The sequence below is a fragment of the Rhinolophus sinicus genome, chromosome 16 (assembly GCF_057876585.1).
Source record: "Rhinolophus sinicus isolate RSI-liver-muscle chromosome 16, RSI-T2T, whole genome shotgun sequence".
Classification (NCBI taxonomy): domain Eukaryota; kingdom Metazoa; phylum Chordata; class Mammalia; order Chiroptera; family Rhinolophidae; genus Rhinolophus; species Rhinolophus sinicus.
Window position 1 is genome coordinate 28503442 of NC_142516.1, and position 72089 is coordinate 28575530.

The 72089-nt window shown below is 39.9% G+C and overlaps 1 protein-coding gene across 2 annotated transcripts; it reads right to left on the reverse strand.

Annotated features, from left to right (window-relative positions):
- Window positions 1-8453: 8453 nt before the first annotated feature.
- On the reverse strand, window positions 8454-58009 carry TGFBR1 (transforming growth factor beta receptor 1). 2 transcript variants are annotated; one of them, XM_019729217.3, is made up of 9 exons: window positions 57818-58009; window positions 32213-32458; window positions 29097-29327; window positions 23795-24025; window positions 19668-19835; window positions 18847-19003; window positions 17035-17159; window positions 15842-15972; window positions 8454-12952 (listed from the first exon to the last, which is right to left on the reverse strand). In XM_019729217.3, exons 1-9 carry the CDS (start codon window positions 57903-57905, stop codon window positions 12827-12829), a joined length of 1503 nt encoding a protein of 500 aa, XP_019584776.1. In that variant the 5' UTR covers window positions 57906-58009; the 3' UTR covers window positions 8454-12826. The 2 variants fall into 2 exon arrangements, with proteins under 2 accessions (XP_019584776.1, XP_019584775.1); XM_019729216.3 differs by having other exon boundaries at window positions 29097-29339.
- Between the last annotated feature and the right edge of the window lie 14080 nt (window positions 58010-72089).

The following is a 72089-nucleotide window of genomic DNA, read 5'->3' on the forward strand; positions in this document are numbered from 1 at the left end:
CTGCTCGCAAGGAAAACATAGTAAAATGCTCTAGTCCATTATTTAAGCCTCTCCTTACACTGGCATGCTGCAACACAGAGGGAAGCCTGCTGACAACACGGCCCAACCACTCATGGGAACCTGTAGCCAGACCTCCCCTTGAAGGCAGAGGCCTGCCAGGGAAACAGGCACTTGAGCAAAGCCAAGGAATAAGGGATGAGATTTCCAGAAACATGAGATTAATATATCTAGACAGATTCATCTAGACTTTCATTTATGAAAGTGGATGAACAGTCCTAGGTCACCAAACATTTGAGGAAAACCGATAGCATGAAAGAGTTAAACAAAGATGAATCAACAAAAGGAACCATCCTAGGGGGAAAAAAAACAAAAAACAGGGCACAGTAGGGCATGTTCAAGAAGAAAACTTTAAGTATCTTTGGAGAGATTTAAGAGAACTTTAAACCTCTGAAACAAGAGCTAGCTGCCATTAAAGAGGGAACCATCAGAGACTAAGAAATCATATCTGGAAATTAAAAATGATTGTAAAGATGAAGAAAAAAAATCCAGCAAACAGAAGGAATAATAGAATGGCCGAGACTAAAAACCAGACTGGTTATCGGCAAGTCAACGAAATCTCCTAAAACAGGAAAAAACAAAGCAGTGAAAAGAAAGTCCAGAGACAGAGGAAAGATCCAGGAGGTCAACATCCATTCATTCAGTAGGAGTTTGAGAAAAAAACAAAAAGGGTGGGGGGAACCAGACGTAATAGAAACATTTTCTGAGCTAGGAGAAACACGTATCTTCAGATTGAAAGAGCCCACTGGTACCAACCAGGATAAGAAAAAGCAAGATCCATACCTAGACACTTGTAGAAATTTCAGAACTCCAGGAACAATGAGGACGTCTTAAAAAGCTTCCAGAAAGAAAAAAAAAATGGGTCAGCTACAAAAGAATAAGAATCTGACTGACATGACTTGCCAGCAGAAATACTTTCAAACCATGCCTTTAAAATTCTGATGAAATAGGAATTTGAGCCTAAATTATACCTCAGGCCAAACCAGCAATGGGGGGGAGGGATATTTTCAGCAATGCAGAGAAAGCTTATGATGGATACACTCAAATTTACAAATTATTCAAGGAGGCACTTGAGCAAAGCCAAAGGAATAAGGAGAGATTTCAATAAACACGAGATTAAAGCAAACTAATAAAAAACAGTGATGGTGAGTAAAAGTGAGGAAAATGAAATTAAAAGACAGCTTTGAACCTTGTCAATTGTGTGGTAGGAGTTAAGCACATAGGATTATCTTTATTTCTCTATAGATCTGATCACATTTTGTTCTGCAGTGATTAATATTTACATAACCACAATATGGTATGTGCTATTTTTATTGCATTTAAGTATTCAGTTTGCCTAGAAGACTTGACTATAGTTCTGAAACAGAATGTAAATGTTATAAACTGTGAAAGTGGAAAGAATGTAGATCATATATGTCGATGTAAAGGAATGCACATGATGGAAAGAAGCAACAGTAAGTTGCAGAATAATATGAATATACGTTATATGTATATTTTATATGCATAGTAAAACACTTGGAAAATTTTCATTTACTTTTACTTTCTACACTTCTATATATCTTGAATTTTTACAAGCATGTATAACTTTGGTACTTAAAAACTTTAAGTAGAATATTAATTTGAGGGTTTATTAACATGCCTGGGGGACTTAGGTTTTGGGTAAGGCCCTGAACACCAAAGACTGAGTAAAAAGAACTACATTTTGTGAAACCCACAATCTAAAGCTAGACAGAAACCTCAACTGTTCTAAATCTGATCACAAAACAAACAGCAAAACCCACAGACCAAAAATCAATGAAAGATCAACACTGCCATCTACTGAGGGTTTCTTGGAGAATAGGTTGAGTCAGGAAGGCTTTCTCTTTTATGAATAACATTATGTATTCAGACCTGCACAGACCTGAATCTGGTTTATCTTCTACCAGGAGCAGGGATTACTACAATAAAAGAAATCAGGGTCATACACAGCGGTGCTTGAGAAAACATGGGCAACAGTAGAGGAAATGGAAGGTGTTCACCCCAGCAAAGAAGTGACCCGAGGGACGTGGACTCATGGACGTTTCTGACACAGTTGTAGTGGGGCAAAGCCTCAGTGTGTGGGACCAATGGAGAGGAATGACAGGGTACCAGAAAGAACCTTGTATTGACAAGTATTACTTCCCAAAGATATATTGTCCTAAAACATAGCGAATGCACCCCTGGTCTCTGAAAATGAGTAAACAGAGAATCAGTGTAACCCTCTATCCTGGAAGTTACAGAAAGAACGCCTGCATTTCTGAGAAGTCAGATTACATAGCCATGGCAGGCAGGCATTCAATCAATACTTTGGACTGACTCAAATACAGCCAAGGCACCAGAGGCTAAGAGAAATCAAGCTCTATCTGGCGAGCCATTCTGCCAAACCCAACCTGTTTTTAGTAAGCACTGGATTTCCATCACACTTATCCACGCTTAGGACACATTCCTTCAACCAGGTCCTGCAACCTAATGAACCAAACTCTTGTTCCTTTTTACAGTAAAGGTTGAAAATACTGTTTCCCCCAAAATAAGACCTAGCTTGGTATTTTATATTATATATTATATTATATATTACACCGGGTCTTATAGTAAAATAAGACCCAGTCTTATATTAATTTTTGCTCCAAAAGATGCATTAAAGCTGATGGTCCGGCTAGGTCTTATTTTCAGGGAAAAACAGTAGCAACATTCCACTAAGATCAAAGCAGACTTCATTCACGTATTGGTTTAAAAAAGGAAAACAAAGAAAAAAGAAAAAACTGTATTGGATCACAAAATATTAGAACTGGAAAGACTTCCAAAATCATCTGGTTCACTAAGCTCATAGCGGGGCTGAGGCCTGGAATGCTGTAAATAAGGATTCTGTGTTTTTAATTTGGAAGAATAGTACAAGAAATAGGAAAAGGTGAGTCATAGGCACAGGATTTATATAGTCAATGCTCAATAAATATTGAGAATGTAAAAATATTCACGTTAAATTTCAATCCCAAAGCCCCAAACGTCCATCTTACTATAATAAAAGGTGCTAGGTTCTAAGGAGAGCCCATTGTTTTGTTGTTTGTTTGTTTTTAAATATCAAGTATCAGAAAAACAAATTAATTAAAAGACCAACGGAAATAGTTGATGGAATAAGTCAAAAGAATTATCAAGAAGGAAGCCAGAGACCGGCGAGGCAGTTAAGGACAAAAGGCTTCCTTCTCTGAGACTTGAAGGGAAGCTGGGGCCTGGAATAACTTTCTATGAAAAGCTTGCAGGCCCGCCATCTGGTGGGGCCCCAGGGTCAAAGATTTTGCCTCTATAAAGTAAATACCCAGGCCCATAGCTGCATTCTGTCAGACCAGTTCATAATCATTTAGGATTCCTTTAACTATATGATCATTCAATGAACTCTTCTTGGGGACTGCTGAGCCAAACCCTGGGCTAGGCAAGAGATTTACAGAAATGAATGACACGTAGTCCCTATTCTCAAGGTATCCCTTTCCAGCCTCAGACCATCCAAGAACACACTTATACAAGGTCTTAGAGGGAAGTGAGTGTATATGACATGGCTCCAGAGAGCTACACAAAGACTCCCCTAAGAAGTGGTACTGTGCTTCTGACAAGCACCCGAGACACACCACATTCCCTGAGAAGCCAAAGGTTCAATGGGTTAGCAACCAAATAATTGCAGAACCTATTCTGTTCTTGCATTAGGTGCTTGGAAAGGGAAAAGTGTGAAACCATCTGCTTCCTTCAAGGTGAAGAGGGAGAGTCCTAAAAACCCTCAAGGTGGTTAACATGGGAATAAAGTGCAACCAGAGGCTGTGCCAAGTGATTTGGAAACACTGCAGGGGACCAGTGACCTACTGACAAGCAGGACGAACGCTTGGTGGAGAAGACTTTTGAGTGGATCCTTGGAGGGTGATTCAACTAGCAAGGCAGAGGGGGAAGAGCCTGAGCGAGGAGGCAAGAGGTGTGCTGGGGAACAGGAGGGTGATTCAGCATGACGGGTGTCACGCGGGGTCTCTGGTTCCGCTCCCCACATAAGAACGCAGGACATAGTGAGGCCAAAAAGGAACACCCACGGAGCCATAGATAGGGGAGTCATACCGCTATATTCTTGCTGATAGCTGGGTTGGAGACACAGGAAGCAGGAGCCACACGATCTGCAACCCACCGTCCACTTGTCTCCGCCAACCAACCTCACTTGCTAACTGCAATCCGCACTTGCTAGCTCAGCCACCATCTTCTTGCTAGCCCCCATTTTCTGCTAGCGTAGCCACGGCAGTTATATTAGTGGCCAATGGCTCACTGGTTACAGCTGACGGCCAACTAGCCACAGCTGATGGCCATGCAATCACAGTTGACGGCCATTTACTACCTAAGCCAGCACCTTTCCACGTGAGACCGAGAGCCTGGAAACTACATTCCTGACTTTGTCCCCACACTGGCATATAAAGTGTGCTGGGCAGGAGGAGTAGCAGTTTTAACAGATTTATTGAGGTATAATTTATGTATCATTCACCCACTGTATGTGTACAATTAATGGTTTTCAGTCAATTTATAGTTGTGCACCCATCACGAGAATTGTTTTAGAACATTTCCATCACCCAAAATTCCCTTGTGCCTTTCAGTCTTTTTGTGATGCTTATTTCACTTACCATGGTGGTTTTGAGGTTCATCCACGCTACAACATTTACCAGTAGTCCATTCCTTTTTGTTACTGAATAAGAAACCACTGAGCGACTATAATGTTTTTTAAAAAATCAATTTACCAGCTGGTGGACGTTTCGATTGCTTCCATCTTTGGCTATGAAGATCAATGCTGCTGTGATTGCTCACCTACAATTCTTTGAGGAAATGTTTTGATTTTTCTTGGATCAAATCAGATTTAGCAAGTTAAAAATACAGGATGCCTAAATTTGAATTCCAGTTAAAATTTTTTTAGTATGTCGCATGAACTATTTGAGACACATTTAGATAATAAATTATTTACCTGAAATCCAGATTTACTTGGGCACCTTATATTTTACCTGGCAACTGTATTGTGCCAGTTCCAACTCTAGAAATGGAATTGCTGGGTCATATGGTAGGTTTATATTCAACTTTTTGAGAAACTGCCCTTCTGTTTTTTTCAAAGGGACTGTACCACTTTACATCCCAGTAATGTATGAAGATTCTAGTATTTTCTCATCTTCACCAACACTTGGTAGTAGTTTTTGATTATAGCCATTCTACTGGATGTGATTTCTCATTATGGTTCTAATTTCTTAATTAGTCTTTAAGAAATTGTTTATGAGCCATTCATACCTTATTGAGAAAATGTGTATCAAATCTTTTGACTCCTTTTAATTGGATAACTTACCTTACTGAGTTACAAGTGTTCTTTATGCATTCTGAATACAAGTCCTTTATCAGATATAGGATTTGTAAATTTTTTCTGTCTTTGGTTCATCTTATCTTTGTCTTAACAGTGATTTTTAAAGATTTTAAATTTGATAAAGTCCAATTTATTCATTTTTTTAAATGGATTTTGCTTTTGGTATCACATTGAAGTCTTTGTCTAACCCAAGGTCATAAAGACTTTCTCTTTTTTACTTTGCCACCTTTTGTTTTTTGCCTTCATTTTTGAAAGCTAGATTTTTCAAATCTTGTAATGCACCCAACCCAGTCTCTGGAGCTTCCTGAAGGTACAGGAATAGCCCTCGAGCACCCAGTCTCTTCATTGATTTCGAGTCAAGAGATCCCAAGCCGGCTTTAAGATTAGATGTAGGAATAGCGGACATTCTGAGGCCCACTGGGGAGAGTGGAAACTTACTCCAAAATTTGCAGGCCCTACACCTGAGTCACAACCCCAGGATGCCCCAGGCTTTCTGAGCTCACTAGAGGAACTTCCGGGCAGCAGGAGTCACCTTCCCTACACTCTTGTGAGAACAGTTGGAAAAGGAAGGAAAGATCTGAGCTTGGCACAGAAAAATCTGCTACGGTTCTACCCAGGTGCTCTCCCTGTACCTCCCTCATTCAGAAACCAGAAAGAAGTGAACCTGCAGGCCACCCACCGAGTGTATTCCATCAGCGGTACTGTTTATAACTGCTCTAGCCTATTTCAGATCTAGGTAGGTCTGCTACATACTGAGAACACCTTGAGTGTCCAGCGTCTTAGGCTTTTCTTTTTTTACCACGAGAAGAGGAAGATGCTTGAGAGGCCTCACTATCCTTGAGACTAAGGTGAATACCATGGCTGGCTCTGGGGCTTGGCCAGCCGCCACTGGCCCCCCAAGCTATACATCCCCAAATTAGAATTCCCACGGGGACATGCGGAGCTCCACCTTCTGGGTGAAAAGACGCTCACAAGGTAGAATAGCCAGTGAGGGAGGAGGCTACGCCTGCGGCTCCCATCCAATACCTGGCCTCTCTGGCCGCAGCCCTCTATCACATCCATGCCCAGGTTACCTTTAGCCATTCCCTAAAGGAAGGATTGCCAGGCTCCTCTGTCATGTACCCTCCTTAGGACACCTTCAACTGTCACAATGTGTCCTAGTTGCAAAAAGCAGGTGAGACATGCAAATAAAAGCAGTTGGACAAAACTCTAATGCTAGGTAATGACAAGCACAATCATCTCTCATACCTAGAATTAAGTCTCAAAAGTGTATTCAATCCATCATTCAGTGTCCACATCTATTCCTGCCTGTGAGTCCAAGGGTCTCCTGCGTCCTCGTCAGGTATCAGGAGTGCCAAACAGCAATTCTAATTTTATTTGCGTGTTCACGTCCACAACCTTTCCCCCCCGAGTTGCTCCTTTTAAAACGTCTAACATTACCAAGTAGGCTATCATACCAACCTCCCTTTGAACACAGAACTGGCCCTCCCCGCACACCATCGATTACAGTAAGATCCCGAGTGTTTGAGCTGCCTACCGCAACGTGCACATTTCAGTACTGATCCACGCTAATGCTTCCTGTCTCCTCCTATTTTGCTTACCCTCCCTCAATTGTTTTCTTTCCCCTTTTCCCCTCTTTGAAATACTTAAGTGACTAATCCCCTTTTTATTCTATCCTTTTATGATAAGGAAAATGGTTCTTATGTTTCTTCCCTTTTCTCTACAGCTCACACAATCCTTTATTTCCACAATGATTTATTATTTAATTATATCTTTCCTGATCCTTAAAAACCAGGCATGACTGAGCCCTAGTTTTTGTAACATCAAGTTTTTCTACTCATTTCTCAAAATAGCCTGTTTTGTAAATCCTCAGTTACGAAACCCAAAAAAAGTACAGTTGAAAGATATGTCTAGCAGGTCATGTATGTAAAAATGCCTTTTCCAAATTAGGAAACACCAAAGGAGAGGTTTGTATAAAACTAGTCCTGCTATTTCTCTGAATCTATGATATTTTGAAAATAATTTCACTTTTTTCCAAATTTCAACAAAAGCCCTACATTCTGGTGATATCTTCCTTATTATGAAAAACAAAACATCCCCACATCCAGTCTTGGAGTTAAAGTAACCAGTCTTAAATGTGAGAGCAATCCAATCTACAAAAGTTCTCCCAGAGTCAGTCCAAGGTCACTAACTCCTCCGGCACTATTTTCTCAGTTCTCTTACCAGGCAAGCTCACACCCAAGATACTGATACTACTTAAAAAAGAAGCCAAATTCTATACATAAACCCATTCTCACAAATCCTTAAATTAGGAAAGAAGATGAAAATTTCTAAATTGCCGCTGAAAATCATTGAAAAACTTTAAGAATCAACGACAGCTGATGGCTCAGGTGGTTAGAGCATGAGCTCTGAACAGGGTTGCTGGTTCAATTCCCACATGAGCCAGTGAGCTGTGCCCTCCGCGACTAGATTGAAGACAATGAGCTGCCGCTGAGCTGCTGGAGGGGCAGCTGGATGGCTCAGTTAGTTAAAGTGCAAGCTCTCAACAAGGATGCTGGTTCAATTCCCACATGGGATGGTGGGCTGTGCCCCCTGCAACTAAAGATTGAAAACGGCAACTGGACTTGGAGCTGATGGGCCCTGGAGAAACACACTGTTCCCCAATATTCCACCCCTCCAAAAAAAAAAAAAAAAAAAAAAAAAAAAATTTTTTTAAAAGATTAAAAAACCCCAAAAACTTTAAGAATCAAATTTTATACAAACTTACTCAGCCAGAAGCAAAGCAGTTCCCTGTAGACAGGTCCCATCCTGTCCACTGAGATCAACAACCTGCAGCCTGTACGAAGATGCCACCACGCACGTAGGTGCACCTTTGAGCAGGTGGTGCTTCTCCAACATGTTACGACACTGTAGCGCGTACAGGGTAGTGATCCAAAGATTCTAGTTGATCCACAGCAACTACATTTCCCAACAGTATGGCCCACTCCCATATACACACTTTAAATTATGCCACTAGCACTTGGGGGAAAAAGTAATTTATTTGCATTGCTTCCATTTTTCTACTGTAGTGTTAGGACTTGACATAAGTATCACTCTTCTACTTCCTATTTACAGTTCATTCAGTATATTACTACAAATACAATATACAATCTTTAAAAACTTATGGGGAACTGCAGTTTTTGTTTCTCCTCTTTACAGATTTCTCAAAATCATTCAACATTAATGAAAATTTATATGGACACTTTCTGTACACATCTGAAAGAACAGAGATTATACTGATAAAACCAAAAGAATTTTGCACAAATACAATAAAATACAGAAAACAAAGAATAGATGATGTTATCTGGGGTACAAATATAAACAATACAGTACCATTTGAGTAATTTAGCAACATAATACTCATACTTTATAGAAATAAAACTGCAAAACCTGGAGAATGCTCTGACAAATATTAAACATATATATACAATGAGGTAAATGTACCTTGGTCTCTTGAGAGGTAATTTAAGTTTAAAGCAATTGACATTTTGAAGCATCTCCTTGACATATAAAGAAATATCAAACACCTCATTCCATTGGCACAATGTGAAAAGAGGATATCAAAACATGGTTCATGATATTCAATTCACAAATCTTGTTAAAAAAATAAAAACAAATTCACTGAAGTTCTTTTTAAGCTTTAAGCAACAGGTTGAGTCACCCCGATAAACTTTAATTTAAAAAACAAAACAAAAAAGCAAAACAGGTTGAATGTTATTAACCACATTTTTTAAAGTTTACAATTACACATAAGATTGCATAATGGGATTGGAAAGTTTAAATGTGCTGACAATCCTCAGACTGTCCTAGAAGTCCAGCCTTCCTAGACAGAGGGCCCATGGGTATTCCAGCATCCCAAAACAGACACAAGAAGCTGCAGTACATGTCCAGAGCTGTACTTTAAGACCTCAGAAATATCTGAATTGGCATTGTCTGCCAAGTTGTAATAGAACCATTATTTGGAATCTCTTCCATTTGGAGCCAGAACACTGCCCGCCATGGTCAAGAAACAAAAGAAACAGTTAACTTACAATCATTCTTTCAGTGCAAGGATGAACTCTTGACATGACTGATTTTGTTGTGCATTTTAATGAGCACTTTGCCTTTTTTTTTTATTTATTTAACAAAATATTCTACAGTGACAGTTCTCAGATGTAGAAGAAAAACAGGTACCTCATGGATAAGCTGCAAAATGGCCAGGTGAGCACTTTAGGTTTTGCAGTAAGAACTGAAATTTGGACTTCCTGATGACCATGGCACTGGACACCGATTCAAGGCACTTCTTGCGCACTCTCATTACAGCAGAATTACAGGCTCAGCTCTTTGGGCCTTATCTGTCCGACAGGGGCTGTAACTGGCCACTGCTTCTGGCACAAAGCCCATTGCCACAGCTGCCACTCTTGGCCAAGGCTGATAGCAGCCCCGTCATCTACCCTCTCTCCAAACTTGGAGACTCCTCCCAGCAACATCCAATGACTCAAAGAAAGCAAAGTATGTCCCACACTTCTATCAACCATTTTTGCAGCTACTCAGTCAAAAGGTTGCCGGGGGGTGGGGGGGAAGGTGGAAGGGACGAGGGGTGGCAAGGGTGTGGCCTCTGAGTCAGGGACCAGCAGGAAGGCAGGTTGGGAGAACCAGAGCTGAAGTTGTTAAAGGAAGGAGCAGGGATGTCTGCACCCCACGAGGGCATACCTCCCCCATCCCCACTCCTCCGGGGTACTGACAAAACGGATGTAAACAGGTAATAATTTGCTGGAAGGTATATTTTAGCCAAGTTGAATATTGGAAGGTGAGCCTGTAAAGACAGGCAGTATAAACAAAGGCATGTTTCTAAACAACAAAATTAATATCCTAGTCAAATTTATCTGCGGTTGATCTATTTGATCTTTTAAATTACTTTCATTTTCAATATTAGCCAATTGGAGTTTATCAAACCATCATTAGTCAAAAAAGGAATTAGGTGCAGTAATATGTAATCCAATTTAGAACTAAATTCCAACTTTACAAAAATTCCCTGATTCATCAAAAGTACATTTTATCCACTTAGGCAAGAACAGTATAATTGTAATTCAATCTTTGATTTAATAAAGAATATCTTCAGCAAAAGTTGATTACCTTATATGAAAGTGAGAAATCGTATATCACAACTTTAAATTAGACAAGAACTTTTGGTATGTTCTTAAAATTACATAAAAATAGTTTCAGTGATAAAAGACATTGGTCCCCTGACTTTCATAAAGCAGATCTGGTAGGCTTAGAAATGGGAAAAAAAAAAAAAGTACCTGATCACAGAGCTAGATTATTAAACTGGAAATATAACACAATTATAAAAACAAACCTCTCAAACTTATTCATTTGCTTTGATGAAATTGTGGTAACTAGAGAAAAAACTCAAATTTGGAGTCAAAATATTGACCTCTAAGCACATTTTCCCCATGATGTTTTTAAGCACATGAAATTGACACTAAATTCCTATGTAATATGTCATTCATTCTAAAATTACTTTGGCTTAAAGACCAAATAGTCTTTCAAATTTATTCTATGTATACGAGATAAGACACTATTCGAATGCAGCTCAGTCAGCGTAAATGGCCACTACCTCTTACTGACCAAAATACTGTAAAAGTTATTCTGACCTTTTCATTGAGAAATCAATAGCACTATAAAGTCAGCGTCTTGCCTCACAGCTAGGATAGTTTCCCTCCCCCTCAGAATAAGATCACAGTGATAAATAGAACTTTGAAAATTGTAAAAGTCCTGCAAAGACTTTTAGCACTGGAAGTAAAATCCAGTTATTATACGCCAGCTTCAAGTTGATGTGATAAGACCACGACAAGTTTGCTTTAAACATTTAATTTGACCAAAAACATCTGCAAATGGAGAACCTATACTCAGAATATGCTGTAGCTACCACTCTTCCAAATATCGAGAGTGCAGTGAATTCATTACCTAACCATGTAGATGAAGCAGTTAAAATATCTGCACACAGAAGGAAAGACTGAATTAAAAGCTGCCTTCCTCAAAGTGTAGTGAGACCTCAAAACCACACTAACTCTAACTTTAGTTACAAAGACAGAAAATCCACCAATGACTCCTACATAACAAATATGACTCGCACATACCTGTTACCTACTCAAATTATTAACTACCCTTAACTTCCTAGAAAAAAGCCTATTATTTAACATCAACCATAAGCTAACTTTAAATGCAATTCATTTCTTAAAAAAATAACACTGTCTTTGATCAGATAAACAAAATGGCTTACAGAACGCCACACAACTTTTCACAAGCAGCTAGACAAATTTTCCCTTTTAAGAAAAATTAGTCTGTATGCTACAAATTTTAAATTATTAAAGTACTGTAAGCATCTAGAGTGCCACTTGATGTTTTTTAAAGTATACTCAGACAACACAACTAAAATGTAAAAGCTTGATGTGAGACTATTCAAACAAGACCATGATAACAATTTACCAATTAATGCCACTTCATTTCTTTAGTGGTTTAAGCACATTCTGGTAGGAGAAAGGCATTTTGAAAATGGAATACCAAATGACATACCACAAAACTCTTCCAAAAAACGAAACAGAAAAGGTCTGGGTTACCCAGATAAATAAGCTCTTTGAATTGAAACACTACAAGTTTTAACACACACAGACTTTAAGCGATTCTACTCATTTCCATTAGAAAGACACAGGAGTGGCACTTACTGGTATAGTACAATCCCATTTTGAAGGCATGTAATGTTCTAAATATGTGAAAGAACAATAATAGTATACAAAATACAATTGCATAAATTATGTTCCTCACTACCGTATGAGGTCATTTTTAGACTCAAGATAAGAGTTTTATAAGTGTTACTTTTAAGATCCTGAAAATTATAGAACAGTACATTCAAAGTCTGAATCAAGAAAACTCTTTAGTGGTTCAGAATCCTCTGAGAATGTACTAACCAGGAGTAAATCACTTTCTTTAAAAATAAGAAATGTTCCGTATTAATTCAGCATCCAGCTCCTTTACCCTTAAAGATGATCTTCAGCACAGCAGTTACCTAAAGTTAAGACCAGCAATCATCTTTAAAAGAAAAAGTTTTGTATTAATAAAAAATAAAGGTAGACTACACAACATTTTGTAACCGACCTGGGAGAGAAGTGTCCATAGTGCACAGAAAGGACCCACTTGGATGTTTCCTGGGTCCAAAGAAATCCTGGGAAGTTTTTCATTGACCTTATTACAGTTGCAAAAGGAAGCAATATCCTTCTGTTCCCTCTTAGTTGAGGTAGAACAACTGACCTCCTAAATTAAAACCCAGGAGCAGATCTGAAGAAAATGTGGAGTTCAGGCAAAGCCGCAGAATTACATTTTGATGCCTTCCTGTTGACTGAGTTGTGACAATGTTTTCTTAATCCGCAAAGCTGTAAGCCTCGCTGCTCCATTGGCATACCAACATTCTCTCATAATTTTAGCCATTACTCTCAAGGCCTACAAGAAAATACAAGAAAAATAATTAATGCACGCACCACTTCCCATTGATCTGGATAAGAATCTTTACCTGCAAGTTTTCTTTCTAAGGGACATATGCACAAGGTTTTTTTGCTTGTGCATTACTCCTAATAGGAAATGAATAGAAATGACCTAAATTCCAATCAGTAGGATCCTGGTGCCAGCAGCTGGAAAGCAGATAGACACGGGGTGGCTTACTCAGCGAACCCGATAAAGCAGAACCCTAAACCAGAGGTGTGCAAGGCAAGGAGGAGCCTGACTTGTACTGAAACCCCCTAAACTCAGGGGTTAACTATACCGAGTACCTCTGCAGTGAAGCTCAGGCCAAAAATAAAAGGATCAGCCAAAAGAGTTGGAACCCCAGACACCAAGACTAGAGGTTTGTATCTGAGATGGTAAAACAGAAACTTCTGACTTGGGAAACGTGAGCACAAAGTGCTACACTGACAACACACTAAATGCAAAGCCCACAGGTTTTCTCCTCAAAACACAGGCACCAACTTGTACATGGTCCTCCAGGCAAGAGACTGGCAGAGTCTTCTTGGGGATTGTGAGCAGCCCAGGAGGAAAGACGTGAAGGGACTGACATCAGTGGTTCCTCAGGGCAGCAACCCAGTTAGATCACCCTAAAGATCACAGTCCTAAAGCTCCACTCACAAGCACGAAGCTTCTATGAGCTTTCAGTGCCCTGTTTTCATAACAGGAAGAGAGTATGAGTTTGATCACACATTTGGGGAAAGTAATATGAAACGCAGGAGCTGACACAAACAGAAAAAAGCAACTTGGAGAAAACAGAAGCTGCACAGAGAGAAAAAAATATCAACAATCTATCACTAATATCCTCAAAGAGATAAAAGAAAATACTGATACTGGATTTATCATTGATAAGTTTTTGTTTCTTGTTTGATTTTGGAAAAACTTTACAGCAGAACTAGAAGATAAACCTGATAAAAAAAGATAAAAGCTGATAAAATACCCAGAAATTGGAGAAAAAAGACAAAGAGATGGATAACAGGGGGGAGAAAATAAGAAAATTAGAAGGAGTTCTAACATTCATAATCAGAGTTGAAGAAAGAGAATAGAGAAAAACGAAATCAAAGAATTACTTCAGGAACATTTCCTAGAAGTGAACATTTGTTTGCAGATAAAAAGGACCAAGTACCCAGCACATACATAGATTCCTTCGACAAATATTTACCGAGTGCCTACCATCTACCAGATACCATTCTAGGTACTAGGGATACAGCAGTGAACAGACAAAATCCTTGTCCTCATGAAGCTTACATTCTTGAGGGCTGAAGTATGCAATTAATAAGTAAGAATGTGGACTGTCAGTGGGTAAGTGCTAAGGAGAAACACCATTTAGGGAAGGAGATAAAATATGCTAGTGAAGTCGTAGGATGCTATTTTAAATAGATGGAGAAGTAACATCTCACTGACATGGTAACATCTGAACAGAGACCTGAAAAAGGGGAGAAATGAGCAAACCAAGAAACAGGCAGACAAGAGATCCAGGAAGGAGGATTCACCTCAGAAGAGGCTGAAGGAATCTGGGGGTGAAAGGTAAGGGATATCCTAATAGGAAAGCTGTGTAGTTGGCCTAACCAGTTCAGAAGGTTCTGGAAGAAGACACTTCTATCAGTTTCATATTCTTGATGTGTTTCAACTATTGAGGGGAGATTTATAAAACCCTAGAAAAGTGAAATATTAAATTAGTGATAAGTAAACAGAAAACTAAATGGAAAAAAAACAGCGATGGCATTAATTCAGCATGATGTAATAATAACTGCAAGTTGCATGGGTGCTCTTAATGTTAATTGCTAACTTTTCTTCATGCTCAAAAGCCATCTGTTCAAGAATAATCTGCTCTAATTATTGAATGATTGTATGACTGCTTCAAGTTTGTACTTTGCAGTATCAAGATCAAATTTTTAAAAGACAAAATATAGCCTAATTTCATTGTTACACATGCCAGTTCCTTGAGGACATGAGATGTATTTCATCTGTGCCAGTACGTGACTTTTGTTGGAGGTAGCTAAGGAGCTCTCCTGATATCAAAGGTTTTACTGAATCCTCCATTATTTTAAGATGTAAAATCAACTACTTAAATGACCAGCTTTTCATTCCTCCTTAAGGTACAAAACTTCGAATCTGGAGGCAAATGTTCTGCCTCACCAACACTATAATTAGCAACAGCTAGCAATTAAAGGTAGTAGATTAAATAAAATTTGTCTAATGAATTCTTTAAATTTACAACTACAAATACACGTCTAGAACTTTTTGTAAGCATGAAGATTGAGAAGCTCAGACACTGCAGGAAAACACTGCCCCCAAATTCCTGGTGAATGATCATACAGGCAATCAGATGAGTAAGATATAAAATCACCTGAACCATCTTCATAATCATTTTACCCAAGTCCCTCATTTTACAAAACAAGGCATGTTAAGATCCAGAGAACTGGTCCAGAGATCTGAAGTGACCTGCCGCCGTCACTTAAACAGTAGCCGGGCTGGTCTAGTATACAGGCCTCCCCAGCTCCCATCTGCACTCATGCCACCGTCCTGGGCTGCCCTGACCAAAGGGAAGCATTCACTTAAAATTTAGGTGCTCTGGTTACTGGTAGATCTGAACACCGTTCTGATACCTTGACGGCCATTACAAATGCTCTATGGCCTTTTCAATGTGCTGAAAAGTGAACATGAAAACCAAATTATTCTGTTTTTATTCACTGGTTTAATTGCCATGAAAAAAAAAAAAAAAAAAGAGAGAATTCTTGTGTCTGTTTTCCTTAAAGAAAAGTAGCAACTTTCCACTTACTAAGCAGAAGCAGTTTAAAAACTTGAGTAGTATCCAAAAGAAATACTCACTTCACAGCTCTGCCATCTGTTTGGAATATTTGGCCTTAACTTCTGTTCACAAACAACTTTTCTCATTTCTTCAACTGATGGATCAGAAGGTACAAGATCATAATAAGGCAGCTGGTAATCCTCATGAATTCCTATATTGGTTTTAAAAAAAATCTATTATAAATTTACTCAGATAACGTCAGCCCATTCTTTGAAAAGAAACAGCTAAGCGCCCTATCCCAGGGTGCCCTTACTAAAGTAGTGAGTGGGCAGGGCTCACAGCTTGCTACCTCACTCACACCCACATCCACAACCCACCTCCCCGAGTCCATACAGGGCCACACCTTGAAACTACGTATCCCCGTGGGATCAGTAAAGGCTATTTTCATGATGGTGAACTATGAGCTGTGATGACCAGAAGGACATTTTCCCCTAGAGCCCTAATGTGCAAGAAACGAGCTTTTATTCTGTGAGTGCACAGCCCCTCGCTCAGTACCGGGATATCCCCTCTATCACCGAGATGTGACTCCTATAAGACAAGCCTGAGGCCCAAGTCCCTTTCTGTACTTTCATCTGTCAATCACCTGTCCTCTTCGCTACAATGCACAAAATGCACAGACATACTCTGCCCCTCACTCACTGCCTCAAAAACCTGAGGCCCTAGTCTTAGCCAAGTGTGGGCCCCCAAAGATAACTTTCTCAAATACATATCAAAAATGTGCAATCAAAAATAAAAGTTAAAACAAACTTACTTTAAAAAGTAAAGTGAGGACAGTTTAATTGCACTGTAGTCTTTGTATCTGTTTTCCAGCTATCAAGTTGGAGAAAATAACCACAATCTCGGGGCGGGAGAGGGAGGTCAGTTTGACCCAGGTACATGCTAGAAACAGCTTCCGAGGTGGCCTCTGAAGCAGTCGTCCGCTCTAAATAACTATAGTCCAAGATAATAAGGGGTTGCTTTCTGATGCTTCCTAAGATGCTAGTGGAAACAAAAAAAGACTACACTAGGCTAAAGCCACGCACTGGGGTAAAGCACAACATGTCTTTCTCCCCTCACTACAGGTTTCATCTGCTTTTTCCTCTTTGGCACTCTCAGTGATCACGTGGTAAACTCATTTCACACTGTTGGTGTGTTTAATTTCCTTCAATAAAAAAGAAGGCAATTCTTAACCTCTATTCATGACAAACTGTTGGGGGAAAGGGAAGCAAATTACCACCAATGGAACATCGTCGAGCTATTTCCCAGAATACTAATCCCATTGCATAGATGTCGGCACGTTTGAAGGATTCAAAGTGTTTCATATTTATGGAATCATCTAGAACTTCAGGGGCCATGTACCTAAAAAAGAAGTCAGCATTTTATTTTAGGAATGGTGGCCATATTACTTTTGAACTGATTCATAAATTTTCTTTTACTCCTGAGAAATTAAAAGAAAAAAAAAATCAATATTAACTTTAAGACTTCCCCCCATTTCAGCATGGTTCTGCTGTTTTCTAAAATGACTTACACTTCTTATAGAAATTTTCCCAAAGTACAAAATGAAAAATCATCCCATTACTACCACAGTGGTAAGCATTTTGGTGAACATCCTTTCAGACTCTCTCTAGTCATATACATACAATGTCACACAACTGAGATGATATTAGACTCAAGAAAAATATTATATATCCATACTGGTTTGCAAATTAATGATCAACTAAACCCTATGAAAAGGTGAAACAGCAATTTCCTGGTATCTATTTACCTTATGATCTTAGTTTCCAACGAAAGACACTCAAGTTAGAACTGTAACTGTTACAAATGTCCTAACATACACCAACCACTTAGTCGTGTACTTTGCAGGGACCATGTATTAATATTTTAATCAATAATTCTTCTCACTAAAACAGGATGAAAGGAAGGGCGGGGACATACGCCAGAGAAGAAAAGATCAAAAATGAACACCAGTCCTCCCACTGATACCACTGTAGGGTTCTGAAGTTTCAAAAACCCTCTTAAGGTTACAGATGAGGACTCACGAAGACCTGCAGCAACCACTGTCCTGGAACCTAGGGTTGAGAGCCCTGAAAGTCCCTGCAGAATCCAGAAAACGTAAAGACAACTTCGAATAACGCCGGGCTCTAGCCACGGCTGAGGCGGTTTAAAGATATGTTGTGGCAACATGCTATATACATAGGGCAAGGCCTCTGTTCACAGATTCAAATCTCATCTCTTCATCTTACCATCCATATGAGGTTGGCCACATTACTTAACCACCATGAAGTAGTTTCCTCATCTGTGAAATGAGGGTAATGACATCTACCTAGTTAAATTCTTTTGAAGCCTTGTGGATTCAACCAATATTTACTGAGGACCTACTATGTTTTAGGCACTGTACTGAATGCTGGGAATACAGGCTGCTTTCAAGCAGACCGCAATCCAACAGAATTTACATACAAATAAGTGGACAGTTACAATGTAACGTGGCAAGTGCCTCAATATTCAAGTTCAGTGTGTTTATGAGAACGCTTGGTAAGAACACCTAACAGTCCGGAAAAGGCTTCCTATAAGAAAGGGTGAATACAAGTTAGGGAAACAGTAGAGGCAAGTATGCTCTAGGATACAGCACATGTAAAAGTTCTAAGGATGGGAGAAAGGCATATTTTGAGGGACTGAAAACATGAAAACAGTTGGGCTAGCTATAGTACAGCATTTGAGGAGGGCATTAAATGAGGCTACATAAAAAAACCATTAAAATGATTGGCACATAGTAGGTATCCTATAAACATTAGCTACTATTGCTATTATAATTAACATAACTAATGATAACATTTTCTGAAAGAGCCACTTTTCACCAGCAGATATCTTGTTAAGTCAGGCAACCTTGGCTTCAGAGCAGGCAAGATCATGAGATCTTCTACCTGTGGGCAGTCTAATACAGTGTAAGTCTGAGTTTCAGAAAAGATACGTGTATATACACATAGAAAGGAAAAGGAAAAGAAACTGCTTTCAGAACATATGAAATACTTTTTATTCACAAGTGTACCTTTTTGTTCCCACTCTGTGGTTTGGAGCAATATCAATTGTATCTGTGGCTGAATCATGTCTTACTGCCAGTCCCAAGTCTGCAATGCAACAAGTTCCATTTTTCTTTACCAAGATATTCTTTGATTTCAAATCTCTATGAGCAATGGCTGGTTTTCCTAAGGGGGTAAAAAATTAAACATGACTGCTTAAAAGGCAATACCATCACAATTCTTACCTTTAGGTTCCAAAGTCTCTTCTCCCATCCCAGGATCACAACATTTCAGCCCACATCAGCTGCAGTACCTGGGCCATTACTTAATAATAACCTCAAGTGAATCAAGTAGCAAGTGGATAATAATTGCTAGAGCATAGAGATATATTGGCATCTGACATCCTACACAGCACAAAAATCATAGCATATATATACATATATGTCGTAATTAAAATTTAGTATTTAATTTTCCAACTGTAACAGGGTTTCATGCAGTCTCATCGCAAAGTCAAATATAATTTTATTAGATGGCCATATAACATTTACATCGCATGCTGATGCTTACAAAACAGTTTCACATTTCATTTGTACACATAAAAATACACTCTCCTAGACTTGAATTCTAAAATCAAGATTCAAAAATCACAAGACTGAACGCTACTTTTAAGAACTCACAAAAACATCAGTGTTGATACAATGACTAGACAATCTAAATGAATTCCCAGATTTCTAACTCTATCTGAGATTTTTCAACAGAACAATTAAGCTGACTTCTGCCAAAAATTTTCTGAATATATATTAGATTTATGGGAATTTAAAGCTTAAATAACTGGGTTGCTTCAAGTTACCTTGGGTACCAACAATCTCCATGTGAAGATGGGCAAGTCCACTTGCTGTGGACAGAGCGAGTTTTATCATTCCTTCCACAGTAACTGTGTATCTGTTCAAATAATCAAAAAGGGATCCATGCTCATGATAATCTGACACCAACCAGAGCTGAGTCCATGTACCATTATCTGCAAAGTACAATAACGATGTTTCAGATGGGCTGTAGAACATTTATAATTCATTTGTTCAAAAGTTATCACTTTTACTCTCAATCCTGAACCCCACAACTGCAATATGATGGTACCTTAAGTTTGTACATACTTCCTTCGTATCTTCTTGTTTTTTCAGTATGCCTTCTACTTTTACACACACATCCTTTAGATCCTCATAGTAAGCCCCCGATTCTTGAGATAAAGGTAGGATAACAAATCCCATTTAAGAGACAAGGAATCATAGTTCAAAGATAGTAATCTTGAATCTACACAGATTGTAGCAGAGCTAGGAACTCTTTAGTGCCTAGAAAAATGCCCGATTCAGATTAGGTGCTCAATGACTGTTTCTGGAAAGAGGGAGGGAAACAATGAAGGAGGGAGGCGGGAAGACGAGAAGTGTCTGGAGCCTCGTGTGGCCACAGTGGGCATGGAGGAGTAGTATGGACGAAACTCAAAGTGAGCATAAGTGAAGAAATGCAAGCTTTAATGACAGACTCTGTGTAGTTCACAAAGAAGCCAGACAAGATGATTAGGATTCCAAGGTTCCCGCTTAGAACAACATAAAAATAGTGTGGTACCACTGAATCATGGGAAGCTGAGATAGGAACTGAAATATCAGGAGCAGAAACGGCTAGGACTAACTCCAGTTTTACACAAGATGATTTTGAACCTCACCAACTAGGAATATGTGTTCCATAAGTTCATTTGTAAGCTGAGAACATGAATTTGAAATGTGTTTTCCCATGAGAATCAAGGTAAAGGTTCTGCCTAGGCTGGTCCACAACAGCCAATATAACCTAGAAGTAGCTGGAAATATATGGAAAACCATACATTTCATGAAATCATGGAGAAAAAAAAAAAAGCATTACAATAGTACAAGGAAGCAGCACAATTCAGCACAAGATACACACCTGGAGCCATTCTGACCTGGCTCGGAATCCAGGGCCTGGCTACTATTGACTAATGAGCTCAGACAAACTCCTTACCAATGAGCCTCTGCTTCTTCTTTTATACAAGAATACCTTACTTTGCAAGACCATTAAGAAGACTTTACAAATAGAATAACAGATTTTTTAAAAAACATTTAATACAATGCATGCCATATTAGAACTTAAAATGTACCATTTCCTTCTTTATCAGTTGTAAAAAGAAAAATCCCAGATTGACATAAAACAACTTCTTTATTTTGAAGGTTGTTATTTGAAGGAAAGCCAACTCTGCTTAGAAGAAATTAAAGAAGATGTTTTCAGAAGATTCTGGATGGGATTTCTGGGTACTTTCAAAAGGATTTACAGATTCATGATACTACTTCTTTATAAACTTGTTCTTCATAACCTTTATAAACTGATTCTGTTCACACTTGTACCTTTTCTTTTCCTTGATACAGATGCATCACTAGCTTTATCTGCATGCTTGTTAACCATGACAGAATTCTGAAAGGCTCTCGAATACAAGAAATAAATAGGAACACAGGCAGATGGAAGACAGGCAGAAGGAAGAAGTCTATCTAAGAGGCTGTGCACATATAAAGGGTTGTCTGGGTGGAATTAACTAAATAAATCAGGAGGATGAAGATAAAGGAAAAGGGAATTGGGGTGGAGGGGCTAGGTTTTGGGCAAAATCCATTAATCCCTGACAAAGAAAGGACGGGGTAGGAACTAGCAGGGTCAGCTAGTTCCCATGGTGACCAGCAGATGACAGCACCAGCTTGGCTGCTGCTTAGGCAAATGCCAAGGGAAAGCTCAGGGCACAGCGGCGGGAGCGTTTTGTGCCAATGTGCCTCGACTTGGAACATGACTAAAACATGCTGAGCTTGGGGGAGGTTTGGGCCTCAAAATGCAGATTTGAAAGTCACCACAACAGTACAGTTTGAATCCATGAATGTGGGTAAGTTCTTTAAGGGAGCAATTACTATTTGTAGAATTGGACTGTTCATAGAAATCAGTAAGAAGAGTTTCAAAAAACAAAGATAACTATTAAGAATAAAGTCTAGAATCACAGAACATAACAAAGGTGGTTTAAAGAACTGGGGAGAAACTAAATAGTGTCAAAGATAGAAGAAAATGAAAACTAAGGACTTGGTCTTACTATAATCACTGCTTTTGCTTTGTTTTAAAATTAAGTGATATTGAACTAGTAGTAGCCACTGATAATCACTGCCTACATCCATCCCATCCATCACTACCCCTAAGTCACAAAAAAGAGGTAATCAAAGGTTATATGCCTCCTAATGTGATACAATACAAAATATACAATATATAGGAAGTATACAGTACTTTCGGGAAACCAGTAAAACTTAATCAGATTCAGCGTCTAATTCTACCAGTTTTCAAATAATACAAGGAGCAAGTTCAGAGATACTATGGGAATTCAATTAGCAAAATCCATAATGTGATAAGTCCTACAGGACAAACAATCCAGTTTCTTCAACAAATAAATTGCAAGAAGCAAACAAACGAACCAAAAAAGGTGGAGGAGCCTGTACCTCTTAAGGGACTTGAGATAAATATCAGCCAAATGCAATGTGTAGACTTTGGATCTTAAAGTGAGTAATTGTTAAAAAATAAATAAATAAATAAAATAAAATAGGAGACAATTGCAGAAATTTGAAACTGACTAGATATTTGATGACATTTTAAAAAATGACAATGGTAGTGTGGTTATGTTTCATAAAAAGATTCTTCATAATCTAAAAACACAAACTGAATAATGTTTGTGGATGAAAGATGTGTTACCTGAGATTGGTTTCAAATAACTTAGTTAGGGACAGTGTAGGTGAAATCAGAGCTCAAACTTGATTGGCAGTGAGCTAACAATTGTTGAAGGTGGGTCATGGAGGTTCACTGTATTATTCTTTACTTTTCCATATATTAGAGATTTTCTCTAAATAAAAGTTAGAAAAATAGACAATAAATGCTTGTTGTAAATAAATTTGAAAATACAGAGAAGCAAAAAGAAACAGCACAAAATCACCCATAATCACCAACTGAGATTAGACACTGCGGAAGCAATAGATACTATGGAAGAAAACGTGGACGGCAGAGAAGGACAAAGACGACTGTGGTTACGGACAAGCTAAAAAAGATAATGATAGCATTTTTTTTTTTTCAATAGGAAGGATGGGAAATACATTTGATCCAGGGTGGGAATGACAGAAGCTACAAAAGCAGGAATTGTGGGCACAAAGGCAGTAACTGAAGCCAAGATAGTAGATGAAGCACAGTCTGAAGTCACTGCCTGTAGTCACCACACATTTTGACTCTCGACTGACACGGCTTCCTTGTTTCCTCAGCATGTGATCTGACCCAGGCCTTAAGCACCTGCTGGGTGGGCGTCAAGCAAGCACCTGAGCTACAAGCAAGAAAATGTCCCCGTGGTCACCAATGGGAAGGTGGTTTTAGAGAAACCAGGTCTCTATTTAAGTGAGTTTACTTAAAAGATTAATCTGCTCAGCCCCCGGCAACTCAAAACACAGAACACATGGAGAAGTTATTTTTACTTTCCCTATGAATAAGGCCACTAGTATAGATCAGAATGCCCTAACGGCCAGGAAGAGATGAAAAGGAAACAGATATCTGGGCCCTATCCTACCTTAAAATTTTAAGCAGTTTATAGTTTTTTCTGCATTATGACTGTACTCAATAAATAATTGCCCAAAAGCAAAACAAAGCACATGGCTTTTTTTTTTTATATAGCTCTTTACATTTTATAAAACAATTAGAGATTTAGGAACATGTTGTCAAGAGTCAAGAAAATCTTTCAGAAGTTCCTTGTTCTAAAGGCTTTTCTAATATATTCTATTTGACCTAATGGGTCTAATCTATTTGACAAACATCTATTTTTGCTCATCAAATTTCATGATGTTTAGTAGCTGTATCTGTAAAAAGGCTTAAATAGACTCTGTTACATGCAGCGGAGAAGCCAATGTTACTGACCTTTATTGTCTGCTGCTATAAATCCCAAGATGTTTTCATGACGTAACATTACAGTTTGATAAATCTCTGCCTCACGGAACCATGAACGTTCTTCTCTGGAGGAGAATATTTTAACAGCAACTTCTTCTCCTCTCCACTTTCCTCGCCAAACTTCTCCGAATCGACCTTTCCCAATACTTTCTTGTAACACAATAGTTCTCGCAATTGTTCTCTGAACAAGCAATGGTAAACCTAAAGATAAAAAGAGCACAATCAATCAAGACAGTATGGGTTTCTAACATCACCATAGGCACATTAAAGAGTGATCCCGAAAGGCATATCTCTTTAAGCTCTACTTTTAAGGAACTTACAATCTCAATGAGGAGATAAAGACCACATTTGCAAAAACAATAATTCATGATAAAAGGAAAATAATAAATACAATAAAAGAATCCAGAACCTCTTGCCTAGAGGTTCAAGGTAGGCTTCGTGATGTAAGCTGAATTAGACTGTCCTGTACAGCGGGATGGGACCCAAGGAGGAGAGGAGGTAAGGGGAAGGTGGAATACGCAAGCAGAGGTAGAAGAAGGAAATGAATGGCATATGTTTCGGGAACCAGTTTACATAAACAGAAAGGGAATGTATGTGGTAAAACAGTGGAAGCAAAGGTTAAGCTGTCACCAGAATATGAAGAGTACTGAATACCAGGCTCAACACGACCAATGACAGCTGTGGGTAAAAGAGGAACTGCTAAAGATTTCTGAAAGGGGGCCATGAACGGGGAGAAATAATTTTAAAATCTTATTTTAGAAAGATGAATCTGGTAATGGTTTTATGGGTAGAAGGAGAAAAGTATGTGAATACAAGACATATAGAAGTAAATGCTGACCTATTTTCTAATAAATCAGTGAAAATCATCACAGAAACCAAGTTATCACAGACAGGCAATTTATTGCTAGGAACTGGCTACCTAGGCAACACAAGTATCTTAAAGCACAGTGACAAGTAACTTACCTTAAGAGGACATTGGAGATGGGGGGATGGAGATAAGGGGGAAGGTGAGGGGATTAGAAAGCACAATCGGTAACCACAAGATTGCCACGGGGATACGAAAGTCAATTTGGGGAATGTAAGCAAGACTTTGTAGGGTATCTGATGGACACTTAACTCATTAGGGAGACCACCTCAGGGAAGATGTAGATGCCTGATCACTGCACTGTACACCTGAACAATAATGAATGTCAACTACAATTTTATATATATATATTTACAAGAAGCGGAGCACAGCATTAGGAATAGAGACAGTGGAAATGTAACGGCTGTGTGCGATGTCAGAGGGGTAGTGGATGGGGGGAGGGGGGCTATCACTGTGTGAGGGATATAAATGATAACCATCTAACTATTACATTGTTTTGTGCACCTGAAACTAGTAACAAAAAATGTTATATATAAAAAAAGAGGACATTGCGTTTTTTCACCAATTAAACTTTACTCTAACATACATATTTTAAAATATTGCCACACTTATTTCATTTACAGAAAAGGATTCATTAACCACCTACAACATTTAAGTAACACTGTATTTGGGACTAGTCCAATTCACTTAAAATCATATCCCCCATGGACTAAGCAACTGCCGTCTTCAACTATACTGACAATGACAATTAATGACAGTGTATATATCATGTTCTACAGTGTTTTATGTACACCATCCGTTACATATAAATCTGTGTCATTTATAACCTATACCGAGAGTTGCTTTCTAGATTAAACTAACCCAATGATACTAGATGAAATCATCTTTGGTTCCCTGATGTCAAGTGCTTATAAATCCAAAAGTTAATCTTTAAAGTGATCGGAAGTTTTTCTCCTTTCATCTTGTAGTTTCTCAAATGGTTCCTTTCCTCCCCTTGTTTCATCTATCCTCCCACCTCCTGAAAAGCAGTTAGCAGTCATATTATAAACAGTTGTTTTTATGTTTATAAGGAGATTACTAGTTAACAACAGATTTGCAAAAAATCCTTTTTTAAATCAAGGATCTCTTCTGGATTATGAAAAATCAACTCCTAATTATACCGTTTACTGTAGATGCTAATTTACTAAATTTTCTTAAAGCCTTTGACCAGGAAGGGCCACACCATGTACTTAAAGATGTCAAGTGTACTTCAGGTGTTAATTTCAGGTGGCTAATCGGAAATTAGACAGGCAAGGAATAAAGAAGAAAGGGGGCTGCAAATGGGAAGTGTGAAAATGCCCGGCACACTCCGGGTTCGTGTAAACGGTATGATCCAGAAAGGCTGATGGGACAAGGGGAGTGTCTGCCTTCCCCAGTACCACTGGATTCTAGATGCAGACCTACAACGAAAAACCCAGTCTAGATTCATCATATTATCTATACTTGGTTACTATAACCCACATAAATACCTGAGCATTTTTAAAAAGTATTAATTTTCTCCTAAAGCCAAAAACAAACAGGCCTAATTTAGCTACATCTCTATATTTTCCGCTGTACTCTTTTGTACCTTTAGAACTGCTTGAGAGAGACTTCAACAGGGAAACAGCTTCACAACAGTGAATAACAGAAATACAACCTGAACAGCATGCACACATTACAAGAGGTCTTAGGCATGAACAAAACATAAGGAACACTGGCCTAAGACACACTCTCTTTCAAAAACTGGCACACATGCGCATGCTCACACACACTTTACGATCTAATGACAGCTTAAATACGGGCACATGCACAGCCTGTGATTCGAGCTACTGCAACAGGGATTAGGTTAGCTGGAAAGGTTAGAGCTGCCAGAACCCAGCTCTCCAATGTCTCTCCCACAGTTCCCAAGTTAAAAGCACAGTCTTTGAGAGAGAGATGAGGCCTTTCCTCAATTATGGTCGTGGTACTGAGTAATAAACATGTGCATTCGTAACATGAAATGTTTAGTTTTTACCTTGTCCTCAATGAGTGAAAGAACTAAAAAGGGAATTATGTATAGACAGCTCACTTACTCGCAGGCATGAGTCCCATGCATGAGATGGCATTAAGACTTTATAATGAGTAGAAGGGAAAGAGATGGTATTTTCTGCTATTTCAGTAGGAGACAGCTTGTCTGGATAAATGTGAAGGCCATTCACACAACTATGACATGGCAGGGAAAGGAGGACTAAACTAAGCTTTTTTGTACAATGCAGCAAATTGATACTGTGTGTCATATTTTTCTTCCAAATATCTTTTCAATAAGAGTAACACCTTTCATTTAAACACACATTTACAGTTTACCACATGCTTTCACACAAACATCTTGTCTCACTTGAACCTCCCAACAATCCAATGAAATGCACAGGGAAAAGTTCTTTACATTCATTTTAAAGATGAAATAATTCAGGCATGAGACATCAGCTAACTGTCTAAAACCACAGGTAGCAAACAATGTAGACAAGTGTTTGCAGGGTAAGCATTAAAAGAGAGAAGCTTTCAGACAACAGAGCCGTGATCCCTGACGATCTAGAAACATAAATAAAATGGAAAAAAAATAATTCCACTCTTTACTTCATGTCTATACCTTAAAAAGTACCGTGTTTCCCCCAAAATAAGACCTAGCCAGACTATCAGCTTTAATGTGCCTTTTGGAGCAAAAATCAATATAAGACCCAGTCTAATATTATATAAGTAAAATATATATTATAGTTAAATAAGACCAGGTCTTATATTAATTTTTGCTCCAAAAGACGCATTAGAGCTGATTGTCCGGCTAGGTCTTATTTTGGGGGAAACACTGTAAATAAATGTATTCTTCTTATTTGGAAATCAACTGCCATCCAGACAGAAACTGCCATCATTTCTTTTGAACCTTAGGTGGGCTTGTTTCCTTGAGGCATGATACGCACCACTGTGCCAGGGGCAGGAGCTGCTTTGATTCCCCTAGGTGTAAGTCTGGCAATAAGAGAACATGTTAATGGCTCTCATCAGAGAGCCAATCAATGACAAAACTTGCACTGGAAACTAGGTCTCTTGATTTCTAGTTGTCAAATTACACATTGTAGAGGATAGGAGTCTTCCTCTCTTAGTATCCTTCTAAAGCAAGAAGTAAAAAATAAATCCCTTTGGTTTAAACATAAAGCACTACTATGACAAAATCCAGCTTCAGGGGATAATTCTGGCAATTAGCCAATTTCTGATCCCACAAAAATCAACAAACAGTACTGAGAACAGCAAACATCACAGAGGCCATGGACCCAAAAAGCTATATTAACTAATAAAGTGGATAGATTTTTTTTCTAAAGTGAGAGAATGACTAAAAATTCTTATTATTTTAATAAAAAAGTAGGCCTGGGCAAAAGACAACAATTTCATATGTTAAAAAAGCAAATAACTTTCATAATTCCAAACACATTTTCTGCTATGCCTGTTTCCACAATCCTGAAGAGAATGGGTAGCTGCAGATAACTTGAACATCTTTGAACTTCATCCTCACCTATGAGAATAATTATCCTTAATCTTACTACCTCACAAAGTCATGAGAAGGTGAGAATGCTTTGAAATTTATATACCGTATTTCACCGTGTATAGTGTACACTTTTTTGCCCAAATTTGTGATGGAAAAATAAGGATGCACATTATACATAGTAGTACTAATTCTGTATCTATATAAATGCTTGTAATTCTTTTATTTATGCTTATGAGCTAAAAGTGGAACTCTAGAAATCAACAATGATATCTATATGCAAAACAATACCCTGCAATACGATAATCAGTTTTGTTGAATTTAGGACGAACTTGCAACCACGAAGAGCTCTTGGCCTTCTATGATGTGTAAATATCGTAAATTTGTTACCAGTACATAAAATTTCTTGTACTTTGTATCTGTTCTTGTGTTTGTAATTATTTGTTACATAACATTTCTTGTATGATAATGTTAAAAAAATAAATGCTAAAATTCTTTTATAATACAAAAAAAAAGTACCTAAATGTAAACAAATAAAAATTTGAATTAAAAAATTAAAACGAAAAGATTTTTCCCCCTGAAAGTTTGGGCCGAAAAAGTGGGTGCGCATATACACGGGAGCAGATTATACATGGCAAAATACAGTAGTAACCAGGAAGCTGTCGAACTGACTTATTTCAAAAGTAAGAATTTTAACCCATCTAGCCACCATCAGATACAGATGAAGCTTAACGACCTTCATCAGGCTCAAAGCTGGAATGGCATCCACACTATCTCAAGTTTTAAGAAACTAAGCCAAGTGGCTCAGCCAACTAATAAAATAAATAATACAGTTCATTTTAAAAAGATTTCTTAGGAAAAAGGAAAAACAATTACGTTACCTGATCCAGAACCTGATGTTGTCATATCATAAATTAAATCTTTTAACGTAGTACCCTCAGAAATAAAAGGGCGATCTAATGAAGGATCTTCTTCATTTGGCACTCGATGATGAATGACAGTGCGGTTATGGCAGATGTAGACCATCAACATGAGTAAGATGCAGACGAAGCAGACTGGTCCAGCGATGACAGCTGCCAGTTCAACAGGACCAAGGCCAGGTGATGTCTTTCCTGAAAAAGGGCCTCCAGTGAAATAAACAACAACAGAAACACTGTAGGTGGCATTCATAATTTCCTAATCCTCCACATTTCCTGCAGTTGGCCCCTACCACCCTTAGTCCTGGAGCCTCATTACAGCAGCTCACAGGGCTCAAACCCAGAACAAGCGAATCACTCAGTCTTCTCGCACTGGCTCTCCTTTTATGATCACCAGCTGGGTCAGCACCCACTTTTTCTTCCTGTATTCTTCAGCCATCATCTAAATAACAAGGCCATTGACCACCAACATTCTAGAACCTCCCCGTTTATCACTCTCAGGTCACTAATAAAAGAAACAATAATCTGGAACAACTCTCATTAAAGTCTTATGTAGATTTTTTTTCTTTTAAGTATAGTTTTGGCTTGTGTTCTTATTACAGGCCAGTATATGCTCAGAGCGGAGCCAGGGGTGGTGGTGGTGGGTGGGGGAATGGTATAAAGACAGATGAGCAAAAGTAAAAAGAAAAATTGTATACAGCCTCACCTCCCCCAAACAACTCACATTTTAGTGTATGTATGTACGTATGTATGTATATATGTACTACATACCCACCAATTTTGTTCAGGCAATATATATCCTTTGTTTTTTTTAAATAGAGTGTATGTGTGTATACCTTCTAGTCTATTTTAACAATTTGGACTTTTAATTCAAGAGCATTTATTTTCTTATAATCTCTTTTAAATAATTAACGTTTTACACTGTTTCAGAAACACATTAATTATTTTGGCATTCATCCTGAGCCTTGTTGGTTCACTGCTCACCACCATTTTTTCCATATCACACCTTCCCCAGTCTTGAGATCTTTATTTGGAGTGATTTCTTATACAGAATCTTAATTCTAGTCATTTCTTTCAGGAAGAGTACATGTGTCCTCCTTATACACTGAATACTTAATTATCTAAAATGTGCATTGCCTTTATATATGAAAACTCTTGCCTTATCGAAGGGATTTTAGATGTTCCTTTGCCTTTGGTATTTAAAAAAAAGCAAAAAATCTAAGCTTTTCCCCTGTTATAGTGAACCAGTGTTCACTATAATGCATGTACAATTGTTTTTCTTTATTCTTGAAATTGATATCTTTTTCATCATATGAACTTGCATAAGTATTTTTTCATTGATTTTGCACAGTATTCTCTCTTCTGTCTGCTCTTATGTCTTTTTCTGGAATTTTTATATTAAGTATATTGGATCACCTAGATCTGTCCTCTTTTATCTCTTAATTTGCTCACCAACTGTCTTTTTCTCTGAAGTGTAACAAGCTTGTCTTGCCTTAAGCTTGTCTCACACTTGATTATAAAATTACAGTATCCAGTCTGCTGTTCACTTTCAGTATTCCATTTTAAAAAATATAATTCATCAATTAGGCTTTGCATCTGAAAGTGATCTTGAACAACTGTGAAATGTTCTCATTTCATCTGAACAACTGAAAATAGACCTTGGAATGTCTGAAAGTTTTTCCCTATCATGTGCTAAATCTGTTTCAAAGGATGCATCTACTTTGATTTACCCAGTTCAGTTTATTTCTTTTGAACCACTAAATCTTTTCATTTAGTCTTTTTTTTTTTTTTTTTTAACTGTTTGCGTATCAGGATCTGGGAATACAGGATTTATGTATGTTTAGCCTTAAAAATAAAATGAATCCTTCACAAGGTTTTGTGAGTTTCCACTCAGATATTTCAAGCCCAAACAATGGAAATGGGAAATTCTGGAATTATCATTTTGTCCCTATTGGAATTTCACATGACTACATAAAAATCAGAAAAATTCAGAGTGCCAGAGCCTGGCCACGGGAGCTTCCCTATGTGCTGCGACCCAGTTCTGCTTTGCTGCCACCACTAGCACTAGGCGGAGGCCTGCCTCCTCCAGTCACTGGGAGGAACGGCCCTCTCGCCGAGCTGCAGCAATGCTTCCTACTGTAATGAGCATGGTGCCCGGACCAACTCTGCGTGGAAAGTGAGCGCTGGGGTCTGCCCCAGTACGGAAACCACGCGCTTCCTAAAGGAGAACTGAGTTTGCACCTGTAGCCTAACCCCAGCTCCTCAGCATAAGGTATTGGGGTTTTGCAAGAGGTCCTTTCACTTTTTTTCTGATGGTTAGTCGATTCTTCACTCATCTGCACAAAAACCGCGGAAGATCCTACAAGTTTAGGCACGGGGTGGCATTCTTCCATTAATTCTCTGAGCTTCAATACAGGCTCCCCCGTTTCTGTGTTCCTTGATTATTATAGGAAAAATCTGGAACTTGAGGAAAGTGATAGAGAAGTTAAATACATGTGCTCGGACTGACATCTTAAACCAGAACCTTGAAATTAATCTAATCCTAAGAGTTTATCCTTGAAATTCCTGGCTCTGTCAGGGCACTTTAAAACGTAAACTACGGTGAAGGATTAAAAACCTAGAAACCACATATAATAATTTAAACATAAAGATCGCAAGGCACGGGGAAATCACAAAAGAAAGGCACCTGGACTATTCAGCAGTGCTCGTGCCCCCATTGCTGACGGCCGTAAGACTGCACTTCACACAGGGAGATGACATTTCCTCTGAGGACGAAGTACTGACACTTGAGGACACACTGCTGCAGTGGGCTTTGTCAGAATTCACTTTCAAGAGGCTACCCTTTCAGCACAACAGACCTCAGAGAACGTCTATCGTGGAATCACAGTCTCAAACAACACACACCCAGCAGTCAGGATCTTGGCTACTCTTACGATTCTACAACCACGGACAAGTTCCTTCTTGCTCTAAAGTGAACAAGCTACGGTAGATGATTTCTAAGATCCCTTCCACTTCTAAAATCATAGTCTAAGAGCTTTGGTTATATTATCAAGAAAAAAAAGTCTTATATAACAACTTACCAACCGTTGGGAGTTCTATTTTATTGCAGTGGTCCTGATTGCAGCAATATGTTGTAGTAACGGAGCCAGTTTTTGAAGACGGTGCACATACAAATGGCCGGTCTCGAGGAATTAGGTCGATTTCAGCTATACACATGCTATTATGTATAATTTTGTCTGTGGTCTCCGTGACAGAGACAAAGCACAGCCCATCTGTGACACAAGTAAAATTGTCTTTTGTGCAAAGGTGGCAGAAACACTGTAATGCTGGTAAAAGAGAATAAGATTTTATTAGAAAAATTTCTCAAAGTTAACAATTTGATATTATCCCATATTCACTATAAGAATACATTCCTCATCTTATTATAATGTCTTCTGTTCAAAAAACAACACTCTTTGTTCCTCTTAGAAGTTATAAATCCTGTTGAGAAGCATACGTAGGAGCCAAATATGAAATTTGAACACAGGTTTTTTTCTACAACTTTTATGCTTCCAAGTACAGAAAAATTGTTCTGTGTAATTTCATCCAGGTAAGGCAAGCATTTGCCCTCCCATTTGAAGCAAAGTACACTTAAGTTTTTAATGGTTATACTCATTCTTCTTAGCCCCAAACTATGCACTCAATACTCTCCCAGGGGGGAGCAATGTGTGAAAATACTACTACCTTCCACTGTAGGTTGTAAATGTCATTTGGGCGGATTTATGGTAATGGAATAACGGAAATAGATTTGTATTAAGCCACTTTTTCTCTTGTACAAACCCTGAGAAAGACATTTAACTTCCAGCTAGGATTAGGGTACTTTCTCAGGAAGCGAAGGAAACTGTAGCAGTAACAATACATATATGCTCCAACCACACAGACAAGCTGGCTACAGAAATGACTGGAGAAACACCAGCTCCCATGCCCACTTGTATCTACTTGATCTCTATGGGTCAACTCACAGAATGATTCCTTTAGGGTAGTCATCTCCTAATTACTGCCAACATCTTACCGTACACACATAAACGCACCTTCCAGCAGGCCCTCCAAGGAGGTTCATTGCTCCCCAGAGCACACTGCTTACCAGACTTGCTACTTTTGTTTTTCTCTCCCCTATGAAACTCTAAGCTCCTTGAGGGCAGAGGCCCACATTAATCATTTCTGTAAATCCACATTTAGCACTAAGTCTGGTATATAACAGCATTCAAAAAATATTCGATGATTGAATGACACTATATGATCTCATGAAACTGCAAAGCACATTTATTTCCTTAAGTCCAATCAAACTTTCCAATTACTCACTGGCAATGTTTTCTAAGCGTTAGCTTTTTTTAATCAGTTACTCTATCAAAAACTTAGAATAAAAAGATTAATAACGCATGGTCTTAGTCCTTGAAGAGCTCCAACGGCTAGAGAAGGAGAACATCATCACAAGACAATGTGGTAATCGCTATACATAAAAAATACTGCCAGGACTACCCCTAAGATCTTCACAACGCCTTTAGAGTACATGAAGGAACAGTGACACACTTAGTCTCACAATTACAACGTTCACTTTTGGGTTCCAGCTTACCACTCACATTCCCAATGCTATCTGGGGCCACATACGTCTCACCCTTATGATAATCATGATTTTCATAACCTTGGTCTTTACACAAACTATCTCTGCCTAGTTTAAACCCACCCTCTCATCCTTTAAGACACTATTCAAACAAGATCTTTTCCATGATGTGCTTGCTCTAAACCTCTGCCCTACCCTTAAGATAACTGGGCAGCTCCTTTCAATTATGTTCCCATAGCCCTCTTAGCGTAACTTTAGGATAGCACAAATCAATCTATTTATAGTTTGCTGTTAAAGTGTCTCTCATTACATTAAGAAGGGCCAAGTTTCTTCCTTTCTTTCTTTTTATGTTTTGCTTTCCCATCTTTGAATCCTGGACTCCTAGATAATGATCAGAAAAATATTTGCTAAAGCAGTGTTTCCCAGACAGGAAGTCACAAATACGACGGGAGAAGAAGGGGAGTCTAAAAATTGAGTACAAACATTTTAAAAAATATTTCCATTTAAAAGACAATCTAAAATAAATGATAAACATTCTGGATCATGAGTAACCACCATCTAAACAAGTACTGTCAGTAGGCTTTCACTGCTGCTTCACTGTGTTAAGATCTTCTTATTCAAGCAAAGGTTGCACAGCGATTGTAACTGAAAGGGTGAAAAAATACAGGGAACTTGAATCATCAGAGCATTTGGAGATATTGGCATGGTATATGCAAAAGCCAACAGCTAACAGCCAATACCATATATGTGCTACAAGTATTACGTGGGTCCTATCTTTGTATCGTAATTTGCAAAAGTTTATTAGCAGTAAATGTAGTTGTAAGTATGCAGTGACATTTTTTCCTTTCTCACTCCCGCATTAACTGGTTTAGAGAACCATTTAATAAAGATTTCACTATTGTCATAATATTAACCTCATCTTCAAGTGAACATGACAGCAGGCATCTCATTACACTAGTATTTGCAGAATGCTTGCTTGCTGGCAAGTGTTTTGCTTAGGTATCAGTTCTGATTATCTTAAACTTACAAAGCCTTGAAATCACTGATACCACCTTGCACAACATAACTTACGTGAATGGGCACTGGCAGCTTTTAGTGTCACTGAAGTTAAAATACAGAAACAGACTTAAAATGGAATCAGACCTAAGGCTATTTTTTTCTACTGTGAAACCTAAACATTATCTGTCATACTGAGTAATTGTGTTAATTTGAATTTTGTTGGTTTTGTAGTTGTCTTTGTATTTAATTTGCAGACTTGGTTTATAGTTATAAATGAGCCAAAAACATAAAGGTTTTATATCTAGTTTCATGTATATACAATTTAAGTAACATTCTGATAAATAAATTCTGTGCTTTTCCTTTCAAAGGGGTCATTATATTATGGCATGATGGTAGGTTCCCTGGGTATAGGCTCCTAAGGAGGGATTCTGAACCAGGAATCCGTAGACTGGCTACAAAGGGACATGAATCTCATCAAACTGTCGGCCGGATATTGTGTGGATTTGCATTTTCACCAAGAAGGTTTATAGCTTCTTTGAGAAAGTCAGTACCAAAGGGCTTCTTTTAACAAATCTTTCAATAAGAACGGGGTACTTGACAAATATAAACATATATAATGCAAAGCTTAACCAGTTAAGGGTTTATTTCTTGGGGGAATTTTAAAATTCTATATGACCACCCTAAATCGAGTCTTGATTGCATACAAGATTGATGTTAAATGTATATGGTATAGAAATATTGTGTAGGGAAAAAACAGAACAGGAATTTTGAAATTCTCAATGAATTCATGAGCTTTCCTTCCCATTAAAAAATTCACAATTATTTTATTAACAGATCTGACTACTAGCTAACTCCCGTTTATTAAAGTGTTTTGTTTTGTTTTTTAAATGCATGTACAGGGCAAAACTTCTACCTAAAAGAGGTATACAATGATGTCTTCTTCCTACTCCAGAGCCCAAGTACCATTCCCTATTCTGTTGCATTTTAATACCAGCCCATTAATCTGTCATCTAATTCTGCAATTTTCCATTGAGCTTCTCTATATAACAGGTACTATACGGGCTGTGGAGTGTAGAACCGAGTAAGACAAGGCATCTGGACTTAAGCAGCGCACTAGGGTGGAGGGGTAAGGCAGTAAACAAACATCAGTAAGATCCAGGGTCCTGAGGACAATGACCCACCAAAGCAGAAGATATAAAAAAGCTTCACAAGACATTCAAGTCAGAAGTTGAAAAATATGTACATTTGCTAGAGAGAGAAGATGAGAAAACTATCCTGACAGTGTTTGCTCAGTAGCAGGATTTCATCCTTGGTGGCTAGCCTTCCAAGTGTTAACAAGACCAGCAAGTTGAAAGAACGACTTAATTGCTAAATAACCACAATGGTTTCATTTCATCAGCAAAATGCACGTCTACCTTCCTGATCTATTCCATCACCTCACTGAGATGGCCAAATGAGATACTGTATAGTAACACATTTTTAAACCACTAATATAAATTATGTGAACATACGAAATTATCACATATAATAAACAGCATTGTTCAAAACATGGTTTTGATTTACAGGCCACCAAAGAAACACCTCTTCCCAAAAGTAGTGCCGGAAATTCCACTGTAGCATCCTAGACCAACTGAACCACATGAAACCTTGAAGATCTAGTTCTAACTCAGTTCCATCATTTTATTAATGAAGAGACCAAAACTTAAGAGTACCAAAACGATTAACAATAATATTCTACCCAGGATGCAGGTGGATGTGAATCCCCACTATCTGATCATCAAAACACAAATAAAATACATGTGGCTGTTTTCTGTACAGGTACCCACATGCTAGCTCGGGCTTTTCAAGTCTTCCAGGTGGTGCAGGGGTACAGGTCTGGATCCCTCGAGTTTGACTCTTCCGCTTGATAGCAGAGATAAGAACCAAACTCCCTGTTTAGTACCTTTCTCCTTCCTTGGCCACCTTTTGTTTCTGTACCCCAATCTATCAGTAGCCACAGCTTCTTCAATTCTAACATGCATACTTTCCCACACGTTAACATTTTTTTAAATCTGCATACACTTCAAAAATCAAGGTCAAAACAAAACTCCAGCTTCAGGACAGAAAAGGACTAAATCACACAATTTTCAAAGTTTGAAGATGCTGGTGTGATGTGAAGACTGTCAGAAACCAAACATCTAGCTGCCGGAGGAAGTGAGAAGAGTAAAGAGAAACAGCAGGACCCGGGCGGGGGCTGTCATCTTCACAGTGTCCCACGTTGAGATTCTGGCTCTTGGTCCCAAATACAAAGGAAATCTCCATCGTTGCCTATTTCAGGCTGTCTGGAGATCACACATCAAAACACTTACTACTCCCTAATGCCAGGGCTACCAAGAATTGAGGCACAAGCCCATATACGGGGCTGGACTAATGGAGAGGTAGTGAGCCTGTGAACAGTACATGGAACAGACATTTCTATGAGCCTCGTTCATTAGATAAAAATTAGCACCAGAAACCTTGTCTTCCCAGGGCAGAGGGACAGTGTCTGTATAACTCATTCTGTTTCTGCACACATTTCAATACTCTTTCCTTTTCAACTCGTCTTAGCTAGTCTTCTATCACCCATCACACCCATCAAGAACTTAACTGAAACACTTCATTTAAATTCACTAGTGATGCCCTTCTGTTGAATGGAATGTTCTTTTCTAAACTTTTTCAGAATGAGACACGACATATCTTTCCTTAGTAGCTTACATTATACTACACTTCCCTAACTTACACCCCTCAGTTCCTTTGCTACATCTCAAATCTACATCCCAACTTTCCAGCTTTGCATTTGTGCTAACTTGTATTTTAACTGCCTTCCTTGAAACATTCTGCTCGACTTGCCTTTTAGTGCAAAGTCAACATTTTCAAAACCAAATACAGTTATCATTCCTCTAATAGTGATACCTGTACTTAAAAAAAAAAAAAAAGCCCCCGACAGGGCTCCTAGGTTCGCTCTTGCTGAGACAGCTCAGCAGTGAAAAAGGAAGAGGGCAGTGAAGGTTTCTCTCAGCAGCGACTACATTCCAGTCTTTTCACCACTGACTTTGCTGGTGATGACACTTCTTTCCCTTACTGGTCCACTATAGCACAATTATACTTGACTACACAGTGAGAGTAATTCCAAATACTCCAATATGCACCAACCTGCAGGTAAAGGGCCTAACAGCATAACGCCCTCTGTTCAGCCTGCTTAGCTACGGTTAAAAGCTGCTCACACCCCTGTTGGCATTGGCCAAGGCAAAAGCTACAAGTTGTAACAAATCCTTTCAGGTTCTAAGTCAACCCCTATTTACCACCTAGTGTATTCCTGCACTCCAGTTCTGGATAGTCTGCCTTCCCCTCTTCTCTCCAATCCCAACACCAAGGCCCATCTCAAAGACGCGAGGCCTCTCTTCTCATTCTCCTACCTCTGGAAAAAGCACACCATACAGGCTTTCTTCTTTAAATACAGAAGGTGCCAAGCAAATATATACACATTTTAAGAAAGGAAAAACTGTATTAACATTGCGATACTCAATATATACCGATAACAAAACATGAGTACAAGTCACGTGTATACATTTTTTTGCCACCCCCAGTATGTATGTATGTGTATATGTGTACACACACACACACACACACATTTTATATATTGGAGGTGCCAAAAAAATGTATACACATGACTAGCATCATCCTTTGTTATCAGTATATATTGAATATTACAATTTTTATAGTTTTTTCCTTTCTTAAAATATGTATACATTTTTGGGGCATCCTCTGTGAGAGTGTGTGTGTGTGTGTGTGTGTGTGTGTGTGTATACATGCTGCATATATTTGTAAACAAGGCCAACAACCTGACCACCAACTCCCTCCAGCCTACTGCCCTGGGTTTGCTCCTCAAAGGACTCCAACTCCACCCCATTGGGGTTACCCTGCAGCAGCGATGACAAAGGGAGCTTGTCAAAACACCATGCACCAAACAATGTGAAAATAAATTCTCCTCTAGTCTAGATAACATTTCACTTTCAAATTTAGAGCTTCAAACACCTTTAAAGCCCTTTAAGAAGCATAATTTATAATTCAACACACACCTCCACCTTGGAAGAATGGGGGCTCTCCTAAATCCTCAATCACTGTTTTTCCACAATACCTCCATTTCCTAGTCTCTTAAATTCTATGGAATTAGCTGGCACAACGTTGTTATCAGAGCAAAGCACACTAAGAACAGGTGCCTAAATGGCAAGATGAGATTTAATGGGGGAAATTAATACAAAGGCCTTCATTTAGGTTCAAAATCAAACTGCACAAGTTCAAGATAAAGATTTGCTTAGCAGATTTGGGGAATCTGTTTAACAACAGATTTAACAAGAGTCAACAGCATTTACTGTTAACTGTAGCCATGGTGATGGGGGAGACAGAGGGAGAACTGGGCACAAAATCCCACAAATGTCCAATATAATAAGTAATCAGTACGTGTTACTTGAATATCAATCTGCCATGTAAATATGAGTCAGAGATTCAAAGAATTAATTACAAAGTTTGATCTGAAAGGTAACTTAGCTGTGGAGACAATCAATCACCTGATTTTATAGCTTTTGCAACTGTCAATTTATCTTACCCATATACTAAATCAAATCATGAGGTCAGGATGTGGTAAATTTTGTTACATAAAAAACCATTTCCTAACTACAGCTCCTCCCTGCAATAAAACTGGATGCCTCCTCACAAGGTTCTGACTTCTCTGTCACTGGAGATATTTAAGCAGAGGCTTAATGACCAAGTCAGACAGAGATCATGAAGTAGGAATCTCCTGCATTAAATGAAAGGTTGGTCTCTAAAACTACAATCTTTTAAATAGTAACATTCTATTATTTTACAAGTTACATCAAATACTATGTTTTCAGTTTTTGACAAATTCAACTTACCATCTTCAAGGTACAACAATTACAGCAAAGCACCTCGTGTTTTCATTGTTTATCTATTTCCTCTATTAAACTGAGAAGTTCTTCAGCTCAGGGACGAGGTTAAAGCTTTATGCATTTCTGCATCCCTAGGCCTTGGCACACAGGAGATCCAGTATGTGTTTCTTGAATAAACATCCAAGAAATAGCTCTTTAGCATGTGGGTGGTTGTTATCACCGGGTCTTATATTAATTTTTGCTCCAAAAGACGCATTAGAGCTGTTGGTCCGGCTAGGTCCTATTTTCGGGGAAACACGGTATACACCCATTTGTACTTTCTGAATTTTGAAAGATATTAGTGTATTACAGCTATTCAAAGTTATAAAAAAATTAAAATGCCTCTTTTATGCTCCATCCCTTTTCCCTATACTGTCTTAAAACTCCAATTCAGGATATTTACCCTATGGAGTATAGTCACTTCATGTCAGTTTTAAAACTTTAAGGTTCTTTCTGGAAAGTAATTTGCCAAGATATAATAAGAGCCTTAAAAAGGTCTATATGTTTTAATCTATTAATTTCACTTCTTAGAATTTTGTCTAAGTTAACAATAGGAGATCAGAGCAAAGACATAAACACACAGACGTTCACTCCAGTATTGTATGGTCGAAAACAACCTATATGGATGGCAGTAGGGCAATGACAGAATAAATTACGACACAATCATAAGTGGAATACTATGTCGCCACAGAAGCTAATACTTTAGAAGCCTGTTTAAGGACAGGAAAATGGTCATACGATTAAGGCTGTCTGCAATGTGATTACAATTCCGTTCCTATCAAGTGATCTTGTTTTTGTTGCACTTCCATGAGGAGCGGTGGTGTTAACACACCGAGCAGACATGTGTACTCTGCCTTACCCTCACCTCTGTAAGTAAATGGAGAAACTTTTATTTCTGATGATGAGTACTAAAACAAGAACTGAATTTCTTAATTTCCCCCAATCTAAACACACGTTTACCACAGTTTATTAGATTTTACATTGACTAATGGATATTACAAGAGTAGGGTAGTTAATCTCACAGAATTCAGATACAAAAAAGCTTAAGTGTGAGTCCTATCTCTACCAGTCAGCCTCTAAGCAATCCTGAGGACGTTGCTTAACGTTTTTGAGCTTGCAAATGTATAATAGCAATCCCAGAATGTTTGAGGGTTAAATGAAATAATATTTATAAATACTTAGCATAGTGCTTGGCACATAACAAAATGCTCAAATATTCATTTATGCATTCATTCAACAAGTTTATTTAGCACCTACTATGTGCCCGTCTCTGTTCAAGAGCTGTACAGAGAATCAGAGTTAATCTTTATACAGGGCCAGGAGGCAGTACCAATACAGAATATAATGTGAACAGTGTGTGCATAAAGCAGTGAACATCCACGGTAGCTGCTTCTCTTTCTCCATTCATAGATACCCACACGGAGTTTTCTAGCAATATGACAGTTTGAACAGGGTTAGCCCAAGAACTTCACTGTAGTAGCATCAGAGGGACCTACAGGGAAGTCTATTTTTAGTTCCAACCCAAATTAACAAAGTGTTGAAACACATGCCGTGTGTACATTTGTATGTAATAACCCTAACTAAGGAAGAATCATAACTCATTAACCATAAAATGTTCATGCTCAAAGGAACCTAATAATTACCTAATCCTAACCCCTTATTTTATAGACGAAGAAACAGAAGGGCCCTAAGAGTCAAATCAACATAATTTATTCTAAAAACCAGAAAGAAAAAAAAAAAGATTGTGAAATAATCTACGGTGATCTCTCCCAAGTAAGACAAGACAAAGCCTTTCCCTCTGGGAAAGCAAGGTGGCTGTAGGAGATGTTGGGACTTGGCTGCATAGATACTAAGGTCTAGTGATGAACGCAAATGAGTGGCAGATCATTCTAGGCTAAGGGAAGGAAGGAACTGTGGTAAGAGAAGGAAGTGGTAAACCCCACCCCACCCCCGCCCCAGCTGCCTTTGAATTAAGGGCAGAGGAAGAGTTACACCTGGGCCAGCAAAGGGCAAAAGAACTACTGGAGCCACAGTTGAACAAATGAGCTGACAGCACCGAGCAGTTAGTAATTTTAGAAGCAGAGAGCAAGGTCTGAATACCTTTTACCAGAAAAGAGCAGTATCTGTTCCCTGTGTAGGAAGAAAGAATACCGTTAAGAGGACAGGATTCGAACTCTCGAGAAGTTCACAATGTAATGCAGAGAACAAACGTGCCACGGACACAGGGTGATGCAAAGTGCAGAGAGAGCACAGAAAAAGGAGACTTCTCTCAAAGATTAACGCTAAACTGAGGCGTAAAGAAGGCTAACGAAGAAAGGAAGGTCATCCTGGGGAGATGATTTACAAAGATATTGTATCAGGAATAAAAGAGTTAGACAGTTTAGGAAAATGTAAATAGATCATATACTCATCTTGATGAAACAAAAACAAAAACTGATTAAAATTCAACACCTATGGTAGATAAAACAAAAAAAGGAACTATACAAAAAGTCATTACCTTGTCTCAAACTAGCAACAAATAGAAAACAAAAATATATTATTTTCAAAGGCATCAAAAATAATCAAATACCTAGAAATAAATCTAACAAAAGACATGTAAGACCTCCAAAGAGAAAGCTTCAAAGCCTTATTTGATAGAAATTCTAAAAGATATAAAACAAAATTTATTTATTTATATATGAAGGAACATATCAGCCTCATTAGAAGATTCAATACTGTAAAGATGTCGATATTCTGCAAAGTGATCTATATATTCAAACAAATCAAAATCCTACGTGTGTGGGCCGGCCCGGTGGCTCAGGCGGTTAGAGCTCCATGCTCCTAACTCCGAAGGCTGCCGGTTCAATTCCCACATGGGCCAGTGGGCTCTCTCAACCACAAGGATGCCAGTTCAATTCCTCAAGTCCCGCAAGGGATGGTGGGCAGCGCCCCCTGCAACTAAGATTGAACATGGCACCTTGAGCTGAGCTGCTGCTGAGCTCCTGGATGGCTGTTGGTTGGGTGCATCCTCTCAACCACAAGGTTGCCGGTTCGATTCCCACAAGGGATGGTGGGCTGTGCCCCCTGCAACTAAGATTGAACACGGCACCTTGAGCTGAGCGTGCACCTTGAGCTGAGCTGCTGCTGAGCTCCCAGATGGCTCAGTTGGTTGAAGTGCGTCCTCTCAACCACAAGGTTGCCGGTTTGACTCCCGCAAGCGATGGTGGGCTGTGCCCCCTGCAACTAGCAACAGCAACTGGACCTGGAGTTGAGCTGCGCCCTCCACAACTAAGACTGAAAGGACAACAACTTGAAGCTGAACGGTACCCTCCACAACTAAGATTGAAAGGAGAACTTGAAGCTGAACAGCACCCTCCACAACTAAGATTGAAAGGACAACTACTTGACTTGGAAAAAAAAGTCCTGGAAGTACACACTGTTCCCCAATAAAGTCCTGTTCCCCTTCCCCAATAAAATCTTAAAAAAAAAAAAAATCCTACGTGGGTGTGTGTGTGTGTAACAAGCTGATTCTAAAACTTAGATGGAAAACATTCCAAGAACAGCCAAAGCAATCTTGGGAAATGGTGCTGTTGGAAGGCCTACTTTGTTAGACATCAGGACCCACCACAACAGCGTGATAATGAAGGCTGTGTGGTATTGGTAAATAGACCAGTGGGGCAGATTCCAGAAATAGACCCTCACGTAGTCCACCACTTGATTTATGATAAAGGACACTATAGGACACTGGGAAAAGGAAGGTATTACCAGTAAATAGTACTAGATCAAACTGGGCAAACACACCATTGTAAAAATGGAAAAAAAAAAAAAGGCATATAATAAAAAATCAGCTCTTGATGGACTGACTACATATCTCAATGTGAAAGGTAAAAGAAGCCTTTTAGATGAAAACATAGGACAACATCTTCAAAACTTTGGGTCCAGAAAGATTAATCAAATAGGATTCAGGAAACACTAACCTTAAAAAAAACAAAAAACAAAAAAAAACACTGAAGTTGAACTACGTTAAAATTAATTAAAAATACACCATTCTCTTTTGTCATTTTTCTATTCAGGTCTTTTCTGAGATTTGCCAAATATTTGTCTATTTTAATAATGTGTTTACATTATAACCAAGTTAGGGCTTTATGGATCAAAACCATTTTTCCTAATCTTTTTCTAAATCCTTATTTTCTTTGTATTTACTTACTTATTCCTTCTCTAGCTTGATTTGCAATCTTCTTGCTTTCAAATTTTCCTTTGGGTACTGCTTTAGCAAAACTCCCACTGATTTTCATATGTAGGGCTCTTGTCCATTTCTAAATGGCTTATAATTACAATTGTAACTTCTTTAACCTAATAATTCTTTAAGGAATTATTTAGAAGAATAGTCTTATTTTCCAAGTAGATATGGTATTTATTTTGTCTTCTTTTTCTTCTTTATTTTTTTTGGGGGGAGGCATATGTTGTTAATTTTCAACTTGGGTTTTCTTTTTAGATCTCCCTATCACCAATTTCCTGGGAAACTCCAGAGTATTTTAAAAAGATAATGTTGATGATTACAAAATTGGAATGCATTAAATCTTTACTATACTACTCAAATATTGCTTTCTTAATATATAAACAGTGACATTATCAATTTCTTCTTGTATCTTTAAGTTTCACCTTATGTATTTCAACACCATTTTATTAGTTGCATAAAGATTCATGACATATCTTGTGAGATGGTACCTGTTTAACAATAAAAAATACACCTCTTTCTTCCCTTTCATGCTTTTGTGGGTTGAATTTTATTTTGTGAGGTATTAATCTTACCATAGCTACCTTTTGGGTTTTGTCAGATATGCCTTTTTCTATTCCACTATTTTCAACTTTTGATGTCACTTTAATTGTCTCTTGAAAAAAAAAAAAAAAGTTGGATTTGCAGGACTGTGTGTATGTGCATATTAATCCAATCTAAGAATCTATCTTTTCAACAGGGGAATTCAACCCTTCAGATTTACCAAGCATTCATGAACTTGTAACTGCCATTATTTACCATTAATTTTTTAACTTAGATTTTATTTTTATCGATGTTACATATATATATACAGAGTCTAAGGTGCCAAATAGTTCTATGAGACTGTTATACTCACTTACACACACACACATACACACACACACACACACACACAGAGCAATTCCCCAACATTCAACACTTCCTATTTCTTGCTCCACAAAAGCAGTCACACTTTCTTCTCTCGAGTCTCTTGGTATTTAACTTGATGCATTTCCACCCCTTTGCAGAACAAAGAAAAAATTACTGAATTTAGCCAAAAGACGGATGATAGCTACTATTAGAAATCTCAGAGGCTTGGTGAACCACATATAGTTACACAAGCTTTAATTTTCTTGCCTTCTCTAGTCTGAAATGTTCATCTTTCTTGTCAAACAAAACGTCAAAGCAAGAAGTTCAATTCTGATTGCAGTCACCTAGAGGAACGTAGCTGAATTAAAAACCAAGCAAAGACAGAAAAACCCAACCCAAATAGAGGGGCTTTTATAATACTTTATAATATTTATATTTTGATAAAATTTTTATATTTTATAAAATTTCTAACCATTGAATTCATGGCCTCCCTTGGAGCATGAGAAAGCAAGCATCTAGTGTCGCCTGAATTCCTTTCAAAGGAACACTTACCCTTTAAGACTAAACTGTGTATATTAAAAACTGGAGCTTGGAAGGCACTGTAAACAACCTAATGAAGTTTCCAGACTTCAAAATCTAGATGTCCAGAGACTTAGCATTAGGAATATGGGTTTCGAATTGCAGCATTGATGCTAGCTAGCATTTTGGTGACGGAAGAAGGCCTCTAGTAGGAGGCTGGTTATTAAAAGGGTCTGCCAATGCTTGATGCTACTTATGTCTCAGAGAACTGAAGCTACAGCACAGAACTATGCTGCACAGAATTTTGCAGCATATGTAATATGCAGCATGGAATTATGACATCTATATACAAGTCAATAATTACTAGGCCCTAGCTATGATTTAGAAGGGCTCATAGGTGATTACACCCATTTAACTCTATGAGACTTTGTTCCCAGTTCCAGGATTTCTAAGCAAAATTAGATGCAAGCATTTAATTGCTCAGAGCAGCTATTTCCTTAGGGCACACCATCTGTGTGCTATGCACAGATAATTCTGAGTCTGGTGGTGCTTCAAGAGTACCCTCCGAGGTTTCTGCCTGACTCCTAAAACCCCATTTATTGAAACTCTTCCCTCCTTCTCCTCCCATCATAAGGCCAGTGGAGACTGGATCTGACAAAACTTAAACGACAGATGAGAGTGGAAAGGTCCTAGCTAAAAGAATATTTATGTGGCTTTCTTTTTTCTTTTTCCCTCCCTCCCTCCCTCCCTCCCTCCCTCCCTCCCTCCCTCCCTCCCTCCCTTCTTTTTTTAAGGATAAGGTGGAAGAAAACAATTGTGATCTTGGAGAGAAAGACTACCTGAGAACAGAAAGACTCAAGCTTATAAATGCATTAAATATAAGAAGGAAGACAACAAAAACAAATTTTACTATGGGAAAAGAAAAAGCAAAACAATGTAAAGAAAAAAAAAAAATACAGCATTTGCTCACAGGAAAGTGACCTACAGTGCTCACTGGTTTGTTGGCGGGTTAGGGAATTTCAGATCTGCAATGCCCAACTATCATTTGTATTTTTTTTTTTTTAAGGGAGAGAGAAAAGAAAGAAAAGGCAAAGTCAAGGCAGACCCATGGTCTCAATCCTTGAGATGTCAAGGAAAGGGCCTAGAATGTGCACTCCTGAGGGCTCTGCTCAGCCCCACCCCCCACCTCTGCTTGTATTTCCTTTAGCTGTAGCAAGTACTGCTGGTTTCTCTGTTTAGAGAGATCAATAACAAGGACACATGTGGCGCGAGAAGATACTATAGATTGTTTTCAATTTCTCCCCTCCAACATTTTATTATGAACATCTCAAATATTCAGAAAACTAACAGAACTGTGAACACCTATATACCCACAACCTAAATTCTATCACTGGTTACTACTTTTCTATATTGACTTTATCATGATTTATCCATCTTTGCATCCATCGTTAGGGGGTCTGATTCGATAGTAAAGAGATCTTCCATAAATTTAAGCGATTTAAAAAAAAAATCATTCCCCTAAAAAAGGCCTGAGTCAGAAAAGGGACAATAATGAAGTTGTAAGTGAGGAGGAAGCTGCGTTCCTGTTCAGCCATTAGCTGAATTACTATCCTGATTATCCTGAAATACGACATAACTTCGGAGCCCCCGTTTCCTCACCTGTAAAAGAAAGTCAGATGAAACGATAATCAACCTCCCCTAGTTATGGCCCTTTGTAGTCTACAAATTCTATGATTCTATGAAAAACAATTTTCTTAATAATATCATTTACTTCGTTTTATGTGCCAGGAAATACGCCACAAGTTTTATGTGCACAATCTCATTTAATCTTCACAGGTCCCTTAAAATTTTTGAGATATCTCCTCCATGAAAACTGTCAACTGTTTTTAGTAGCACTTAGCACGAAGCGACTCTCCAGCACACATTTCAGTACTCTTCACTAGCATCAATTTCACAATGCTTTGGTGGAACTAGATGAAACTAACAATCAGAAATTATCTTTCCTCATTGATAAACATGAGCAAACTCTAGCCCCTGGTTTGTAATTTTTTTTTCCCCAAATGTGGAATGAGATAAAATAGCTAAGATTACTTTAACTTGTTTATTTTGGTAAAATAATTACATATAATTATTGTTGAAAGAAATCTACAATACACAATCTTGGTGTTTTTATTTAAATCTGTTGCACATTGAATAACAAAATTAAAATGTCAGTTTTTCAACTGGAGAAAGTACTCAAATCAACAGCCATGTGCTAAACAAAGAGACTCAATTAGAGCACATTATGGTTCAATCTGGAGATGAATACATCAAGCAAAAAAAAAAACCACACACAAAAAAAACCCTCCATACATATATTGTGTTTGTGTGTTTGTATAAATAAAAAGCTAGTTACTGCTTTTCTATCTCTATGCTCCTCTCCAGGTTTAACTATTTCCTCGATGTTCAGTGCTCCCAAATATGTGTATTAGTCCTCACTTCTAGTAGAAAAAGCCATGCTTTTGTTTTTTTTCATGGGAGCTATTTGTATTTCAATGCATATTTAAAGATCTTATATTGTAAAAATGTAACAAGATGCCTGCACGAGGTGTCCTAGAACTATAAATATACACTATTATGTAAGCAGTGAGTTCACATCTAGAAAATCTAGATGGAATGAATGGTGATCCTGAAGCAAGTGAACAATAGTCGGGAGGTTTCACCCTGTTGGTTAGAGCAAGGAAACACCGGAACAAGGCCTAAAGGAGTTCAGTAACTGCAGAGTAAGAAAGGAAAGTGAATCCGCTCAAGTCACGAAGAGTGATAAACTCAAATTCTTCACTTTATTTCCCAGTGCCCTTTATACAAAGACTTCTGTAACAGATGCTGCTCAAGAGCAGGGAGAAACTTGCTTTTCCCAGTGAAATCAGCATATCTCTAACCAAAGCATGTCCTTTGGTAACATACGTGGGTATCTTTTACATAAATATTGGGGTTACTATGCAATCCACATACGCAGAACCACGCTTTCTGAGCGTGGTCTCTCCTAAGGGAATCATCATTCCCAACATCCCTCACCCACAAAGGCGGCAGCTCTTCAAACAGAAACCCTGGCTGTCTTGGGCCTGTTTGAAGAAAGGCAAATGTCTGGCTCTGTTCACCTTTGCTTGCAGGACGCAGATGTCTGCCAAATGGAGACAGGTCGAAAGCTGAGGACATGAGGAAAACGTCTTTGTTAGCCAGGTTGAACAGTTTCATGTTACTCTACTCATTATCCTCTAGCTTTTAGCAAAGCTTGATTTAAACGTTCCAGCCTTACATCAGCTGTTCCATTGGCATTAGGGTAAGACTAGTGTGTTCATACTTGGATCAGAGCCTTAGAGTGGAGAAGAAAAATGGAGCAGCAGTACTAAATTGCACCCTCGATACATGGTAAAGAGGAAGCCTGAGAAAACAAGACAGGGCTGCCAGGTCCAGGAAGCTCTAAGCACTTGGACATTCTCCCTGCATTGCAATCTTCACGTTTGGGGCTCCATATTAGTAAGGAAGGTGCAGCCGCCTCCGGAATTCTCAGTGACAGGCAATGAGATCTATGCAAACTACCAAGTTCCCTTATTGCCCTCAGTGCTAGAAAACTCAGCGGGTTAAATATTGCGCTCAACTACTAAAGCTTTCCTCAGCTAAAATTTATAATCTTTCTCTCTTTCCCCCTTTTACTTACTGGTTCTCATCTTTCTGGTCATTATTCTTCGTCTTCCTGCACATATTTTTATTTCAAGCTCCCTAAACCCTTTTCTGAAAAATGGCCAGGGCACACAAGCCAATCAATAAATAAATTTCTCCCATATAATAAGGAAAAGTTACAAAATAGTGCTCTTCTCAAAGCCATGAATGCTAAAGAAGTTGAGAGCCTGTGTGCTGGCTAAAAACAGTGAGCAAGGAAGCTTGGATTACACCTACAAGTACAGAATTCTAGAGCAGAAACAGAACTTGCAGTTAATCAATTCCAATCTCTCACCTAACACAAGAAATTCCTTCTACAACTTCTGACAGAAGGTCATCCAACCTCTGCCTGAATACTTCCAGTGACAGGGAACACAGTACGTTACAATGTTCCATTTTATGAGGGTTCCCATTGATAGAAAGTCTTTCCTTATACCCAGTGAAATCTGCCTCTCAGTGTGCCAATTAATCACAGTTCTTCATTATATAGACATGTATTTCTCTTCCAAAAGACGTTCCTTCACTTATTTAAAGATGTAATAATTCCCATTTACTGACTACCTGCTGGTATCAGTCTATGTGCTAGGTACTTTGTAGCCTCTGTGATCCAGTATCTTCATAACTATCACTAAGCTAGGTGTCATCCTCTTTTGAAAAGTGAGTCCCAAACAGACACACGGGTTAGATTCTAATTCCAGACAAATATGTGTGGTTCTTATATCTACTCCCATAAACAAAGATTGTATTCAACTTCTGGCAACCAAATCACATGATTTGAATGCCTTCAAAATAGGAAGGAAAACAAACAAGTCAGATCAATCCAAAGAGAAAAATAAAGATGGTCTAGAGGTACAACTGCACCAGTGTTTGGTTGGTGGAGAAGAATGACAGCATGAAAAGCATGTAACGAGATAGGCATCAGGGAGCTCGAGGACACAGTAAAGGTGACACCTATAAAATCCCACCTGTGACCTGAAGCCAGAGGTGTAATGCAGGCCCCACATAGGAAACCTCCTCTCTTCTCCTTCCGTCTAAAACCAGAGCACATTCCCCACAGGTCAATCATCTCACTGCGGAGAAAAGCAGCACAGCCTTTTCTGTGCTGAAGGTTAACTTCAGTACAACCAGAACACGAAGAATTCTGCACATCTACTTCTACGGCATTGGGGGCTGGGGAGGGGGGTGGCGGTGGGCGGGGCACAAAGCATGGACCCCAAAACACAGGAGAGAAGAATATCCCAGTGAACTGAGCAAGATTCCAGATCTAAGCTAGGAGTCCAGGGTCAGAATAAAAACAACTCCATTGACGGTGGCAGGGCACCTGAATCCAAAAGAAAGAGGATGAGATGGAAGGCGAATGCCAGCAATCATTTCTTAGCCTGACCTCTCCCATTTCCAGTAACGCTCAAGTCTTATACCTTTGCTGCCTACTGAACGAGTCCACGTGGCCATCCTAGCACCTCAAACTCAACATGCTCAAACTGGAGTTCACTTCCCTCTTTCTCTCACCCAGTTCCCTACCAGTTAAAGGCATTATCCAGAGCTAAACACCGGGAGGCATCCTTTTTTTATTTCATAGAGTCCTTAATTTTTGTACTCCACTTTTTACAGCTAAAAACTACTGCTATGCAACACATATTTACTGAGTGCCTAGGATGCACCAGGTACTTTCTAGGCATTTGAAACACACTGGTGAACAAAACGAAAATATCCATATTCAAGAAGCTTATCTTCTAGTAGGAAAGACACAATAAATATAGTAAATAGGTAAATAAATACAGAATTTCAGAAAGTAGCATTACAAAAAAGGAAAAGCAGAGTAAAATAACGGCAATTTTTAAAAGGGTGATCAGGGTAAAGCTCATTGAGAAAACGGTGACATTTGAGCAAAGATGTGTTAGAGGTGAGGGAGGCGGCCATGCAGATATGTGGGGGAACAGCACTCAGGCAAGGACCCTACGATGGGCTCCTCTGTCTTTCCTGAAACGCCATGGAGCCATCCTTCCACTCCATTCCCAATGCCATCACACCAACTCCACGATCTCCTAGGCAGCCACCCCGCTCTATTTCCTCTTGGTACAGTTAACATTCCTTTTCCACGTTAAAACCATCCCCCTGATTTTCAAGGCCCATAATCCTCTGAAGCCACCCTTTATATCCTGAATTTCTGTTCCTCTCCCAAAAATTCTTGAAACTGAGCATGCTCCTTCTTCACACACATCCTCCTCTCCTGCCTGGGAGTGCTTTCCCTCCCCCCGGCATCCATACCTAACCCATTCCGTAAGGCCCGGAGAGCAAGTCCTACCACCTCTATGGTCCCTGCGGTTGCTATTATTGAATCGCTAGTGATACTTTCCCAGCATCATATTGCTTGAAAGCAGGTCTGCCTCTGTTTCTATACTTCCCACGTGTTGATCACTACTAAATATTTGTTGACTAAGATTAAATATGAACTATTTCTTCTACAAGCTGAAGTTCTTTACCAACTTAAAAACACTTTTATCAGCTTTGATAAACTACTGAAAGAGATAAAATTAAATAATGGTTTTATTATACTAATAAAAATGCACGGGGGCTGGGATAAGAGAAAATGCTAATGATGGACAGTGACAGCTTTTTTCTTTTCTGTAATTCAAATTTTCAGTTATTTTTCAGGTCTGTGCTTAAGTTACTCTGAGAAGCAAAGAGTTTGCTGTGAATCTATATAAATAAATACAAATAATGAATGATCAACTATCATTAGACTCAATGGAGAGATTCAAATTACCAACCAATATAATGTCAAAGAAAGACTGCAAGTATCTGAGTAACTTGCAGTTGCAAAGAAGCAAACTGTAATTAAGACAAGCTGAAGCAAATTCTCATGCGTTAAAAAACCATTTTCTTGATGAGGTAGCCATAACAAGCTATTTACTGTATATGAAAGCAGCATGATGTACAGAAAAGAGTACAACCACTGGAATGTTCAAATGCAGGCTCTACCATTAACACCATGACCTCAGTTTCCTGGTCTGTAAAATGGAAACAGAAGCCCTGCTATTTAGAAACTTTCACAACACAATCTATGTTCCAATCCGAGCAAAATCCTGTCAACGCTGGCAGATGGAGTCGATGGTAATGCAGAATCATGTGTCTCAGGTGACTGGAAGACTGTTAGTCTCTAGTACATACCTGTTCTATGTGAAGCAGTGTCTTCCTTTTATAAATATATTTATAATTAAAAGATGAAAGAAAAAATATTAACATTTTTGGATAATGTAAGAGCTAAAAGAATCCTGGGTTAGAACCAATGTCATCAAAAATCTCCAGTTCTCTTCTGAGCACTGGTCACCTCGGCCTGGAGACAAACGGACTTAAAAAGAGCCTCGTGGATGTGAACTGGTACATTAGTAAGAAGCTTTTGGACTATTATACAGCTACTATCCAGGGTCGGGTATGAGAATTACATGAGCCAAGGCAGGCAGAATGCCTGGCATATTCTTCAAATATATTCCTTTCAGATTGATAAAATGGTGCAAGGACTACTGAACCTTCAAGAAACACCAAACCAACTGTGTGTCTACTCTGCAAATCATATTTTTTTTTAAGTTAGAAACCATTCTTTATAATGTGTAATGCTCTCACATTGCCCAAATGAGGGAACAGCTTTACAAAAATGCCAGACCTGATGTATAAAACTGGACCCATAAAACCAATCAGACTTACCCCAGCAGTGTTTGAGAAAAGTGTTTATTTAAAGCAAAAAACCTACAGGTCAACCAACTGTAAGTTCTTATCAAAAAGAGGTAGCCATAAGAAACCTATCTGCACTATCTGGGCCAAAACTGTACTGGATTTAAGTCAGAGTAGCAGCAAATCTTAATGTTTAGGGAAACTGCTTGGATTTGATATTGAGAAAATTCAGTTAAGAAAGGCACTAAATACTATCCTGAGTATTGGAGTTAGGCTGGGTCAAGACAGATCATTAATTTTGAGAAGATTCCAGAAGTTTTCTTGAGCTAGTTCTGTGGGTCAAAGCATGAAAATCCCTGAGAAACATGCCAGCATCTGCCCTCAGTTCCAGAAGCAGGAAGCAAAGATGTCACCAATCACATGATGCCAAACCACAGTCCATCTGTTCTGAGAACTTGCATTATGTAAGCCATGACCAAGAAACAACAGCAAAAGGCATTCGGTTTGTCAACATGTGCCGGGGGTTCTGTGGTTTGAAGAGACATGTTCTCTCTCACATCAAAAAGGCCATCCATAGGATAATGGCATTTTCAAAACCCACTTCATTGGACATGAACATATCTGATGCAACACAACGGCTCCACAAGAATGGTGTAGAGTTCAGATAACTGTTTCAGCTAGGCCTAGAAGAATCTTTCAAAAAAGGCCCTCCCCACAGGAACAAGATTTATCTCCCTCTTGATTATTTTGATCATGTCAGTTCCTGATTTAATTTTAATAACGAAGCAGATCACCTAAAATTCTAAACCTAACCATGTATCATAAGGCCTTTCAATTACACCCCATTTCCATTAAATTCAAAATTGTTTCACCATCTTCCAAACTACAGTAAGCCTAGTTTACTCAATCAATAAGCTCGAAATGAGGTCCTTTTATCGGCAATATAAAAAAGATACTTACTTTCTCTTGAGGACTTTATATAACCTGTAATCATCTACCTCTCCTCCCCACTTACAGAAGTCATTTTCCGTAAGTTCTGTAACATTCAAGACAACTTCACTTAGGTAAGTCACTCCATTAACCCTGTTCCTCTCCCACTCCAAATCCTTCATATTTGAATGGGGCACGAGATTTGGGGGGGGGGGGGGGGGGGAGAAAATCAAAGTTCCTGTCTCAGTTCTGCCTAACTCTGAGAAATCCACCTAACTCTCTGTCATGTTTTCCCATCTGTAAACCGAAGTGACTTATGACATTCACCATTAGAATGCCTAGTCTGGTGGGCAGTCCATAATATAATTCTCCCTCACTTATCCCACTTACATTACCTTTCTGATTTGTCTCCAGTCACATATTACACTTTTTATAACTGCAAAACACACACACACACACAGTGGTTAATACATCCAAACCACAGTATAGAATAAGGAATTAACTCTAAAGAGTAACTTGCAAGCCAGTCAATACAAGCTTTGGTTCCTGCCCTGCAGTAGGCCCGGGGGCAGTTGGGGGACACAGCTTACAATGAGAGAGCTTAATACTCATAAAATTCCCCTCTGCCCATTTGAATTCTAGCCACCTTTCAAAGTCAGTTGAAGTCCTAAAGTGTCCAGGAAGCCTCCCCAATCACTTCAGCCTATGTTAATCATTTCCCTCTTTGAATACTGATACTTCTCTGCAGGGGTGATATTAAAAAAATATTTAACTAGCACACAATGGCACCCACCAATCAGAAAGGATGTCTGACCAATAAAAACACACGTGGCCCAGTGGGAATTGCTGGTTGAACATCATTCCTCCCTATTACTGCCAGTGCCAAGTAGCAACTTCAAACTCCAACACAACTGTCTCATTTTATCTTCAAGATCTAGTAAATTAGAAAAGGTAAGTATCACTCCCATTTTCTGCATAACTATTGTGTTTCCCCAAAAATAAGACCGAGCCGGACCATCAGCTCTAATGTGTCTTTTGGAACAAAAATTAATATAAGACCCAGTATTATATCATATTATATAAGACCCGGTATTACATGTTATATCATATTATATTATACCCAGTATTATATTACACCTGGTATTATATTGTTAGACCCAGTCTTATATTACAGTAAAATAAGACTGGATCTTATATTAATTTTTGCTCCAAAACACGCATTAGAGCTGATGGTCCGGCTAGGTCTTATTTTCGGGGAAACATGGCAGAGTTGAAGTTGGGACTAATAACCACATGTAATACCCTCCTGCTTCTTTCACATCATACAACTTGTCCTGAATATACACACAGAATTATTCATTAATATTGCATAAACTGTACTTACATATAACAATATAAATACTAAATGAATGCCAGTCAAGTGGCATTTAGTCAACAAGCATTCAAGTGGAACTGAATATAAAACGCAATGCTAGGTTCTGAGAGCAAAGCGGAAACAAACAGCATGACCCTGGTCCTCTGAGTACCTGTACCATGTTCAAGAGCATAGTCAAATAACAGTGCAGAAGACAGCAGACATAGACAACACAAACAGGAAGTGTTATGCATACAGTTCAGGGAAATACAGAGTTCAGGAAGTCAAGATTGAGAACTTCTTTCCTCAGACTCCCAAAAGGGGCAAAATTAAGTATATGGTGAAAAGGTTGAAAAGTCAGGAGTCAGTGGGAAAACAGAAATCGCTGGAATTGAGGGTTTGCAATAGTGAGAAGTGTTGGATACTCAGAGATGACCTTAATCATAAGCTTCAAGTGGTGCTCTCGGTGCTGAATACAAATGGGAAATCTTTTAAACCCTTTATAGGGATGGCTGAGGAAGATTAGCTTGGCAGTAGCCTATAGAAAAGCCCAGAAGAGAGAAACACTGGAAAGCAACTAGATTTGAGGGCTAATACAGGCAAGATTAAACTGGTAGATGCACACAAAGAAAGGAAGAGACACTCAAGAGGCATTAATATAAAGAAGAGTTGGATTTTAGACATGTTTTCAAAGAAAGAAGTTATGAAATGGCAGAAAGGAAGCAAACGGCATTCTCACATGGCATATACATGTAGACACAGTGGTACTAAACTGTGTACTAGAGCAAGGAACCAATTTCCCCAGAGAAACCTATGTTGGAGAGAGCAGAAGCTAGGCAGAGAATACAAAACTGATACCCAGACAATAAGGAACTGTGAGCTCTTAAAAAGGAAGCCAAATTATAAATTTAAAAAAGCACTCAGCTTCTTGGAAATGTTATGAAAGGATGGAGTGAGACATCAACATAACCACCCAGGGCAGGCAGACCAGCTGAGGTAGTCTAGACTTAAGAGAATTAGCACTGGAATCAGCTTTGTATCGTATGCATGCAAGCCTGTGGAGTCCGGTAGTCTGTAAGCAACTCCAGGGCACGGACTGAGAGATGTTCTGTACATCAATTATTCCAGTACTGTTATTTGAATCCGTGAAAACTTTGTGCTAGGTGGAAAAGAATGAACTGTTATTCAAGTTAATGGTGGTGTGGAAATGTAACTTATGCTTGAGACGTAACAGTATTGATTCTCCTACCTGTCGGCACGTTTATCTTGCCAATGTCAAAAATCCATTGTTTCCTCCAAGGTAGACCCAATGTGAAGGGAGTCCAGGAAAGTACTAGGAGTCAAAAGGCTAATCTGATTTTCAAATTGTGAGGGCAAAATCGAAAAGTGAATAATGAAGATCAATTGCTCATCAGAGGACTGAAAATGGAAAGGAATGCTGTTTGCTTCCTTTCTGCCAGACAGTTAGGTGTATATATTAAGGTGTATAGGTTTTGAAAACACTGAACCCTGGGTGCAAATCATAACTCCACAGCTCTCAAGTAACTGAGTACAAAACCTCTCCACACCTCAGTTTCCTCATCTACAAAATAGGGCAAATGCCACTAGCCCTCAGGGCTCAGTTGTGGGGATTAGATAACAGTACTTTGGTGTACTTTATGCATCTACATCATAGTAAGCTCTTAGCAGACATCAGCTATTAGTAATAAGTGGTACCCTCAGTCTTGAATTTTTGTTTTTTGAAACACTGGGTATTCAATTTCAGAAGCAGAAATGTACTTTCACTGTATTTTAGACGCTACCACTAAGGCTCTATGGTTTAGTTTCTAGTGTTTTATTTTAGATGCTAACAAAGTTTTTGACTCCACAGGGTAAGTGATGACCACGTACGCCATCCTGATTTTACATTTCGGAAAACGGAGCAAATACTCCCTAGAAAACTGGCTACACAGACAACTGATTCAAACTACTAGCTGTCACTCAATAAAAGGAACATCACCAGCAATGTTCCTTCGAGGAAATAAAAGCGTTTGATCAATTCCCATAACCATTCCCATTCAAACATTCCAAACGTCGCAGAGTGTGCAAAAGTTCAAGTTTCTACTACGAAAACAATCTGCAGCCTTCTGGTAACTGGATTCACTTCAACACTTCCCAGACGCACGAAAGAAACATTCCGCTCATCTTCGTGCCTCCTGCTCCTCACACAAAGCTTTGCAGTTCCTCTTCCAAAGCCACCGCTGGTTGGAGAAGCAGTCCCTCTCGGCGGGGTCCACCTTGCTGACCCTGGGGTCTTAATCACACGTCGCCCCTCCCACTGCTCCGGGAAGCCTTGGAGGCTCAGAGCTCACACCCAGCGCGGGAAGCCTCCTCCGACCCCAACCCCGCCTCGGGCCCTGGGAGCCTCGCACAACAACCCGCTTGGGGTGGGGTGCCAGGGACAACGCCACACAGCTCCCTAGAGGGGGAGGCAGGGAGCCGCCCCAAGTCGGCCAGTCCCGGCCACCCTCATGCCCCTGGGCCCGCGCCCATTCCCTCCCCAGAGGGCAGCCCCCGACCTCGGGCCGACGCCACCTCCCCAGGGGAGCAGAAACCAGGGCCAGACACCGGCTGCGGGTCACGTCCACCCACGCTCGGACACACGCCCCCTCCCCGCCTTCCCTCCCCGCCCGCAGCTCGCGTGGCAGCAGGCCGGCCAGGAAAGCCCGGCCCCGGCCCGGGCGCCGCCACCTGCGCCCCCGGCCCCGCGCCATGTTTGAGAAAGAGAAGGAGCGAGCCAGAGGCCAGGCCCGGCCCGCGCGCCCCGCAATCACCCACCACCCCCGCCGCGCGGCTGCTCACCCGTCGCTCCCGGGACCAGCGTCGCCGCCGCCGCCGCCAGCACGAGGAAGAACAGCCGGGGACGCGGAGCAGCGGCCGCCGCCTCCATGGTCCCGCCGCCACTGCCTGTGGCCCGGCCCGGCCCGGCCGCCGCCTCGCCTTAGCAAGCCTCGCCTCGCCCCACCTCCCCCGCCGCGGCAGCGGCCTCGCTTCGGCCCTTTGTAACTGCTCCGGGGCCGCGCATCCATTGGCTGCCGGGCTCCCGCCGGCCCCGCCTCCCGGCTGTCGGCGAGCAGCTGAGCGGGACCCAGTCTGGAGCCCCGCCCGCGGGCCCGCTGGGCAGCCAATCCAGAGCCGCGGGCGCCCGCTCATTGGCCACGCCCTCAGACTCCCCCGGGGCCGGGCCGCCGGACCCCTACCGGAGCCAGAGTCGCTCGGCGCTCGCTGGAGACTAAGTGGGGGCAGGGTCCAAACTGGCCGGAGCCCTGCTGATTCTCCAGTCCAGGAGGGCCTGGGCTTGAGCGATGGGCGTGTCTGAGTGTGAGTCGCTTTTGGGAAAGGCTGTGGCCACTCGACGATCCTTTCTTCTAGCCTCCCTAGGCACCTAAGATCTGATATTGACCCCCAACCCCACCCTGACCCCCATTCACCGCTCTGTACCACCAATCCCCAACGAATTCACCCAGATCCGCTGTAAGGTCAGGCAGACTTCGACTTCCCCTCCCCAGATCCATGCCTCAACTTGAAACATCCCCCGCCAACCTCTGTCCTCAGAGACCTTTACAGGCGCCTCTGACTCCAGTTTCCTCCCGCTGTCAGCGTCTACCCCCAACCTAGGCAACGCGCCCCCCTCCCCCAAATTCCAGGCCCAGAAAGTCCCCAAATCCTGGCCTCAGATCCCAGCCTCAGACTTCAGATCCTGAACTCAGACACTCCTCTGAATAGCCGCCCGCCTCCCTCCGGAACTCACAGCAGACCCAGAACGGGATTCCAAACTACCCTCCTTCCCTCTCACCCCTTCCGGATCCAGGTGGGAAAGGGAAGGTCCCCAACTCCAACCCCCGCCCCCAAATAGGAGGATTCCCCTTCTTAGCACGCAGCACTCCCGGGGCGGAGGGAGAGCAGTCATTTCTTTGAGCTGCCTCCGACACGCCTGCACAATAATTCTGAGGTGTCACTAGAAACCCAAATAAACTCAACTACGTTTTCATTACGAATTTCTAATTTGCTGTGAGACGCTCCACCCACCTTCCCTCTGGGACGCCCAAATGAGCTGCAGATTTGTAATTCTTCCTGTCAGACTAGTCCTCTCTTCAGACACAAACAGGAGGCTGTTACATAGAACAGAGAACCTTTTCCCACAGAACCTTTTAAGGAGAAAACTGTCTTTTCTGTGTGGTTCGAACTTGGAATTAAATAAACGTGGTAGCTGGAATCAGAACCAGCCTCTAGTACTGGTTTGTAAATCATTTTCACCTGCCTGTAAAGACATCCCTCCTGAGCTAAGGAGGGGCAGGGTGGTAGAGTTAGAGCTGGAATCTGAGACCCGCCCTATTGCCCTCCTGGCGAGGACACTTACTGGAACAAGCCAGTTAACCTTTCTGAGCCTCCATTCCTTCGTCTTTAAAATGGAAATATCTATTTACCTTCCAAGGTTAGTGAAAGAATATAAGATTTGGGGGTTCCCCCTTTCAAGTTCTACTTTTAGGCCTTCCCTCCAGACCCCTGATCTGCTCCTGTCCTCCAGACAGGTAAGGGCCTGATTATACACTGACTCACGCGACCAGGGATGCAGCTGTTGGTAAAACCAAGGACAGCCTGCTCTCTGGGGCTGCCAGAGCTCATCAGTAGCAAGCACTCCTCTTAGTCCCTGCAGCAGGCAGACCAAGTCTGGAGAGATTGCTTCTGACAGGCACCAGTCTCCATCTGCCCTCTCATTTCCAATTTCTTCAATGGAGACTTGATGGATAAGTAAGTCAGGGCCTTGTGACACCTGAGGTCTCTAGGTTGCTTCTTCGCGGCTCTACTCTCAGTGTCTTACATAAGAGATATTTATTGTATGTATGAATGAATGAATGAATGAATGAATGAATGAATGATTCACTTCAGACAAGTGACTGTTCTCTCATCATTAGACTCTTCATCTCTTAAATGGAAATCATAATAGTACCTACCCCGTTAGTAAATAAAAGGGATTGAATCACATGTCCTAAGCCTCTTAAGTGACATAATGTGTCTGCATGAATATCTGGAACAAGATAAATATTAGTTAATGTCATTTCTTTGCCCCTCCCCTTTCAGCTCCGTAGGCTAGACAGTCAGCATTCATGTTCAGGGTAACCCGTGCCTTTGCCTTAGAGAGCCTCAGTTAGTCAGTGTTAGGATATCTTCTATAACACATTTCCAGTTCCTTAACATTTTCCATGGATTGAGTGTGTTCATTAAGAATTTGAGGAACAGGAAGGAGAAACAGACTATTTATGAATTTCATTTTCCTAATGTTAGGAGGAAATTTCCATGAGCCACGGATCTATAAATAAACTGCATTAGAATGGAACAACAAATTATACGTTTAAAACCATGGTTCTCAAACTTTATAATGTTTTCAAATTACCTGGGGAGCTTTTAAAAATGCAGATTCCTGGGTGCCAGCCCTGGAGAGTCTGCTTCAGTTTATCTGAAGGAAGTCCAGGAGTCTGCATATATAATAAATACCCCCAAGTGATTCTGCAGCAGGTGTCACCAAGCCACACTTCTAAAGGCACCATTTATAAAGTGTGACCTTAAAATTCAGTAAGTAATTTCACCTTTTGAGAAAGGATGGGCAATGGAAAGAAACTTCTGGCTTTGAAGGCCTGCAGACCCCAGCTGGAATTCTGCCTCTGCTATTTACTAGATCCGGATCTATCCACACAACTGGGTATTTCCCAGATTTCTCATCCCCGGATGTAAAGTGGGATAATGACACTGACTCATATTTCTTGTGAGGTCCAAATGAGCTACTGCACATAAAGAATCATAAATGTTAATTCCCTTCAGTCTCTACAGGCTCTCAAAAAGGCTTACAGGTGTTTACTCCAACCTCTTGATTTAAAGGGAAAAAACTGAGGACCAGTCCCCAGCAGGTCAGCTGCAGAGCCAGGACTAGATGACTCTCATTCTAGTCAGTGCCTTGCTCCCTGCACAATGCTACCTCTCAGTCTTTATGCCTAGTACATTGTTTCCTTTTCCTTTTGGATTATCCCCTTAAGTAAGGTGTTTTCTCTCAAATAGAGAGTAGAGACTGCTAGTTGCCTAATTTATACTTATATCCATTCCTGCGCTCACTTTGTAATAGAATCCTCATTTCTTTTGGGAAAGCAGTTCACCTAGCTAAAAATCTCAATTTCCCAGGTTCCTGGTGGGTATATATGGCTGCGCGACACAGTTCTGGCTAGTGAAATCTATCAGGTAGAGCTTGTGGGAAAGATACTGTTTTCCCCATAAAGAAGAAACAGACTCATTAGCTTCTCACCTTCTTTCTGTCTGGGTCACAATTGCAATACCTGGAGACACAGCAGCCAGATTGTGAACATAAGGATTATGGCCATAACTAGAAATAGTAGAGAGAAAAAAATGGAGAGCGTCTGGGTCCTTGATAAATTCATTGATCAACTGCATCAGCTCTAAAATGCTTCTCCCTGGAATTCCTATTATATGAAAAAAATAAATGTTTTTCTTAACTTTAGCACATTTCAATTCTCGTCACATGCTATTCTTGTATATTTTATTTCTATCTTATTTTTTAACCAAGATGTTATTGATTTATACCATATATATCTATTGTTAGCTCTTGGTGCTTCTAGCTGAATAATAAATTACCTCAAAACTTAGTGGCTTAGAATAATAACCACGTATTATGTCTCATGAGACTGTGGGTAGGCAGTTTTTCTGGTCTAGGGCAATTTAAGCTGATCTCAGCTGTGCTCACATAGGAGTCTGCTGTCAGGTGGCAGGTCGACTCGGAGCTAAACAGATCTATAACGGTCTAGAGCAGCTCCTCTGTGTGGTTTTTCATCCTCCAGCAGGCTAACCTGGGCTTGTTAACATGACAGTTTAGGAGTCCAAGATAATAAATGGGAGTTTACAACTGAAACAACATCATTTCTGCCACCTCTCATTGCTTTGGGCATGAATTGAGCCAAGGCCAAATTCACGGGGTACAAAAATAGACTACATCTCTTGACAAAATCACATTGCAAAGGGGCATGGAGACCAAAAGAGTTAGTAAGCATGGCCACGTTTGCAAATAATTTTTTCCACTTTTTCTGACTTTATTTATTTTCACCTCTAGACTGTTCATCTCAAATCACTCATTCTGCCTGAAGTATTTCGAATTCCCTCTAGTGAGAGTCAACTAGTGGCAAACAATTTTAGTTTTTATATTTAATCTTTATTTTTGGACAGTGTTTTCACTGCCTATAGAATTCTCAGTTGATTAAGTGTTTTTGGTCCAATATTGAAGCTGTCATTCCACTGTCTCTGGCTTCCATTGCTGTTTATGTGAAATCAGAAATTAGTCTATTTCTCCTTTGTACGTAATGTCATTTCTCTCTGTGCTTTCTTTTTCTAATTTATTTTTTAAATTTATTGGGGTGACAATTGTTAGTAAAATGACATAGATTTCAGGTGTACAATTCTGTATTACATCATCTATAAATCCCATTGTGTGTTCACCACCCAGAGTCAGTTCCCCTTCCGTCACCATATATTGGATCCCCCTTAACCTCATCTCCCACCCCTCACCCCCCTTACCCTCTGGTGCTTTTTTTTAATAGACTTTATTTTTTGGAATATTTATAAATAAATATTATAAATAATACATAAAAATATTTACTTTTTTAGGTTCACGGCAAAATGGAGCAGAAAGTGCAGATTCCCTATATGTTCCCTGCCCCCACCTACACACGGCCTCCCTCACTAGCAATACCCCTACCAGACTAGTACGTTTGTTATAATCGATGAACCTATATTGACACATCATTACCCAAAGTCCATAGTTTACGTTAGAATTCACTTTTGGTGTTGTACATTCTATGGGTTTTGACAAATGTGTAAATGACATGTATCTACCACTGTGGTATCGTACAGAGTAGTTTCACTGCCCTAAAAATCCCTGTGCTCAGCCTACTCATCCCTTCCTCCCCATAACCCTTGGCAAACACTTGTCGTGTCCAGCACGACAGGAGTTGTGGGAAGCAAAGAGGGCGGCACAAGGTTAAGAAAGACAGTAGACGAGAATAGAGTGCAAGGGGGCCAAGGGACTGCAGCCTCAAGGTCTGAGCCCCTCGGGACAATGCATGGCTTTTACTAGTTAGGCTGGAAGTAAAAGAAGTAAAACTTGTCAATCTTGAGATCTGTGAATCCCATACATTACAATAGGAAACTGATTTAAGCCACTCACCCTTGCCTGCAGGACTTCCCCAAGGGACAAAATCTTTATGCATATGAATAGATGGAGAGCATATCATTGAGTCATTTCCCCTGCAGGTTGTGGGAAGGAATGCAGCCACAGAGGCAGAGGCTCTCCTTAGCCGGGGGAATGTGGGGGGCTGTGCCCACCTCTATCGACCCCGGGATTTCCCCCATGGTCCCCACATGACTGTGTCTGGCTTGGGTTTGCCCTCCCCGTGGGGAGTCATACCCGTCTTTGACTAGCCAGCCATCTTTCTGTGGCCAAACAGGGAGACATAAGGTGTAAGCACAAAAGGGAAGCAAAATCCCTGAAAGGATCTGTCTCACAGACTCTCCTTTCTTTAGGGGCAGGTACGAGGAGACAGATGGAGGCTGCTGCATGGCAACAAACACTGACATTTTTTACTGTCTCCATAGTTTTGTCTTTTCCAGGTTGTTATATAGTCAGAATCATACAGTAGTAGGCTTCTAAGATTGGCTTCTTTCACTTAGTAATATGCATTTAAGTTTACTCTATGTCTTTTCATGACTTGATAGTTCATTTCTTTTTAGTGCTGAATAATATTCCATTGTACGAGTAGATTCAGTACAGTTTATTTGTCCATTCGCCTACTGAAGGACATCTTGGTTGCGTCCAAGTTTTAGCAGCTATAGCTAAAACTGCTATAAACATTTGTGTGTAGGTTTTTGTATGGACCTAAGTTTTCAACTCATTTGGGTAAATACCAAGGAGCACGATTGCTGGATCGTCTGCTGAATATGTTTAGTTTTGTAAGAAACTACCAAACTATCTTCCAGAGCAGCTGTATCATTTTGCATTCCTACCAGGAATGAATGAGGGTACCTGTTGTTCCTTATCTGACAGCTTTTCTTTATTGAGTTTTTCATCTCTAGAAGTTTCATTTGCTTCTTTAAAAAATTTTCTATCTCTCCTCTCATTATGTCTACATTTTCTCTTTACATCCCTAAGTACATGAACTATATTTATAATAGCTATTTTAATGTACTTATCAGATAATTCCTTCATCTTTGTCATTTCTGTATGTTTCCATTAACTGATATTTTGGGCTCGCATCTTCCTGCTGCTTCTTATGCCTAGTGATTTTTTTATTAGCTGCCAGACATTGTAAATTTTAGGGTGTGGAATGCTTGATTTTGTTGTATTCTTTTAAAGAGTCTTGAACTTTTTCTGGCAGTGAGTTAGGTATTTCAGGTTAATTTGATCCTTATTTTAAAACTCCTCTAGGACAAGTCCAAAGTAACCATTATTCTAAGACTAATCTTGCCTCACGTGTAAGGTATGGCTTTTCTGGCATCTTTGTTAAATACATATGCAACAAATTCTCTCTGGATAGAGAGAACTCAAATGATTCCTTACCTAGTATGAACTCTGAGAATTGTCTATTTTATAACTTCTCAGTCATTTTTCTTTCCTCCAAAGTTGTTACGGCTTTTTGGGTTTTCACTCTATTCATGTATAGATTAGTATTCAGCCAAAGACTAAAAGGGACCCTGTGCAGATTTTGAAAACTCTCTGCATAGCCCTTTTCTCTCTAGAACTCTGCTTTGTACATTCTCACAGCTGCAGGATCTCTGAGCATTGATCTGTCTCAACTCAGAAGAAATGTTGAGCATCTGTGTTTGTCATTCATTTGCATATCGTCCTCTGTGAGTGTCAAGTCTTTGTTCTAGTCCTTTATTAATCGTTTATAGGAGTTACCTATACAATTTGGATATGAGTCTTTGGCAGATGTGTGTATGGTAAATATTTTTGTTCCATCTATTGTTTTAGTAATGTCATTTTCAAAGAGCAGTAGTTTTAATTTCATTTTAGAGTTAGTTCTTTTTGTATTCTGCCTAGAAAATATTTCCCTACCCTCAATCACAAAGATATTCTCCTACATGTTCTTCTGGTTGCTCTATAGTTTTAGTTTTTACACCTAAGTCTTAAAGCCATCTTGAATTAACTCTTGTGTAAGGTGTGCGATATTCAGTTTTTCCATACTGACATTCAGTTGATCCAACATGATGTGTTGATTAAACTTTACTTTCTCCGTTAAACTACATTGGTAACTTTGTTGAAAACTATTGACTGTATATTTGTGGGTTTATTTCAAGACTCTCTTTTCCTTTATAGTGGTCTATTTGTCTATTTTAATGCTATTATCACTGCCCTGATTACCGTACTTTATGGCAAATCTTAAAATCAGATAGAATAAGCCTCCAACTTTGTTCTTCTTCTTTAACATTGTTTTGCCTATTCTAAGACCTTTACATTTCCTAGTAAATTTTACCAATGGTTTGTTAATATCTACAAGAAAGCCTGCTAGAATTTTTATTGAAATTGCATTGACTCTATAAATCAATTTTGGGTAAAGCTTCATAATATTGATTATTCTAATCCATGAGCATGATATATTTCTCCATCTATTCAGGTCTTTAATTTCTCTCAACAATGCTTCGTAGTTTGTATTGGTAGAAGTCTTTCATAACATTTGTTAAATTTATTTCTGGGTAAATGTTTATGTTATTATAAATGGAATTAATTTTTAAATTTTATTTTTTGAATTGTTTGTTGTTTCAATTACAATGTCCTTTTAATTATTTTATTTTTCATTTGTATGCTCTATTTGGATCTTTCCCAAATCTGTTTGGTCTTCCTTTAGAATTCCTTGCTTCCAACATGTGTTTTTCAATTGGTCTTTTAAAAAACAACAACATAGCAATCATAGTTATTTCATAGTCATGTTTGTATATAAAAATTCTAGCATTTGCATTCCTATGGGTCTATTTCTGCTGTCTGTTGTTCCTTATTTACTGTGCCTTTGTGTAAGTGTAGTTCCTTTTTATTGAAAGCTATGCATTTTCCTTGATGTTTTATTTGTGGAAATTCTTTAAGGTCTGAGATAAAGGTAGAAGCCTCTATTGAGGATTTGCCTTGGTTCTTGCAACCTATACCATTACCAGTCTCAGATTACTCTAACTTCAATTATTGGCTTGACTTTTTTCTTTTTGCTTTTAATTTGTTTATTGTTTAGAACACACAGGTAACATGAATTTGGACTTCAAACTATATGAAAGATAGCTTGTGTTTCCAGATTCTCAGTGATGGTGTTATTTTTTCTTTTTCACTAAGCTCCTATGTTTTTGCAATCCCCTGGCGTGATGAGGATAGTAGTTATTTCTGGTTCACCCTTTCACTGAGAGTGTAGTCCCTTGGCGTCTCATCTGTGTTGAAGAGGTGTCCAGGGGACTTGCAGGGCCCCTGATCTTTGTATTCTGTGATTCCCTGTACATGATACCAGACAACAGAAGCTCAAGTTTATCTGGTTCAATAAATGACGCCAGAGCAAAAGCCATCTGCGCGCTCTGGGTACCCTGCTTAGTTCCTTCTTTTATTTAGTATTTTGGCCTGAGAGTCTCTTACTTTCTTGCCAGCTTATAAATGCACTTAGGAAGATTTATTTCCCAGCATTTTTAGTTGTTTTTTTCTTCTGTGGGAGGGTTAATCCACCAACTATCAGGAATAAAACTCCTACTATCTAACCTCTTCCATTACAAAGACATTTTAAAAATCACTATCAAATTTTCTGTTACAGCAGAATACAGTCATAACAGTTATAGGGATCAAAGGGGATTTAAACAAAAGCTATTTTGCCAATATAGTACAAGAGAAATTCAGCTTCTGGCATTGTCTCCACTGCTTCTCAAACATTAAAAATATGCTCACAGGCTGTCTATCCCCACTTGCCTCTGTCAAGCTGGTTTCCCCAAATGCTTGGGTTGCTTTAAGAAAATGTTTTGTTTTGTGTTTTGTATTATTTTGTTTTCACTTGGACTTTTTTATGAATGTCTAATTTAAAACACACTACAGATAAAGAATTTGTCCTATGGATAAATCCTTTCTCTGCTCCGAGGACTTTATTAATTAATTTTTTATTAATTTTATAAATGTTTCATGGATACTGGAAAACAGAAGCGGACTCTTTTATGCATACAGATTGTGTGTGTGTGTGTGTGTGTGTGTGTGTGTATTTAATCCTGGTAGTTAATCTTTGCTTAATTTTGAATGCTTGATCACGAAGACAGATAGAGGTGTATTAAATTCTCCCTACTGCTTTCCCTGTTTCCTCAAGACACATCCTACGGCCTTTACCACCCTCCTCACATTACCATAGAACTGAAAAGTAATACCAGCTTTCTGCTCCTGTGAGTTGGGGCTCAGGGCTAGCAGGTTTGAGCTTTCTTCTCTCTTACCCTGAGAAGCCGTCCCACAGCTACAGACTGGGGTTCTGTTTGTACCACTTCTGCCCTTAGACAGTTGACCTGAAATCTTCCCAGCCTCGCTTTCTGGGATTCACCGTCTGGTGGGCTGACAACTAGGTCTCTGCTATGTTCCCATGTCTAGGCTGTGGCTTTGGTCCCCTGGGTTTGTCCACAGCCCCTTTATCTGGCCCCGCCTCCTTTTTATCATTCCCAAGACCAGAATCTCTGGCCCAAACTGAGCCTAGTGGATGAGTGTTAGATCCGTGCATACCAACCTCCTAATGTGGTTGTCTCTGCTTTTGAAGTAACTTTTGGAGCTCTCTCTTTGTCGAAACACCTTGTTCCTTGTTAGAATCTCCGGAGCTGACTGCCTGCGTGTCGTCTGTCACTCTTTCTTTGGTTGCGGCCTGACTGGTCAGTCTCATTGTGTCATTAGGATCCTATACCCTTCCTCCCAGTTGGTTTGCCCTATCCAGTTGCATTGTCTCAGAGGGAGCTTAGCTTTTCCCCCTGGTCAGCAGGAAGATTCCCTTATGGTCAAGACGAATTGAGGGTTTTCAATAGGTTGCCACTACCCCATCCCCTTGGCTCAAATTTCCCTTTAATCACTTATTCTGAAACCTGCACAGGTTTAATTTTGCAAACACACACACACACATACACACACACACAAATGCACATGCACATTTAGAACTGTACATCCAAAACAATAGCACCCACATTTGATGAGAGAATTCAACAAAAACACAGCAGCAGCCCTGGGGAGAGCTTAACACAACTCTGTTTGGCAGATCAAGCAGTCAAAAAAACAAGCAAGAATAACTACCAAGATGAAATATGCACATACATACACACACACTGCAAACACTACACACACACACACACACACACACACACACACACACAGGTTCACATGTACAAACAGCAGAGCCCACTTGTGTTTTCCAGTATCTGTGGGACATTTACAAAATCGATCATAAATTAAGAAACCTCAAGGGATTCCTCCAAAGCAGAAACAGAGGATAAATCCTGCGTCCCTAGTATGTTTAAAGTTGGACATTCATAACAAAAATTCAAGTGAAAACAAAATCTTCAAAACACTTTAAAATTTTTCATAAAGCAACCCAAGTATTTTGAGAAATCAGCTTGAAAGAAGGAGCAGAAGAGACAGGCTGTGAGCATATTCTCACAGTTGGAGAAGTGGAGATAACACCAGAAGCTGAATTTCTCTTGTACTGCATTGCCAATAGCTTTTGTTTGAATTCCCTTTGATACCTATGACAATTAAGACTGTCTTCTACTGCAAGAAAAAGCTGACGGTGACTTGTAAGTTTGTGTGTGTAACAGGCGTGGAGGTGGAGAGTAGGAAGGTCGGGTGGATAGTGGACATTCCAGCGGATCAGGTCTCCTAACAGCTCAGGACAAAGGCCAGCATTTAAAGCAAGCAGGCTCCCTACCTCCCCAGGGCAGCCTCCACCCACCAAAGTCCGGCTGAATATGCCCAGTTCCATCTGAATATCCTACTTTTTAAACCAAACCAACAATCCAGGCATAAATCCTTCCTACCTACAGGGAGAGGCAAAGGATCCCATTTTCATCTAATTATAGTGTGCTGGCCACAAGGTGCCTCTAAAAATTCTTTGGGCCAAAGAGAGATGCCAACTGTTTCCGTCGGTCTTTTGTGGAGGAAATGGGAGATCCTAGAGAGCCATTACATTACCTAAACTGTAACAACTCGGAAGAAGAGGGATGAGTCTGCCAAGGCTTGAAATTCTCTGCCCTTTAGCGTGGGTGCCTGTGTCCCCAGTTCCATCTGAATATCCTATTTTTTAAACCAAACCAATAAGATCTAGGCAGCCATGGTGGCCTCAACCAACTTGAAAGTTCCCAGAGGACCAGAACCTCCACTTTGTGTATCTCAGCATTCCCCCTGAGTGCCAGATGTCCCATTAAGGATATAATTGCACTCCCATCCCAATACTGACTTTTGATCATATGAAATGAGAATAGGCTGTTCATTCTGATCTCTGAGAAAGGAGACCTGAATTGCAGTTTGGTCTCTCTCACTAATTTGCTCTGTGGCCCTTCTCTGGACCTGTTTCCTTATTTGCAGAAAATATGCAAGAATGTTTGGGAAGAATAGAGAGAGAGTTAAAGCTACTTTCTAAAATCTGATCCCCTATGTCAGTGGCCAGGGAAGAGGAGCATTGCCTCCTGAAGCCTAAGGACAGTCAGGATTCTGTGGGTTACAAGAGAAAGGAACTCAACTCAAAAGAGCATAACCAAAACAAACAAACAAACACAGAAAGAGAGAGAGAGAGAGAGAGAGAGAGAGAGAGAGAGAGAGAGAGAGAGAGAGAAAGAAAGAAAGAAAGAAAGAAAGAAAGAAAGAAAGAAAGAAAGAAGACAAAAGGAAAGAAAATTGGCTGTCATCACAGAGATGGGTAAGGGCTAGCTTTCTTACATCTCTCTCCATCTCTCATCTTAGCCTTTTCTCTATATAGTCATAGTTCTCTCCTTCAGACATCTTATTGTATGTATCAGAGGGTAGAGCGAATGGCCAAGACCTTCTCTTGCCAGACATTGTTAAACAAAATCCTAGGGACACACTCTGATTGGCCCAGCTGGGGTCAGGTGTCCAGCCTATGGGTCAGGGTTTCTCAACAGGGAAACTACTGAACTTTGAATAGGACACTTCTATGTTAATGGAGCACTGTCCAGAGTTTTGCTGATGTTTGGGACCCCTGACCACGAAATGCCAGAAGTGCTCCCCAATCATTGTGACAATATCAACAAACCTGCACCCCCTCTCTCCCCGCCCATTTCCAACACAGGGGTTGTGGAGTGCAGTACTGCCTTATGTGGAGAACCAGCGCCTTGTAGGCATTGCAGAAGCCAGGGTCCTGGGGCACTGTGATTGGCTAAACCTCGACCATTAGCCCTCTCCCGTGGTGGAGATTGGAATGGATAGGGCACTGTGTTTGGCAACCCCGTCAGTGATTAAGCAGGAGTCATTTCCCAGAGGAAACATCTCCAGGTTCCTATTACCAGACGGGATGCTGCGCAAAGATCAACAGCTGTTCACTGCAGGCCTCTGCCCTCCCCTGATGGGAACAGTGAGTGCTCCCAAGGGAAGGGTGACCACCCTCCTCCTACCAACCAGCCTCCGGCCTCAGCTACTGAGCATCCTAGCTCTCAGGGCTCCAGCTCAAAACCCTGCATTGAGGCCTTCCTGATACCTTGTGTTTTTGACCTCACTACAGGCTCCCTGAACTTGGACCAACAAGCGGGTGGGGGTTCCCTGTGCCCCCAGTCAGCACCAACAGTCAGCGGGACCAAACTTGCTGGACCGAACAAGAGCTGGGAGGGAAGTTCTGTGACCTAATCACGCCCAGGGCAAGTGCCATTTAACCATGCACAAGCCCATCAGAACTAGGCTGCGTGGTATTTCCAGGAAAGAGCAGAGAGGCCCTGAGCCCCAGGCAACTTTGTGGTTCTGAGAAAAAGGGCAGGCAGACTTGTTTCTTGAAGAACCCCCATGTCTTCATGGCTCCACCAGTGAGCTGAGCTGATGAGGCACGAGGCTGTAGGAACCAGGTTCTGGGAAGCATCTCACATGAATCAAAAGCGAAGGTCAGGACACAATTTTAGGGGAGAGTTTAGAGAACCTGAACACTGGATGAGCGCTGCTCTGGTAGGCACAGACTATGTCAGCATCAGCAACTCTGCTCCCTGACTCAGCATACCTAGCCCCCCAGAGAAAGTTCTAGACTCCTCCTTCAGGCCCCAGAATGTGACCCAAACTCCTTTTTCATTTCCAGGAAGACAGTTGGGACAATTAGGTACTTTCCAATGGAATTTAACAGTGAAGCAAAAGGAAAATTAAAGAGGAAAATGCTGAAAGTCCACCAAGCTTATAGCATCTGTGTCTCAGCTTCTAGAAGTTTCTGTTGTACAGTCCATATGACAGTTCCATTTATGCATGATTACATATTATTTTTGAGGTGAGTTCATTCCTCCCAATTCCAAAGAAAAGCCTATGCATGGTAAGGTTCCCAGATAAACTGCTTTCTGTCTCCTAGCCCTCAGGGGCAGAGTTTCGAGGGGAAGGGCAGATGCTGCTGGAGGGGCAAGGCTGTAGCATGAGGTCTTTTCACTCAACTGTTCTTCTTTCCTCCGTCAAACATGGGTAGGTCACCACCTCTCAGCCCAGCTGTTTTTTCTTCTAGGAGCTCACAGTTTAGTGAAGGAGAATGCTTCATACAATTAAATACCTCTCCTAGTATCATAAACCTAATACAGCTGGACTATCTCCTAGTGGCCTTATCATAATGTTTCATCAAAACAAACAATGGTCTGACTTCCTCAAAAAAACACAAAAAAGCCATATAAGTTCTTATTGAAAAGAAAAATTTCAATGGTGCCAGAAAAATTACATTTAAATCTCTCAAAATGTGGCCTGTGCCACGCCATCCTCTTCCTTCCATGCTAATGCACATCCAGCTAGAGGTCTCCCTCCACTCCTCCACTACCCAGATCTCTATCTCAAAAGCCCTGGGAATCTGGTGGGCAA

Excerpts from the sequence above, each read along its gene's own strand:
- TGFBR1 (XM_019729216.3), bottom strand. The coding sequence starts at position 57,905 with ATGGAGGCGGCGGCCGCTGCTCCGCGTCCCCGGCTGTTCTTCCTCGTG. Across the intron at positions 15,973-17,034 it reads TCGACGATGTTCCATTGGTG|GAATTCATGAGGATTACCAG; the intron begins GTAATTTGCTTC and ends AAACCAATATAG. Across the intron at positions 12,953-15,841 it reads ACAGATGGCAGAGCTGTGAA|GCCTTGAGAGTAATGGCTAA; the intron begins GTGAGTATTTCT and ends ATTTTCTTGTAG.